This window comes from Microtus oregoni, unplaced genomic scaffold (assembly GCF_018167655.1).
Source record: "Microtus oregoni isolate MIOR12 unplaced genomic scaffold, Mior012 000016F_ref0000370, whole genome shotgun sequence".
Taxonomy (NCBI): domain Eukaryota; kingdom Metazoa; phylum Chordata; class Mammalia; order Rodentia; family Cricetidae; genus Microtus; species Microtus oregoni.
In genome coordinates, this window is record NW_024543075.1 from 32,214,391 (window position 1) to 32,286,479 (window position 72,089).

A 72,089-nucleotide genomic window follows, 5' to 3' on the forward strand; every position below is an offset into this window, starting at 1 on the left:
CAGGTTCTGAGCCAGGGGAAAGTGAATTTCAGTAATCTGAGTCTCTACAGTGTAGACATAAAGCCCCTTGGGAATGGCTGAGGGATGAATTAGCATTTAAGGAACTCTGTCCAATCATTAATGACCACAAGGCTACTTATACAGACTTCTGTGGCCACATGCTAAAAAGTACTTTACAGGATTAATTCGAGAAAATTACTACTCAAACAGAAGGAAACTATCAAAGACAACAAGAAAGAGAAGATTTGGGCTTCCAGATTTGAGATGTTATATTGTTTATAATGGCCAGCTTTTAACTACAAATTATGGGCCACGTGACAGACAAGGAAGCATGGTCTACATGCAAGAAGGAAAGCAGCTACTAGAAACTTCCCATGATGAGTTTCTGGTGTACCAATTATTAGACAAAGACAAAAATCATCTATTTTTTTTTCAGATAGGCTCTTCCAATTAGCCCAGATGTCTTAATTGGGGTTACTATTGCTGTGAAGAAATACCATGACCAAAATCAACTTGGGAGAAAAAGTTTATTTTGCTCACAGTTCCATATAATAGTTTATCACTAAAAGCAGTGAGGGCAGGAACTCAAACAGGGCAGGAACTGATACAGAGATCATGAAGAAGTACTGCTTTCTGGCTTGCTTCCCATGGCCCACTCAACTTGCTTTCTAATTGGCCCAGGACCACCTGCCCAGGGGCAGCACCACCCACAATGAGCTGGGCCCTCTCCCATTGATCACTAATCAAGGAAATGCCCTACCTGCTTGTCTACAGCCAGATCTTAGGGAAGCATTTTCTCAATAGAAGCTCCCTCCTCTCAGGTGACTCTAGCTTGAGTCAAGTTGACATAAAACTAGCCAGCACACCACGTTAGCCTGGAACTCCTGACCCTCATGTCTCTAGCTTAAATGTCCTGGATGACAGCAGTGTGCTGCCATGCCTGACACAAAGTCATTAATTTTAGAATGTCCTTATACAGAATTGAACCTGGACACGCAGTCTCAGTTACTTGAGAGACTGAGGTGGGAAGTTCACCAGAGCTTAGAAATTCAAGACCAGGTATTCAAGGGGAAACCCAAACTCCATATAAAATATCAGATGAATAAACATGTGGAAATGGTGTTACAACAAATACAGAAGAAAAGCTCATTTAGATTCAAACTCAAAAACATACTAAATGTGAATTAATAGAAAAATATATTGCATATAAACAGTAACCAAAAGAGAACTGTGGTAGCCTTGTTAGTACTACCAAACAATATGGATGTTAAGTAAAAATCTGTTGCAAAAAGCAAAGAAGGATGTCAAATATTAATAAAAATGTCAGTTCACCACAGAGACAGCACTTACAAACATATATTCACCAAGTATCAGAAAACCAAAGAGCAGAGCAAATGTCGACTAAACAAAGGAGAAAACAGTTCCACGATTCCCTACAGATGCAGCAAAAGTCTGATAGACTGCTTTCAACCAGAACAACTAGAGACACGAAATGGGCCCCTGAAGCATGCCCTAGGCAATGTTACCTAAGAGAGACACACACGATGCCACTTCCACCAAGAGTCCCACGGACATTTTCTCAAGTACACATGGAAAATTTTCCAAGACAGATGATATACCATTTAAGGAGATTGAAATCATTTTTTTTTTTAAAAAAAACTGTCTTTCATCACACCAGAATGGACAAAAATAACAGAAAGAAAACTAGAAAATCCATAAGTATGTGGAGATTAAACAACAAACTCCTAATGAATACATCAAAGAAGAAATCACGAGTGAAATGGATGAAAGCAAAACAGTATCCCCTAAGCAAGGAGTCTGGACTACTTAGGAGTGGGGAAATGGAGCTGAGTGTAAGCAAGCAAGCAAGTGAGCACGTGTGCATTCATTCTGTCTCAATGCTGTGACTCGCTGTTTGGAGCACCTGCCTTGACTTCCCCATAACGATAGGATGTAATCTGGTATTATAAGTAAAAATAAACTCTTTCTCCTCTAGGCTGCTTCTTATGAGAGTATTTGATCACAACAAAAATAAGACAAGTACAGAGCATCAAAGCAAATGGGATGCAGCTAAAACCACCATTCAGAGCACTAAACACAGGTTGGGACATATAGGTACGTCTCTTAACTGTCTACCTTTTGTATCTAGAAAAGAAAGAGTAAGCTCAGCTCAAAGCAGGAGACAACAAAGGAGAGCAAACATGAGTGAAATAGAGATTAGGAAAGTGGGGGGTGAAAATTGGGGAAGCAGCTGGAGAGATGGCCAGTGGTTAGGTGCTCTTCCAGAAGACCTGAGTTCAGTTCCCAGCACCCACATCAGGCAGCTCACATAGCCTGCAATTCTAGCTTCAGGGGATCCAAACACTGTCTGCACATACATACCTATAAGCACACACAGATGCATAAATAAAAAATAAAAAATATTTTTTAAAAGGACAGTGGTAATAGACATGTTAACATGGAGGAGGAAAGCTAAAAAGGCCTGCAGGCAGAGTTTCTCTGTGTTCCATCAGCCATCTCCAAATAATCATACAGAGACTTAATATTAATTATCAATGCTCAGCTGATAGCTTAGGCTTGTTACTAACTAGCACATTCATTTTGAATTAACCCATATTTCTTATCTATGTTCTGCCATGTGGCAGTACCTTCTTTCAGCACTACACGTTCATCTGGCTTCTCTCCACATCTCCTTGCAACTCCCATGACTCTGACTTTCTTCTTCCCAGCATCCTCCTAGTCTGATTCTCTTGTCCAATTTCTTCCTGCCCAGCTGTAGGCCAGTCAGCTTTTTTATTAACCAATGAGATTAATACATATTTACAATGTACAAATACTGTTCCACAGCATTTCCCCCTTTTTGTTTAATTAAAAAAAGAAGGTTTTAACTTTAATATAGTAAAATTATATACAACAAAAACAGTTATCTAGTAAGAATTACAGTTACCATATCTGGTTCATTTGTATTCAGCAAATTTAGAGAAAATATTTTATTATTGATCTTATCTTTGTAAGTCTAAAGTTCTATACCTAATTTACCTTTTATCATAAATAAAGAAAACTTTAAGTATAATTATTTATTCTTTAACTCCAACAAAAAAAAACCCAGAAAGGTATAATGTTACCTAACAATAGGAACAACTGGCTGCCTGGACAGTCACTCAAACTTCTTCTATAATATTAAGAAAACTATTTTTGGTCTATAGGTCTAGTATATCTGACAGATTTTTTTTAGAAGCAGGAAATTTTGAAGGACTGTCCTACTTTTTCTGGCAAAGTTTGGCAGTTGCTTTCTTTTTCTTTCTTTCTTTTTGCATACAGATGTTCCAATTTGGATGGTACACTGTCAGCTATTGAGGCAAGGGAAGCTTCTTTGTCCAAATGACTAGCTATTGCCATAAAAAAAAAACAAACTCCAGGTTAAATTTCTTAAATGCCATTATTCCTTTTTGAAGTAGATTGGTACCACCAGAAGCAGATGTGTCTCACTGTCATGAAAAGCCTTAGGTTGTTAAACATTAAATGCCATATTCTGTAGGTCTTTGAAGTCTTTGAAGATGATTTTCTATCTAAATATATCTGTGTATGACCTTGAAAACATATCTAACATGACTACAAGTTTGATTGTAATAAGTGACTAAGTACTAACTTGTATTTCTTTATTATCCTAAATAGTTTGTAATAATAACTTTCAAGAACTAGAAATTTATATTACATAATTATATTGTTAAATGAACTGCATAGGTACAATATCTTAAACAAGAGTAAAAACATATATACAGTATGTTCTAACAAAAAATAGCCTTAAATATTTGTATCAATATAAAAAAATTTTAAACAAGAGTAGAAACATATATACAATACCACAAAAATTATCTTAAATTTATATCAATATACAAAAATCTTTACCAATGTAAAAATATTTAAGACTAGTAGTTGCTTTTTTATTTTAAAAGTAGATTCAATTATATACCTTTTATCCTATCATTTCTATATTCGCCCTTAACCTTCCCTTTTTATTTAGATAATAAGAGGAAATGTTCGGAGATATTTTGATCATGTTCTGAGAAGAAAGCTTGCTTTGAATCAGAGAGCAGAGCTAGCGACTAGGCGACTAAAGTTAACTATAGAGGCTTTGGAGGACTGAGGACAGATAGAGAGACAGGAAGCAGTAAGGCGGAGCTTAAAGAGAATCTCAGTCCTTTTGGATGGAGGAATCAAAGAGATAAGAGGTCACTGGTTGCTTCTCTGCTGCTTCTTTGATCATTCAGGTTCTTACCCTAATATTTGACTTCCAATTTTTTATTGAAAAAGAATAATTATATAAATGCATCAAAGGATTCAACCCTACACAAAGAACTGCAGGCACCTAAGGAATGCTGAGAGCAGGGGGAACGAGCAGGAGAAGAACATAACAGTTGGTCAGCCCTGAAAACATACATACATATGGACAAGTAACATTTGACACACTGAGCAGGTTATACTTAAATATTTAGGAATGTAAATAATGTATATATATATACATATAATTTGCTTATATATTTTGATACTCTGTTTCAAAAAACAGCTGACAAATTTTAACATCCTTCTTTCTTGATTTAAAAAAAGAAAAATAAAAAAGTCCTCAATATGACCTAGGACAACATAAGGTTGACAGTATATGCAATAATGAAAGACTGAGAGTTTCTCTGCTAAGAGGAGAAGCATGATAAGAATGTCCACTCTTACCATTTTATTCAGTATGTATTGAAATTTCCAGCAAAGAAAACAGCCAAGAAATTGAACTAAAATAATACAGATCAGAAAGAAGTGACATCTCTGCTTACAAACAACATGTTCTTACATCATGAAATAGCATGAAGATCACATGCATCCTCAGACACACAGGCATTGCTGATCAACAAGTGTAGCAAAGTTTCAGTGAATGAAAATCAGCACAGAAAAGTTTTCTACTCTAAGAATTAATGGCCCAGAAAGGAAAGTTAGAATCTGGAATAAAAGAAATTAAATAAAATATTTAGAAATAATTCGGCAAATAGGTAAAAAACTGGGCATGAAAACTACACAAAAGCTACAATAAACTAATAAATAAACAGAAAGATATCTGAGATGTTTGTGGATAGAAGACTAATAGTGTCATGAAGGTTCTTTAGTTATTTACCCTCTTGCTATGATTAAAACACCCTGGTAGAGAAAGGAGAAAAGGACTCATTCTGGGTCACAGAGGCATCGCAGTCAAGAAGCAGAGGATGATGGATGCTTGAGCTCAGCTCACTTGCTCTGTTTCCTACAGGTCAGGGTCCCAGCCTAGGGAATGGTGCTGCCTTCTGTGGCCAGGCTTCCCACCTCCATTAACCCAGGCAAGATGATTCCTCACAGGCATGCCCAGAGGCCTTTGAGCTGACGACTTAGATCAGCCATCAGAGATAGCAATACTGTAATTTAGATCTGCAATGACCCCACAAAAGCCTCTGGGACCCTTCCTATTGCTGTTGGAATGTTGTAGAAATTTTAAAAGGTAGATATAATGGAAAAATTTGGGTCATGTCTTCAGAGAGATTTTAGGATTCTGGCCTTTTCCTATTCCTTTCTCATTTTTACTTCCTGGTCATAAGTTTGAACTGTTTCTTCCATCATGACCTCCTGGCCACAACACACTGTCTCCACAGAGGTCTAAAACTGGTCATGGATTGAAATCCTCAAAACTGGGAGCCCAAATAAACCTTTTCTCTTTTTAAGCTGAGTCCTGAAAACATTTTGTTACAGTGATGGATTGCCAACTGACACAGGAAACACGTAGTAAAGTCAAATAAGACAGAGGAGTGCCCTTCGGCATCATTGGGGGTGGAGGTATAATTGGAATAAGAAGTAGGATTGACTCAACTCTGCGGTCTTTACCGAAGGTCCTGTTGGCCTGAGAAAAGGGCCATTAGATGGAAAATCAACAACTTCAACCCTGCTTTTAAAAAAACAAGAAGCAAGCAAGCAAACAAACAAACGTGGACGTCACCCTAAAAGCTCCAAGGGCATCCGACAAGTGTCTGATTTGCAATTGAGTAGATAAGAAGGCAGAGGAAGGGACAGTGGTCTTCAGACCTCACGTCCACAAGTGCAGTATGAGCCACGTGGCCAAGGATGCCCTTAACTCAGCTGCACAGGCTTAAATGCATAGGAGCGGGAACATTACAGGGCACAGTAACCCCACCCGCCTTGTCTCTTTCCAAAGAGTCCTGAATGTGCCGCTCACCAGTAAAGACCCAGTTAAAAGTCCTGGGTGGGGCACTTTAATCCCAGGACGTGGGAGGCGCGCGGGCAGGTGAATCTCTGTGAGTTCAAGGTCAGTCTTGTTTCAGAGAGAGCTCCAGGACAGCCAGGGCGGTTACACAGAGAAACAAAACAAGAACAAGGGGAAAAGGTGCTGGGTGGATTGGGGTTTGGCTCAATGGGTAGTGCTTGCCTGGCTTGTAGGAGGTCCTGGTTTCTATGCCCAGCGCATAAACTAACACAGTGCCTGGACTTCCAGTTCTCAGCTGGAGGTCGTGGAGTCAGGAGTTCAAAGTCACTCTTGGCCACGTAGGGATTTCAAAGCTAGGGCGGCTTGTCAATAAAACTGCAAGCTAGAGACAGCTCTGGTACAGCTTGGGGTGGTGCCACCGAGGACTTTAAGGACCACACAGCTCTGCTTTGTAGCATAGCTACCCCTTGGGGCACTCAGTTACAACCTCCAGGCTAATATGTCAAGTGTTATCTTTTGTGAGAATTCTTTCCCTTCCTTCCTTCCTTCCTTCTTTCCTTCCTCCTTTCTCCTTCCTTTTCTTTTCCTTCTTTTTGTCTGTCAATTTGTTTGGGTTCTTGAGACAGGGTCTCACTATGTAGCTCTGCCTGTCCTGGAATTCACTATGTAGACCAGGCTAGCCTCAAATCACAGAGATCTTCCGGCTTGAGTGCTGGGATTAAAGGCGGGCACCACTGTGCCTGGCCTTCTCTCCATTTCTTGAATCCACTCACATGTTCATTGGGAATTTCTCACCTCTGTCTTGTGCTAAATAGATAATTACTAGCCCTGGGATATGCGGGAGATGACTGCACCTCACTGGGGAAACAGCTGAACAAGGCCTTGCTGATGGCTAAGCCTTTCCAATGCTGGGACCCGTGAGGGCTCTTTGTGCAGGTGTCTGGTGTGTGAAGCAAGCAGGGCACTGGCTGTGAAGTCAGGCTTGCGTTGGAATCTCATGTCAGCTATTGATCAGAAAGACAAACTGGTGCCGGAGAATTGTCTGTATTCTGTCAATCATGTTTTAAATAAACGCTATTGGCCAGGCAGGAAGTATAGGCAGGAAAACCAGACAGGAAGTAGAAATGATGCAGTAAGAACAGGAGAATTCTGGGAAGGAGGAAGTTGATTCCTCTCACTCCTGCCCAGACTCCAAAGAAGCAAAATGTGAGCTGCCCTGCTGAGAAAGATACTGAACCATGTGGCCAGCATAGATAAGAACAATGGGTTAATATAAGCTACAAGAGCTAATAAGTATCCTGAGCTAATGAGCCAATCAGCTTTATAACTTATAGAGATCTCTGTGATTTTCTTTGGGGCTAAACAGTTGTGGGGAACTGGGAGGGACAGAAACCCCAACAAGCAGGCCCCCTCATGTTACAACAAACTTAATTTCTCTGTAAAAGGTGGGAGATTCAAAAGGTTCATCTCAAAAGAGGAAGAAGGCAGGGAAATAATGTCATCCTATGATATGGCCTCTTGGAAGAATTGAGGCAACAGTCACTCTCTGTCTTCCTGTAGGGAGAAGGTAGATTGCGCAAACACCTCGGCATTGGAGACTTCACTTCCTTTCAAGAATTTAAACTGGGTGGTGGTGATGCACGCCTTGAATCCCAGCGTTCCAGAGGCAGAGGCAGGCAGATCTCTGAGTTTGAGGCCAGCTCTACAGAGCAAGTTCCAGGATGGCCAGGGCTACACAAAGGAACCTTGTCTCAGAAACGACTGAGACAAACGAAAAAGAAATTTAAGAATGGACTGGCAGGATGGCTACGTGGATGAAGATGCTTGCTGCCAAGCCTGACAAACGTGACTTACACCAGAACCCACATGGCGCAAGGAGACACAAATCCCACAGTTGGTCCTGATTTCCATATTCATACCTTGGCATGTGCCCCTCCCCCAAATAATAAATAAATGAATGTAAAAGGGGGGTGAGTCTAAGAACTGAATGATACACGATAACTAAAAATTAAAAAGAACTTAAGAATAAGACCAGTGCAAGGTCCTGGCTACAAAGAAAACCCCAGACAAATCTAAACTTAGCAGCTGTTAATTAGTAACTTGGCCTGGGTGTTCATTGTGTTTAGGTTTAATTTTCGTGTAAAGAGAAACACAAATGGTTTCATGACATCACCTTCTAAGGATCGCTGTCCCGCTAGACTCAGATGAAGGAGATACTTGTTTGTTTTTATAACTCTAGTTCTGTTATCTTCCTTGCCCTGCTCCTAGGGAGTGTTGGCTCCTTCTACTCTCCATCATTAGCCAGCTATGATGGGAGACAAGATTCCTATCAGCAACTTGTCAGCCCAGAAGAGAAAGAAAAAAAAAATGAAGAGAACACTACGTCCTCCTCTCCTATATTTTTTTTTTAGGTGAGATCTCATGTAGCCCAGGCTGGACTCACTGTGAATGACTTTGACCCTCCTCCTTCTTCACCTGTTGAATGCTGGGATTATAGTGCCTGCTTTTATGCAGCAGTGAAGATCGAACCCAGGGACCTACCTGCTAGGCAACTGTACCAAGGAGCTCCACCCCTGCTCACTACCAGGCCACCTTAGCTCTGTGAAAAGGCTTTTGTTGTTGCTCTGGCCTTGGAGCAAAGCCAGGGCTATGAGCATTTACATAAGAGTTCTACCACCAAGCTGCATCCCAGCCCCCTAAACACCTCTACCAGTCGGCACATCTTGTTACAAAGGTATTTTAGGACAGTGATGCTCAGCCCTGATTTTGAGGCCATGTGAATTAGTAAATTTTGGTGAAACTGTTTTTTAACAACAACAAAAAAAAATCTACTGACATCAAGGGTAAAATGGATACTTTTATGTATAGCTGAATTAGATGTGTCCACAGAGAAGCTTAGCACAGAGTAATGTCACAGTGGTCGGAGTGGGATCGACGACAAGAGCTGTCATAGAAACTTGGAAGTCCTTACCCGCTGAACAGATCTGCTCCTCAGTGGTTGGCCAGGGTATGGGGGCAGGGAGGGCGGGGCAAAGCATGCATAGAATCATAATGAGATGATTCTGTGTAACAACAGAGCAAAATAGGAAATCTTCAAAAGGCACAAAACATCCCAAAGAGAACTTTGGCAAACTCTGGCCATGACAAGCTTTTGTGGTAAGAGACTGGGTGTAGCTTTTCTTTTATTCCAAAATTCATGCTATTTTCAGGTTTTTCACCAAGATTGTGTTGTATAGCTTTTCTAAGGAGCATGATAATAATTAATAATAATAATAATAAGAAGAAGAAGAAGAAGAAGAAGAAGAAGAAGAAAGAAGATGAAGAAGCAATAACCATCTTTTTACATTTATTTATCGTGTGTGTGTGTGTGTGTGTATGTGTGTGTGTGTGTGTGTGTGTGTGTGTGTGTGTAGCCACAGGCTCATGACAAGGCACACCTGTGGCAGGATTCAGTCTTCTCCTTCCACATGTGGACCCTGGGGATCAAGCATCTTTTACCCACTAAGCCATCATCTCCTGGGCCTAATAACCACATTTTAGATAAGGAGGTAAACAAACCCATGATACCATATGCGATCTGGGTTTGGAAGCACGCTGTCAACGGGATGCACAGGATCCACACACGGTGGATCTCCTAGTTCCAGAAGAATGACCTGGGGAGCAGCCTTATGGCGGTTCCCTCACAAGTTCACTGGATTTCTAGGGAGCGCGGGAGTCCCTCTCCAGCGGACAGTGGCTGCAATGCTCTCTCACCCCTGGTGTCGTGAGATGCAGGAAATGGAACACTCAGCATCACTGAGCCTTGGAGCCCACACGCACCGCTATGACAAGGACTTCTCACAGAAGAAGCTCCTGCCTCCTCCCACCCCAATTCTCCTTTCTCCTAACGGAGTACCGCTTAGGAATAGCATTGGCTGGAGAGAATGGAGAAAGAGAGCAGACTGGACTGGCCTCTGCACTCTCCTGTAAGCAAAGCGCCCACCTCCCCACCCTCCACCTCCCCACCCCCCCCACCCTCCCCCCCACCCTCCACATCCCCACCCCCCCACCCTCCCCCCCACCCTCCACATCCCCCCTCGCGCCTGAGGAGTTTTAAGTAGGGAAACATCTTCAGGTGGTTAGGACAGGGACTGTTCTCAAAACCCCTCCGGCCTTCCTCCTGTGATGTGGCATGTTTGCTTTGTAGATTTCAGGCATATTTGCTGACGTCAGCTACCCATCAAAGTTTAAAATAATAATAGTCAGAAGAAAAACAGCTCCTTTCTGCCAAGCAGTCACGCTCTGCCAACTTCTAGGTTCTGAGTTAATAAACGTCCAAGAGCCACCTCCCCTACAACCCTGGGGCGGGGGGAGAAAAAAACACACACAATAATTTAAAAACCACCAGGTCAGCCCACTGCCAGCATAAACCATTCAGACAGGTGGCATCTGTCACGCTCTCATGAGGGTTTTACCTCTGCCTCAAAAGGAAGGCTGTCATTGCGCTTTGTGTTCACGGAATCAACCGACTGTCTGAGGACAGGGAGTTTCTTTGGGTCCCTTCCTCATCTGAATGAGGCCACAGGACCAAGTGTGGGGATGTTTTCTGCATCAGACGAATGTCAACAAGAACAACAGCAACACCAGCGACGTAATTATACCAGATATGGTCCTTCAAAGAGTATCCATTAGGAAAAGCGCCTTTTTATTTTGATTTTACTTGGAAATCCGAGAAGAGTCACGTGTGTTTTAATGCCACAGCAGCATCCGTGTTGGGACACTTTGTGAAAAGAAAATGCCCCAGCGGTGACTTGTGGAGTTCGGGAAGACATACTCCTGTTGGGGACACTCAGACAGCTGAGCTCTCAAGGGAAGGGACAGCTACACAATCCCAAGGCCTCTGAATTTATCTTTGCCTGTCATTGTGGGAGTGGGAGCCAGGCTCTCGCTAGTTCAGTTGTACCTCGCTGGCAGCACACACACACACACACACACCATTGTTAACCTCCTCCGGACACATTAGACCCATCTTCCTCAGAAGGTCCTGGGCTCCACAGGGAAGAGGACCAGCAGGCTCCTTCCACAGGCCGGAGGGCTCATTACAGCTGATAACTTTCAATAGAAATGCCCGGAACAATTACACCTAGCACCCCACAGCACTACCAGCTACAGCACACAATGTCACCCTTCTCTCGCCTGCTACAGGCAGAGGGACTGGCCAGGCAGGAGCAACTCAAGTTCTCAGCTCACCTTCTTGTGCCTTTACCATGGCTCCCTGCTATGGTGAACCTATTTGTTTACCCACAGTGGCCTATGAGATTGCTGCTTTCTCCCCACCCCACCCCCACCTTTGCAGGCCATTGGCCGCAAACCCTGGTGTTTGCACTTGAAGTGAACAGACACTTGCAGTTTACTCGAACAAGAACCTTATCTCCAACTGAAGCTACTGAAGTTGGATCTGGGTAAAATTCATGAAGGTCATGGCTGACTCTAATCATAGAGCTGGGCTAAACACTGTGCAAAGATCTTTACTGTCAAGTTATAGTTGACACTAGAATGTTCGCTAAAACAGCAAAGTGGGCTGCGCCTCATCCTGCAACTTCCTGTTTCCCTGTGATTGAGTCAGTGGATAGGTGTCATGAACTAGAAGCCAGCACGGTTGTCTTTGCAGAAACACAAACAGCCAGATTACTTTTTTTTTTTTACCCTGGATAATGAGTGCCAGGATTCTAATTCAAAATGGCTATTTTTGGGGTGGAGCTGAGGGGGCTGAGGGTGGGCTTTTAACACCTTGTATCTAGTAGGGAGAAACACAGCATTAGATTTCTGTGCGGTTCGGCCTGTGACAGAAAGAAAAGGCAAATGATTTAGCAGATGGGTAATCCCCAAACCTGAAGAAATGTAAACAGCCAGGGTTTTGGTGCCTATGGGTTTTTATCAAAGATGTTAAGCAAGGCAGAGACCAACACTAGTGTGCCCTCTTTGGCTAGTTTTAACACGCTTCCAGTCACAATTAACATTCAAGGAATTTCCTTCTCACCCAAGTGTTTTCTTTCACCAGCACTTCAGGCCACAGACCATAGTTCTAGCTGTCGTCAGTCCTTCCCAGACCGAGGAGTGCTTAAACCGTCCACAATGGTTTTCTCTTTTCTTGTTTTGAAAATGGGGGGACCTTGTCGATTTAAAATTAGGGAAGGGTTCTCACCTCTTTTTTCCCTCCGAAGCGTAAGAAGTTAAGGGCTTCCTTGCCCAGGGCCCTCCTACACACTCCTCCTGAGTCAGAGGAGCATGCTGCCTGGCAGGTGTCCTCCCCACTCTTCAGACCCATCCGCGGGAACTCTGAGCTCACCCCCTCAGCCTCACTTCATGTGCCTGAGCAGGCCAGGCCTGTGCATCCTGCAAGCGTCTCCCTACTACTCCTACACAAGGGATTCGCACACAGGGGGTACCGAGTCCGAGTCTTGGCTGTGCATGGAACTCAGCCCAGTATCCGAGTCCTCATCGTTGCCGGGACAGCTCTTAGCCATTCCCCGGGCCTGGTCTACCCACATTTCTGCACAGGTCTGAGGCTGGGGTTCCCGCGAAGGTCCGCCAGAACCCAGAGCCCCATCATTCACCACAGTCTGCTCCAAAGTGCGCAAAGTCTGAAGAAGGCCCTGCAGCTCGCGCTCCTTAATGTCCCTCTGCTGCTGGCTGTAATCCAAGTCAGCCTTGACCGCCTCCAGGTCCGTGCTGAGCCTCAGCCCGATGTAAAGGCTAGTGCTGAGCTGCGTCCTGACCCGCTCCTGCTCCAGCGACAGCTCGCCATCCGGACCGCCGTCGGGCTCCGGGGGCTCCTCTCGAGCCGCCAGTTCCTCATTGCGCCGCCTCATCCACCGCTGGTTCAGCTCCTCCTGGATCTCGGTGGACAGGCGCTCCAGCAACTCCTCCTGTTGGGCGCGCTCCTCTTGCAGCCGCACCAGGTCGTCGCAGCGCCGGGCCAGCTCCTCCAGCGCGGCCGCCTGAGCCTTGCTGTCCAAGGATGCCACTGCCTCCGTCCCCTTCTCCGCCAGCGTCGCCTCCTCGGGTTCCTCTCCAGGAGCCGGCCCGTCGAGATCGATGCCAGCCCCTACCAGGTAAGTATCCTGAACGTAGTTGACTCCGTGCCGCCGCATGCGGTCCAGGTGCACCTTGGCCTCGTAGCGGTCGATCTCACGGTCCAGCTCCCGGAGCCGCTGCACCTGTTGGCGGATAGTGTGATCCTGCGACAACACCAGATGCACCAGCGTCTCCATGCGCTCCACCGACGCGCTCTCCTGGGTCCTAGGCGGCGACGAACAGGACGAGGCGGTGGACGAAGACGTGGACGAACAAGGCGACGGCGGCTGCTGCTGGCGCCTCCGGTTGAGCTTGGCCAGTTTGCGGAAGGCCTTGCGCACCACCCGCCGCTGCTTCTCCTGGGTCATGGCCAAGCTGGGCCGCGCCGGGGCTCCCCGGGCCAGGCAGGAGCGCTCGCGGCTGAGTACTACCCGCGCCTCAGCACTGCGTGGCCCGGCGTTGGGCAGCGAAGCCTCGCTGCGCACCAGCACGAAGCGCACATTCTCCTGCTCGTCGCCCCAGGCGGTCCAGAGGCGCAAGATTCGCGTTTTGTTGGGCAGGATGCGCTCAAAGCCGCGCCACTTCTCCACGATGCAATAGCAGTGCGGGGGCCCACATAGCATGCCCTGGGGCATCACCTCGTCGTCATCCTCGTCGTTTTCGTCCGGGGGCTCGGGCTGCTCCAACGGATTGGAGGGGTCCTCCGCCTTCCCCCGGCGCTGGCCTCGCAGCTGCCTGCGTCGCCGCCGGCAGCCGTCCTCCAAAAGCACGCGTACCACGTCTGAGCAGGTGGTGCGGCGGGAGAGACCAGACACCAGCTTTTCCTCTTGGCAGATCCACACCGATATCTTCTTCTCCGAAGGATCCATGGTGCGACTGGGACGCACACAAAGGACAGGGTCCGGCTAGGCGCTTACTGGGGCGGCAGGGCCAGCGCGGGTAACCTGGCAGTTCCCAATTGAAGGAGAATCCGCGACCCGGTCTCCGGCGTCACTAGCCTTTCTCTCCCGCTGCGCACTGAAATCAGGCGGCGGCTTCGGCAGCAGCGGCTGCTTTCGGCTGGGACGGCGGCGGGCTCTCCCGAAGTAGCGAGCCGTGGCTTGGGTTCCAGCGACTCTGGCTCTGCTCGCAGTGCCAGAGGCCTCCGGGTTTTGCTCCTCCCCACCTGGCTCCACCTCTTCCCGCCCCCAGCGCCCAGAACTGTGGCTGAGAGCACCGCAGGCGCGGCACCCAGACTCGCCCCTCCCAGCCCCGCCGCCGGATCTGCCCCTGGCTCCGGTTGCTGGCGTCGGGAGTCCAATTCTGAGTTTCCTCCACCCCGAGCAAAGAAGGACTCCGGTACCTCCTTGACACAAGGCCTGGAGCCCGCGTCTCACCTGGCATCAGCTCTGTGCCCCTCTCGGATCGGCCTTGCCTCTCGTCGAAAGCTGGCTAGAAACATCTTAACCCGACTTCCTTCTTTTTCAGTGCTCCCAGAGGCCCGTGATCTTGCCTCTTCAGGGCAGCGCCCTCTGCATACCGCACTTTGCACAGGCGGGGAAACTGAGGCACCCAACAGTTTCTAGCGGAGACGTTGTGGCTCAAGTTTGTCAGCGCTGTCACTAAGTCTTCCAGTCCTCCTCGACTACAGTGAGGTCCGTGAGCAGATATGCAGTGGTCTGACGGCGGTGCTCACATTCTGCATAGGTCAGAACTGTAGACCCTCACCTCCATTTCCCATAACCTTCTCGACAAAAAACTTACAGAGGGAGTCTGGGGCCAGGGTTAATCACCAGTCTTGCTTTCAAAGGGGGAAGTGTAGCAGTTCTGATGACTGGGATTCTGCTGTTTTCTGCATCTAGATGCGCTCCGGAAATGCTAAGAATCAAGTGTCAGAAAACAAATCCAAAGCCACAATGCGGAGCTTCTTAAACCCTCTCAGTGCAAGGCTTGTTCTGGTCCTGGGAAGCACAGGTCTGACAGCTCCTTCCCCTGCCGCAAGACCCTGGGTTTCTCACTAGTTCTTGTAAAGTACTTTTGTTGATGAAATGATTCCCTCTTGGAACATTTGCTAAGTTCCCACTGTTCTCTATGGCGAATGCAAGGGATGTAATGATGAGTAAATCTCCTGGCCTACAAGGAGCTCACCGTAGCTCATTTCCACCACCAGGTCGTCTGGGTTCTGAACAGGGAAGTCTCTGTGTATTGGGGGAGCATTCCTGGATTCTGCACAGCAGCACAGACCCCATCTGGAAGAGTCCACAAAGGCTTCCCATCAGAGGTACCATCTGGGGCAGGACAAAAAAGAACCATTGGAACTTTCCAAAGGACCAAGAGATGGCACAGGGCAGGCAGAAGGATTCAATGTGCAAACTAAAGAATCAAGGCAGTGTGACAGTCACCAGGCTATAAGGGGTTAAGTGACAGAAGAATCTGACAAGGATGAACTAACAGAAACCAGATCAGGAAGGGTCTGCAATGCCATGTGCATGCTTTTGAGTTTATCAGAAGCATGGTGCAGGTGCTGGGGTTACACGGGGTGCTTTTACTGCCTGTGACCTTAGGGGAAATATGTAATAGCTCTGCATCTCATCTGTAAAGCGGTGATAATTTAAAAAGTAACTGCTATGAGGATTAAATAGCAGAACCTGGTATGTCTAAAGCAGAAGTTTTTTATTAAAGGGTTAGAAACCTGGGAGGTATATGGATTTTGTTTTTGTTTGTTGTTGTTTTTTTTTTAATTTGCTATAAAATGGGTTACCATGAAGCTGGTAGCTGAAAGTAACACCCACACCTGATTTCACTTTTCTGAAGGTGATAGGTTGTTCTGGGCTTGACTGCTCAGAGGGTCCTGCTAAAGGCAGGGCGTTTCAGCTGGTTAAAGTTTGGGCTGGAGAGGGAAGTCACTTCAAAGCCATTCAGCTGTGTTTCCAGAAAACTCTGCACTTCCTCTGTGGCACTGGAGCCCCATCTTCATGATGGCCTTTGTCAGAATCTCTCTCAGTCTCTTATAGACTCTTCCCATGTTGCAGTGTCTGCCCCAGTTGAAGCGCCAATGGCAGGGCAGAATCACCCAGTCCTCTTGGCATCTCATCATCCTGGCATCATCCTTCGCTAGCAGCAAGAGAAAATTCTGCTTGTAAAAGACTGGCTTCATCAGGCAGACCCACCTGGAGAAACTCTCTATATTAAGATCGACTGATTAGTCACTGCGCTGGCTAGATTTATGTCAACTTGACACAAGATAAAGTCATCACAGAGGAGACAACATTGGTTGAGAAAAATGCCTCCCTAACTCTGGGCTGTAGGGAAGCGTTCAGGGCATTTTCTTAATTAGTTATTGGTGGGGGAGAACCCAGCTCACTGTGGGTGGTTCCCACCCCTGGATTGCTGGTCCTGGGTTCTATAAGAAAGCAGGCTGAGCAAGCCATGGGAAGTAAACAGCATCCTCCATGGCCTCTGCATCAGCTCCTGCCTCCAGGTTCCTGCCCTCCTTGAGTTCCTGCCCTTACTGTTTTTGATGATGAGCTTAATAGGGAATCATATATGTGAAATAAGCCCTATCCTCCCCAAGTTGCTTTTGTCTTGGTGCCTCATCCCAACAATAGTCACCCTAAGACAGTCACCTGAACTACATCTGCACAACCTCTTCGATTGTATGATGTATCAGTCACCAGAGCAGTGACAGGAGGGGGAGTGGTGGAGCTCATGAGGCCAGTCTGGGATTGTCCCCACCAGGGAGCTTAGTGATAACATGGTCAGATCTTCACTGCTGAACCATCACACTGTGCAGGGACCATAGGGCAGGAAGGGGTGTAGTGACAGGCTAGAAGGCCCTTGAGACTATCCCATTCATAAAAAGAAGAGACGGCAAGCTACATTGCCTCTAGAAAAATGATTATGGTGATGTGTGCATGGTCTTTTAGCAGTGTTTCAGACTAGGGGTTCTAGAGTTCACCCCAACTACATTTGCACTGAGGATAAAGGAATAAAACAAACTCCCCTCCTCCGGTCCTCTCACTCAGCAGAAGCAGATATCAGGAGAAAAGGGCTCCCACCCACCAAGCAGGCCATCGGTCCTGCAGTAGATACCAGCAGAGTACCTGCTAACTCGGCTTCACTCTGACACTGTCTACTCAGAGAGATCACAGGTTGAGAGCTCAGCCCCTCAGACTGCCTCCTACCTTTCCTCAGATGACAGCCACAAGCCCAGGCTTGAACTGGGGTCAGATGGAGAGGTGCAAGGCAAGACGTGGGAGAAGGAGTGAGGGACTTCCATGTCACCCTCCAAAAACCTCCGTGTATTCAGCTCTTCAAAGTTCTCCGACCTGGTCTTCTGGGGGAGCCCTGTGGAAGTGTCATTAGATAGGCTTGATGGATGAAGGCATCAGCCTTTGATGGCCAACTTAATCTTCGGCCTCTCTGCCCTCCCACGATGTTGAGGAATGGGAATGAGGGTTGCATCCCTCTGAGTCTGGCTGGCTCCTCTGGCAGCCATCCCTCCCACCCAGTATTCATTCTATAGGCTTTCCAAAATATCATCTCATGGATGCTTGAAAAGCTCCCAAAAAACAATAGCTTGTCTGCCGTTTTCATCACTCTGAAGCTGCTTTCAAGAATCAAGGACAAAAGAACAAATGTTTGACCTTTCTCCCCCCCCCCAAAAATGCCATTCTTACTCGAAGTCATTTAGGAAATTACAAAAACTACAATGGCTCCAAGCTAGGAGCTCGTAAGCAAAAGAAATATGTGCAGTCACGAACTACCAAGTTCAGACCACATATAGGATGGTGGTCCTTAAGAACAGAATGGAAGCGCCCGAAGGGTCTGTTGCCTAGGGACGCTGTAGCCATCCTCACGTCCCCAAGCCGTCTGTGGGTCATGTAAACAATTCTGCCATGCCAGCCGCCAGTGCTATGAAAGCAAAACACAGACAGTTTTACTACTCAAGAATGGAAATAAACGACTGTGTTTGTTTTGCATTTATGGTTTGTGTTCTTAGTATACTGCACTCTTGGTTGTTATTCTAGAGTGAACTTGCACTTATACAAACACAGTTGGCTACAGAACAGTGCCCTGCCCTGTGCAGGAAGCAGCTCAGACATCTCCTGTTTACTGGATCGCTCCACTGAAAGGCTTTCACTCATGCTTGATTTCATCGTGTGTTGCCTTGTCTCTCATGACCCTAGCAGCGAGAGGGGTGTGTGTGTGTGTGTGTGTGTGTGTGTGTGTGTGTGCTGGCTATACCATCTAGGTTTGTGTGAGCGTGCTCGGTGTGTTTGCACAATGACAGACTCCCTGCTGCTGCATTTCTCAGAACTGTATGTCACGTGGACTAGAGGGAGGACTCGGTAGTCAGGAGTGCTAGCCCAGGACCAGAGTTCGATCCCCAGCATCCACCTGGCAGCTCAAACCCATCTGTTACTCTAATTCTGGGGAATTTAACCTCTTCTTCTGGCCTCTCTGGGCTTCTGTACACGTGGTACAAATAAACTTATGCAGATAAATATTATATATGTATATATATATTCAAATCTTTTTAAACCCTGTACACCATATCACAATCGCCACAGGCTTTCTAAATCACAGCCTTCTCATCTGGGTAAAGAGCAATAGCAGAACCTTTACAGCACTGATGTTACATGGAACAAGACAATGAATGGTATATAAAATGCCTACGAACAGGTTAACCATTTTCAACTTGATTGGGTTTTGAATCACCTGAAAGACACGCCTCTTGGCATATCGGTGAGGGTGCTGTCAATGAGTAACCAAGCAGAAAGACCCCTGAATCTGGACAGCACCATCCCATGGACCAGGGTCCCAGAGCAAAAGGCACTTAACAAACACTAAATAAAACACAGCACAAGGAGGCGCACAAGGGGTACACGCTGTTCTTAACAGAAACCATGGAGATACCCACCCATTAAGGGATGACTCCACAGACAAGACGTTGCCCCTAGCTCTCAAGGTTTGCAGCAGTTAAACTGGTAAAGTAGATTTATTTGTCTAGGCAGTAATGAATTTCCAACATGCATTGACAGTATCAAAAGGATTCACGTGAGAGGATCTTGCTTGTATTATAAAAAACCCACACGGAACACATGCACATACATAAAATCACTCTCTGCGTTTTCCAGGAGTCCAGACACCTGTATGATCGTGCATAGAGGATGGTCTTAACAAACACCCAGCTCAAGCAATGGCTCCTTGCACAGGGACTGTCAGATTTAGCCTCGTGTTGTAATGATTTTATATGGGACTAGTCAACTATTAACTATGCAGTCACAATAAATAACTTTTGCTTGCTTGCTTGCTTGCTTGCTTGCTTGCTTGAAGCAGGGTCTCCCTCGGTAGCCCAGGCTGACCTTGAACTCAGATAGTCCCCTTGTCTCAGCCTCCCAAGTGCTGGTACCACAGGCTTGTGTCTGCCACACCCATCTCTGGGATGTGTCACTGTGAAAAGTGAAGATGCCAGAATTGGAATCGCTACTCACTGCCGGTTCTCCTTTAGCCCCCTCCCGTACCTGCCTATGTCTCCCTTCTGTGGTCCCAGCCACTACACAGCTGGATCTGTTCCCTTCTCCCTGCAGGGCATCTTAGAGCTCCCAACTTTGTGCTAATGCTTGCGAGAATAATCATGCTCCTGGCAAAGGGATGGAAGGCAGCAGGAGACTCGCAGTGTGTGCTTTACACCCGCTTCTCTCTCCAGGGACACTTCCCAAACACAACTCAGTTCTCAGAGAGGTGACAGAGCCCTTTGTTAACTCCCACACTGGCTCTCAAACGTGGCCGGTCACTCGAGCCTGTGGGAGTATGTTCCCTCGCTTACCTCCCTGAGACCTGTGAGAGGTAAAACCTAGCTCTCTTACCTTGAGAAAATTGGGGCCGGAGGGAAGGGGTTGGCTAGTTTCCCAGCTCACACAGCTCTGCGGAAGTTGGCATCTCTCTGGAACTACCCTTCCAATCTGTCAGTTAAGGTTCACAGCAGTCCGGAACACCCCCAAAAAGAAACTTCCGCCTTTAATTAAGTTGAGCCACACAAAAACGTGACTGGATTTTATTGACTGAATTGGTTTCTTGTAATGATTAGCTCCAGAAAAATATGTGGCAAACTGTTTACAGAAACTTATGACTTTGCTCAGGCTTGGTGGAGGAAGGTGAGCACCACCACTCCTGTACACCTTGCGAACCCCTTCTCTGACTAAGCTAAGCCCAGGACTGGAGCATAAATGCTTGGCTGTCATCACAGGGACATATGGCTTCTTAAATCGAGGGGAAACCTGGCATGGTGTTTTTTAAAAATGCGGTTTACTGGGCTCCAGTAAATGGGAATCCCTGTTCTTTGGTGATTATTTTTTATAGTCAAGATTAATTTTAAAATTTATTATCATTATGTGTGTGTGTGCATGCAAGAGGGGGGAATATTGTGTGAGTGTGGGCACACACATGACACAGCACTCACATGGAGATCAAAAGGCAATTTTTGGAAGGCCGTTCTTGCCTTCTACCATGGGTTCCAGGGATCAAACTCAGATAGTCGGGCTTGTGTGTTTCTGCCTCATGAGCCTCCATCTGGCCTCCCCTGAGAATGCTTATGTATACTAAACTTGGACATAGATAAGAGCTGGATTTAAGAACTCCTGATGAGAATGTATTTTGGTCATTTTGGCCCATAGATGACAATGATATGCATCTGTATCCAAGAAGATGGCAGGGGCTTATGACAGGTTAGAAAGAGATGCCTCAGGCAAGATGGAAGGAACTGCTTATCCATTCTCCTCTTGGGCCTAGAGAATGGTTGGTGGGAGTTTGGGCTGTGAGCTGAGAACATAGCAATGCTCAGGTAAGGGCCTCTAAAGCAACAATCACTCCAGGTATGGGAAAGAGGTTCTGCAAGTGAGTAAGCAAGCTTAGTCTTTGTTCCAAGCAAGGGAGCCTGGCGTCTGTTTGGCAGCCGTCTTTCTGGGAATTTACAGTACATACAGAGCAGAACTGTCACCTATTCAATGCTGATGACATCACTTTTTAGGGCCATGTCAAAAGGGGTTTTGTCTGATTAATTTTCATTATCTGTTGGTACCCAGGAATGAGAGGTGATACTGTTAATGAGTGTGTGAACGAGACAGTGTCTTCAATGCCACATCTGAACCCGTCCAAGCTTTGTCGGAGTAGAATAGCCCTGACCCAAAGTGTGCCCTTTCTTCATTGTAGGGAGCTCTACTCTCTCCAAGTGTCCCCAACCCCGAATTATTGTGTATCAGCTGCTTGCCTCTCAGAACACAGTACGAGGCCTGTGCTTGAATTTCTGCCCTTCTGTGTGTGCAGAATGCCAGTTTTCTTTCTGCAGTGAAGTTCATTGAGTCGAAAGAAGTTTCAATATCATATTGATGAGCTCGGAAGAGTGGCTGTTTTAGAAGCTGGTGCTAACTGCAAGGACTCGCAAGTCCATTTAAGGAACATTACTTCGCAGAAATTAAATTGGACTGAGGGGAACTTTGGATGAAGATTACCCTCAAATGCTGAAAGCATCATCCCGAGGTGTTCTGATTTTTTCCACTGAACGAAGCTATGGAGATATCTTTCCTTTGTCAGCACATCCATCCGGAGAGAAGAGGAAGGCTGGGAGCCAGATAAGGGAAATAGGTTACATCTGGCACCCTAGTGTCCTTTTCTCTGCTTCCTGAAGAAGCTTCTCTTTGTTCCATTCCTGAACTGCAGCGTTGTTTTCTTGGGCTGGGTTCTGGGTTAACCCTGGGTTAGACTGTGGATCTCTTATACTTGATCCTGTTATTGAGAGACCCACACAAATGCAAGCCTAGAAGACAATTGGACCCCTATTAGCCGAAGTCTCCGTGAATAGCACAAAAGCCACTTGAGCTTACAAAAGTCTTGCAGGGTGGCTTTCTCTTTTGTGCCAGTCAAGTTTCAAGATGAAATCTGCTAGATTATCAGCCTGAGGATACTTGCTGCTTTAGAATCCACCTTTGCAGCATTTCTCAAAACTATGCAAGCTCTGAAATGTACTTCCTCCTCCATAGGATGCAACAACTCTCTCTTGAATAGGTACAAACCCCAAAGGACTGAAAGCAGGACCTCAGAGATGTTTGCACACCACACTCATTATCCGCAATACCAGAAACAGAAACAACTGTGGGGTCCGATTGATCTATAGGTGGATACGTACCATGAGATACACATAATAAATTGTTCATTTATAAAAAATAAAAAAAAATAAAAAATAAATTCATCCTTTAAGAGGGGGAATTATTAAAAGATTTAGAACCTTGAGAACATAATGTTAAACAAAGCAAGGCAATTATTTAAAAGACAGACTATTATATATCTTTTTAGATAAGGTGCCCCCAAATAATCAAATTCATAAAGCCAGAGAATCCAATGGTGTCCCGGGGCAGAGGGAGGAAGCGGGGCGCTCTCTCACATGGCTTCACTTTTGCAATATGAAAACAGTCTTGGACCCTGATAATGGTGATGGATGCACAACATGCATGCGTACTAAATGCCGCTGAATATCATCACATTTAAAATTAGTTACGATGTTGTTGTGGTTTGATTTAGATGTCCGCCATTGTATTGGGCATTTGAATAGTTTATTTCCAATTGGTGGTGCTGTGTGGGGAGGCTTATGAAGTCTGGCCTTGTTGGAGGAAGTGTGTCACTGGAGGTGGGCTTTGAGAGCTCAGAGACTCAGCGCTGTTTCCAGTTCAACACCTCTGTCTCATGCTTATGGTTCAAGATGTGAGCCTCCATCTTCCGCTCTAGTTGTCATGTTTGCTGCATGCTACGGTGATGGTCCATCATGCCTCTGGAAGTGTATGTCAGATAATAACCTGTCCTCTACAAGTTGCCCTGGTGGGAACATTTTACCACCGCCCTAGAAAAGTAACTAACACGGAGGCTAACTGTTAAGTTGTGTATATTTTACTACTTTTGAAAATAATAGCAAAGGGCTGAGAGATAGCTTAGTGATCAGGAATACTTACCGCTCTTGCAGATGACAAGGGTTCAGTTCCTGGCACCCGCAAGCACCTATAACCCCAGTTCTAGGTGTCCTCAGAAGGCACCCGCAATCACACATAACCCCAGTTCTAGGTGGCCTCAGGAAGCATCCGCAAGCACCTATAACCCCAGTTCTAGGTGTCCTCAGGAGGCTCCCGCAATACATGGCACACAGAAAGTCACACAAGCACACACACATACAATAAATCTTTCAAAGAAAATAATATAATATTTTTTTCTTTTTAAAAGTCTTTATTTCATGGGTGTTTTGCCTGAATGCATTCCATACCCTGGGTATGCAGTACACAGAAGCCAGAGGAGAGTGAGGAATGGGGTTACAGACTATTGTGTTATACCCAGCCACGTGGGTGCTGGGAATCGAACCTGGGTCCTCTGCAAGAGCAGCCAGTGCTCTTAACTGCTGAGCCCTCTCTCCAGCCTCAAATAATAATCGTTTTAAAGACTTTATGCTGTATTTGTTATTAAGATATCCTTCAGTTGTTTCAAGGGTGTGTAAAATATCTTTCACATGACTTTCAAAGTAAGTATACCACTTCATTAACTCCCTTCCCCTTTTTTGAGATACCAAACTCCTGGTCACTACTCATTTGGGCAAAGTAGTTGTCTTCCTCCTCCTTACACCTTCCCCACGGCTCTGTGTAATATGTGTTATCCATGCGCGCTATTCGTGTCTTCGTCGCTCTGGTCTTTATTGAAACTTTCGGTAGGTATTTGCACACACTGCTAAGCTTGATAAATGACACTGGGCACCAACAACTGCACTAAGGAGCCCGCACAGCTCTGTGTTGACATCGTGTGTTTTTATTCTTGCTGAGAAGATTGACGGTGCCTTGTTCATAATGCTGTTCGCAGAATCAACAGCACAAAATCTGCTGAAGTGCCTGGAGACTGTGCCAGGAACGCACACCATCCCAGCAGGTATTTGTGGATTAAGCAATAGTAATGTTATATATAATAAAAAATAGAGTCAGATGGATTCAGAGGTTCTTCTTTCCTGTCCCCTGGAGCACTAGGTTTCTAGGCAGGTTTTCTGTCTCGGGAGCGACAGAAACAGAGCTAAGTCTTCATTTGTAAGTCAGCTAGTGAAACTGCATGTGTGTGTGTGCGTGTGTGTGTGTGTGTGTGTGTGTGTGTGTGTGTACGGTCTGCGCTGATTAACCAGGAGGTGGCTTCTGAGAACTTCCTTGGGTGAGGTCATTGTGCGAAGTATAATTGCCCTGACCCCGAGTGGCATGGGTCAGTTACCCTGCATGGCCCCTTGGTGCAATCGACAGACAAAGTAAACACCGGTACATGAAACGGCTTAGCGCTGATTCGGGGTTTCAGACGACACATCTTGTGGGATTCTAGGTTCTTGTTCCTGGCACAAGAAATTGGGCCGTGAAACCTAACTGCAGCAGAAACAGAGACAGTCTGCTAAGAAAAGGTACCCTTCCCAAGGAGGAAGCAATCTGGAGCAAGGAGACTGTTTAGTAGTTCCGACAACCCCACTGCACACGTGGGCTTTTTGCACACTGTGTTATACGGAGCTCAGCTTGAACCTTCCTGGGCCATGAGTCTCATTAGCATTTTTATCTCCACCCAGGGTGAGCATTGTGCCATCATAGCCGTCCACAACTCCCCTGCAGTCAGGAACTGTGCTAAGAGCAGTCACTGGGTGCTTTCCTGCCCTTTCTCTTCTTGTTCTCCCAGCTGTGCCCTGGGAAGTGGGCAGAAGCTCCCTGTCCAGCAATAAAGAAGTTAGGTGAGTTGCAAGGTCGGCTTTCAAATCTTTGTACAAGAGTGGCTGCAATAGCTCGATGGCAGAACAGTTTAGCCTCCTGGATCTAGTACTGAGAAACCCGAGGCCTCCTCCGGAGAGACGGAAAGACAGGGGAGCAGTCTTCCAAGCCACATCACACACATATCTGGAGGTTTTCTAGGAAATAAAGATGTACCAAGGAATCTAGCTATAAAGTTCACCAACTGTAATCAGCAAGAGGTACTTGCATTTCTAGTTTAAATGTGGGAAAACTGGAAGCCATAATTGTCTACCTGGAGGTAATAAATCAGAATGGCTGGCAGCTCAGGCCCAGAATGAACCAGTACCCTCTGTCTGGAGGCCACTGTGACGTCCCAGCATCCTTCTCCAGACCGGCGCCGACACTTAAGCCCACCAATGCACAGTGTGCAGTGACTTGTTTAGAGAACCCACTCACACATCACTACCAAGGCGGGCCCCGAGTGCCAAGAGCGGCATCTGAATGAGCAATGTGAAGTGGCCATTTCATTCCCTGAAGAGACTGAGAAGTCAAGCTATTTGAGTGACAGGTATGCAAAGTGGTGCTTTGAAGACATGCCCTGTGACAGGTCACACTGTAGGTGATGCATCTGCAAGGATGGGGACCCTTACAGGCATTGTGAAGGAGGAGACTGGTCGTGGAAGGCGGTCCGCTCAGAAGCGAGCCTCATGGTTTGGGTTTGATTCCTGGAACTCAGAAAGGTGAAAGGGAGGAACTGATTCCACGGATTTGTCCTGTGACCTCCACATGCACACTTCGGAATATCATGCCCATGTGTATGTGCACACACATGATGAGAATAAACAAAATAAGGTTTTCAAAAGTGAGTGAGGTCAGTGATTTGACTCAGGGGGTAAAGGCACCTGCCACTAGATGATATCCCTGAAGTCCACACGGTGGACGGAGAGAACCGACCCACACGTTGTCCTCTGACCTAGATGAATTTTATCCCCGAAGTCCACACGGTGGACGGAGAGAACCGACCCACACGTTGTCCTCTGACATTCACACCTGTGCTGTGTGGTACATTTGCAGACCTATAAACAAATAAATTAGCTTAATTTCTTCTTGAAATAAATGGATGCTTCAAATAGGCAAAGCTGTATAAATTAGGATAAAGCACGGGTCGGAAATTCTGGGCCCTATTTGCTTCATTTCCTCCTCTGATGACCGTCCACCCCATTCGGTGGCCTGGGGAGTCATCTGTGGTTGGAGAAGGCAACCAGGTTGACCTAGAGTCTAAATGGAGATGTATGTCTTGAGGCTAGAGAAAGCCAGTGTGAAAATGATGAGTTTGCTGAGAGACATGGGACATCTGTCTGAGGGCTGCTGAGGGGGATTGGGAGACCAAGCAGGTAGAATTCACAGCTGTGGTGGATGGTTGCCTTGGTTGATCACAAGAAGAAGGGACCATCTCCATGAATGAGTAACAGTGGATTTGAAGGTAAACTTTGAACTAAACCCACCAGGCTATATCCTGACAGCATCTGCAGTATTTCAGGGCCTAGATCTTTCCCCTGAGGTTTAGATTCAATTGATCTAAAATGGAACCCAGAAATTAATATTTTTCAAAAGCTTTGCAAGTGACTCTGGTGTTCCAAGGTTGAGAATCAGTCACAGCTCAGAGCAAGAACATCTTCAGAACATCACAGTTGGCCTATGACGTTTTAAAGGAACTAGAAAGAGGCACTTAGGGCTTATTGAACCACACTCTTGGTTTCTCACCAGCCCCTGTTCTCAGGACCAACAAATTGCCCAGGAGAGTGTCCCTGCAGGGGCCACTGAGAAGTGCATTCACGACACCCGACAAGGCAAAAGTCAAAGAACATTTTAGAATCTAGGTGCCTGACGCAAGAGGAGAGCCACACTGGAAGACTGCATCAGATACAGAGAACCAGGCAGGAATAAGAACCCCATCTGCCACCTGTAACTGGAAATATCCCACTCTACAACCCTGGGAAAGTCCTCATCTTTTCATTCTCCCTCAAACCCCCACTTTAATCTCAGTTTCCTTCCATTGCTGTGGCCCAGAGCCAACCTCTATTCTTTTTTTTTTTTTTTTTTTTTTTTTTTTTTTTTTTTTTGTCCTTTCTCTCTGAGGAGAATTCTTGTCTAGGAGTCAAAACTCTGGGATCTGCTCTCAGCTCTGCCGTTTCACTACTACCTTTGTTCCACCCAGTTCTCCCTTTCCTCACCCAGAGCAGAGTGGAAAGAGCTTTTCCTGCCTCCCTAGGTCTATGTGAGGCTCAACTACAATCAACTTTTAAAAAGGAGTGAGAAACGTTCACACACTCAACTCAGAAATATCCGAAAGACAGCACACAGGCCTCAAGAGGGAGCCCAGCAGACCAGGAGCTGCTCTCACTGCCTCCAGGGTGACACACTGACCTCGCAACCCTCCTGGACCCCTCTTCCGGGTCTCCAAACCCCAGGGTAACCTGGTTCCTGGATGGGACCCAGGATTTCCATAGCACGTTGGCGCTGAGCCAACCTCATGACCATGCCCAGTGTGTGTTTTTTTCCACCAGCCAACTCTCCGTCTCACACCCTTGCCTGCCTCTGTCTCGTTTGAGTTAGCTATTTCCTCAAAGAATATTCAACGTTTTTGCTAATGATCCAGAGTCATACTCAGAAAGATAACTCAATGGCTCTAAGAGAGAAAACATCATTCATCATAAAGACCAGTATCAGGGGCTGGAGAGAAGATTCGGCAGTTAAGAGCAGCTTGCTCTCCTTCCAGAGGACTTGAGTTTGGTTCTCAGCACCCACATCATACAGCTTACAATCTCCTGAACCCCCAGCTTCAGGGGGATCTACTGCTTCTGGCCTCCTTGGGCACCTGCAGTCATGTGCACAGATCCCTACAGAGGCACAGAGGTACCACACAGACACATAGTTAATAAAAATAAATCTGTTAAGGTGTTAATGTGGATTGCATTAAGGATGTTAACACTTTTTAAAAATCCAAGTGTTAGGTGAGTTTGTGGAGTGTCATCTAGTTCTGTCTTGGCTGCTTTCTTTGTCTGTCCCCTGATCTATGGCCCTCTCTTTTGGATACTGTATTCTGAGGGCTGGGGAGATGACCTGGACTCCCTACCCAGTAGGATGAGCCCAGTGTCAGTGCACTTCCACCTGTCTTTGTGAATTCTTCCTAGTGCACATGGAAGTTCCAACGTCCCCAGACACCCTCTGGAGACTAGACAGAGTTCCCATGCCCTGACCGTCTAACAGAAATCTACAATCACACCCTGAGCAATCGAAGCCAAGCACTCAGCAGGCAGAGCCACCCCCTTTTCTGTTCTTTTGAAAAAGTATTTACATAACTTGATTGCTGTTTATGATAACAAAAAAATTGTTTGTAGAACCCATCCAGCAATGTAGGAACTGAAATCCACCGCTCAGGAAGATGGCATCGTAGATGAAATATATCTGATGCTTGGTGTATGGCATAAGAAAAGTCCCTGTTAGCCATCTGGTTCTTGCTGGAGTCATCTGTGTTCGTTTCTCAGAAAGCAAAGAATCCACCTGCCATTTCAATAAATGTTAAATTGAAATAAAATAGCTTTCATGGACTAGATATCCAAGAGTAGTTCTGATGAACGACTCCCAGGATCAAGTATGGCCGCCTTTAGTCCAGTGAGATGATGTCAGGGATGTTACGACCCCTGTGTCGCTCCTGCTGCTGGATGAGCTATCGCGAGTACTGCTTTCATGAGGGCTGGTGGAGGTGACAGACGTGCTGCTTGCTGTTAAGGGTGAGGTGAGACTATCCAAAAACAGCACTGTGGATCGAGGAATAAGGGGTAGAAAATCCAAACCTGGCCAATCTGATGACATGCTTGGCACTGGCGTGTGGTGGGATGGCACTGAGTAGCCTGTTAATGAAGGCGGAATGGCAGCAGGATCAGTCGAAGCCACACTGGGTGTCCTTACAGAAGACGGCTAATGCCCGAAAACCCCTTCGGTTGACTGCTTGTGTTGCTGACATAAAGATGCATTTCCTTTTGGCAGGAGGGTCTTCCTCTTCATCAGAAGAGCTCTCTATTGTTAGATCAATAACATCTATCTTCTTCTTGCTTGCATCACTGGATACAGCCATTGGACGAGGTATCCTAGAGACACTTGAACTTTCCATTTTGGTACAGGGCTGGCTGGTTACTTTCATAGCTTCTTTCTTGGGTCTCATTGGACTCCAAGAACCATCTTCTTGGAACTTGATCTCATCTGCATCAGAACGGTCACTGAGAATTTCCACGAAAAGCCCATCTAAGATCAGACTTTCACAAGCAGGCTTTTTGTCACAAACAGGACAAAGCAGGTAGGCTTCTTCTCATTCATTTGAAGATAAAGGGCAGCATCAAACAAAACACTGCAAATGTGTACAAGTCCCTGCACAGCGTGGGGTTGTCAGCCTCACTTTTCCTAAAGGACACATCAAGGACGCTAGAAGACGAGTTGTAGCAATTTCACTATCAGGATCTGCAGTTAGTTTCTCTTTAATGAACGCTCTGGAATGATCAGGATTTCTAATCCCTTTCATTTTTAATCTCTGTAATAACATGGTTGATGTAGCTGTCATACAAGATATACAGATGTGGGGTAATTCTTCCCAATTTCAGATGCCCCCCTTTTCTGTTCTTAGTCTAATGGCCCGAGGAAACCAGAGCGGCTTGATGTCATGAAACCTCTGCATCCCTCAGTGCAAGTTTTCTTCCCTTGGTCTCCAAGACTCCAGACATCAGCACAAAGCCTGAGCTGTTAGATGCAGGAGGAACTGTTCCCACTCCCTTTCTCTATGCACAGCCCAAGGACTTCATTTCCTGGGAACACCAATACACACTGGTAGCTGTCTTCTGCATCCCACTAGACAGGGCCCAGCATCTTCAGCACTGTCTCCTGACCACTGTCCTGACTAGCTCTGCACTCAGCTGCTCCTCTCACTGTGGTGTCTGAACTCCTCCTTCTTGTAAGATTCCAAGCTGGGCCTTGGAAGTAGTGTGTCAGAGGCAGGTAGATTGCTAGCTAGGGACCAGCCTGGGATACATGAGATCAAGCAATCTTTGTGCACTGTAAATATATATTACCCTCCTTGGTTAATAAAGAGCTGACTGGCTTATAGCCAGACAGGAAGAGATTGGGCAGGAAAGCCAGAATAGGAGGATGCTGGGAAGAAGAAGGGCAGAATCTTGGGAGTCACCAACCAGATGAAGAAGAAGCAGGATGCATACAAAATGAGGTAACAAGCCGTGAGTCACACGGCAGTAAGTAAAGGAATAGAAATGGATTAATTTAAAACTTAAGAGTTTGTTAGTAACAAGCCTAAGCTATTAGCCAAGCATTTATAATTAATAATAAGTCTCTGTGTTGTTATTTGGGAACTGGCTGGCAGGACAGAATTGTCCGCCTATAAGATCCTTTTGAAAAAGAAGAGAAGGAAGGAAAAGAGAGAAGGAAGGACAAAGGTCTGATGAGCCTAGGTAAAATAGCAGGCTATGAAGAGTATCCTTTGATGAGGATTAACATTTAGAAAGCCTTGCTGAGCAATAAAATACTCTGCAAGTTCATGCACTCAGACTATAGTTTAGGATATGCCACAATTAGCATCAGTGGGAAGGAATCAGCACCTGTAGGCCTGCAGGGACTGGGGTAAGAAATAACATCTCTGGGCCAATGAGAGCCAATGTCTCAGAGCAACCACCCTGGCAGGAGCTGTGGCCCAGGACAGGGATGTAACTGCCAGAGGTGCAGGCAAGAGGAGAGGAATCTGTAAGCAAATCCTCTAGCCTTCTTCTGTGGCCACCCTTTGGCCTCTAGCCAGTGCCTCTATAGCTTCAATGGAAACCAGATGGCACAGAGCCTTGGGATGCTTCCAGGGACTTGCCCCCAGATCCCTGGGTGGGAAAAGAAAGGCTGATGGGAGGCTTGAGGTGGGCAGGGACCATACGAAGAAAGACTAACCCAGGCAAAAGGAACCCAAAGAGTCATCTTGAAGTCCAATGCAGAAAACAGAAGGGTTTAGGGACCTGAACCCTGTGCTTATTTCTTTCTGTGGAAGGTCCATTAGAATAGACACGAATGTCTATAAAAACAAAGACCCAAAGGGTCTCCTGGCCCCACTCCCTGGGACAGACACCTCTCGAGTGGCATCAATGATTCTCAGGCTCCTGAAAACTACTGGCAGTGAGTGGCCTACCAGTCTCCTAAATGCTCATCGTGTGTGAGAAATAAATTTTGTAAATAATTAACTCTTTAGATTAGCAACTTGTCAAGATGGAAAGAGCTGAAACCCCAGAGTCAGAGAGTTCTGTGCTTCCTGGTGTTCATGCTGTGAAGTCCTTCACACACACACACACACACACACACACACCTGTGTGTGAGAGTGTAGAAGTGTGTCGAACACTTGGAAGTCACTTGGACATCAGGTCAAGAAAGTCACGGTGGTTTCTGCCTTGTTCTCCACTGGCTCATTCTGCAGACTGCCACTGCCATGTGATAAGAAAAGGACCTAATTGGTGAAGACACCAAGCTTCCAGATCAGGCTAGCAAGAATGAAGTTTCTCCCTGAGCCACTTCCTGAGCCATATGAGCTTAGGACTAAGCCCCCTAGGCACACTCAAGCCTTTAGATGCCTGCAATCCCTCCTAACACCAGAGCTCTAGCCTCATGGGGGCACAGCGAACTAGAACACCCATCTAAAACACACCTCAGTTTCTGCCTTAAAGAACATGGGCTGCTGGCTTTAAGCCACTGTGTTTACAATAGTAACACGAGTTCAGGGGTTTTATTTTGTTTTGGAGACAGGGTTTCTCTGTGAAGCCCTGACTGCCCTAAACTGTAAACTAGGATGGCCTCGAACTCAAAGAGATCCATTTGCTTCTGCCTCCCCAATGCTGGGGTTAAAGGCGTGTGTCACCACTGCCCAGCTGAGCTCAGGGCTTTAATGTTTTTTTCAAAGTTCCAAAGTTTCCAACCTGGGTCTTGAAGGACGAAGCTCACCTGGAGAGAAAGAGAAAGGCGCAGCCTGTAGAGCCCTGGAGGACTCCTCGAAATAACAGGAGAGAGAGCTATATAAAGAAGATGCTTAGGAAACAGAAATGGAACTGAAGGAGTACCTTATGGGATATTGTTTCTGTCGTCTAAGATGTTGGGACCCTGTACTATAGACAATGAAGAACCAACCTGTGACCAATAACTACAATGGACCAAAACCATGACCAATTTTTGATTTTTATATATTTTTATTAATTCCTTGAGAATTTCATATATGTATACAATGTATATTTTGATTATATTCGCCCAAAGGAAGATTTTATTGCATAAGATGTAAAAAAAAAAAAACCTGGGCAGGGTGGTACACATCTCTGGTATTAGCACTTGGGGTTTGAAGGCAGGAGGACTGGGAGTTCATGATCATCCATGGCTACATAGTGAGTTCAAAACTAGCCTGGACAACATGAGACTATCTCATTTTTTCCCTTTACTTAAAAGGAACAAAAAATATAAGATCATAGTGGTGGACACCCACCAGAGGCTGCTGTGTTAGTAAGAGATGCTGAGAGAGTGGATCTGGGCACGGATGATAGGACTGAGAAGGAGGGGACAGATAAGAGTCAAACTGGCAGAACACAAAATAAAGCCCAGGTTCAACAAACACAAAGAAGCAGAGAGATGGCTATGGGACAAGGGATTTGCTGACATTTTATTATCAAGACAGAGGACAAGCCCTGGAATTAATACATCAAAAGAATCCATTTCTTGCCTTTTCTGCACAGGGAGAAAATCTAAATTCTCCTCTCTAAGTCTGCAAGTATAAAAGACTTTTGAGGATGCTCTGACCTGGGATCTGTTGAGACCAGGAGGAAGGGAAAGACCACCACTCCAGGGAGCAGGTAAAAACTGCCTTTGGGGTTCCATCAGCAGATGGGGCTCAGGACTGGGAGTGGAAGGCTCTTTCAACTCTCTGGACTCCAGCAGGATACTGGAGAGGAAGCCTCTTATGTCACAGCGTAACTTTACAGAGTCCTCTTTGCTGAAAGACTTTGATGTGGTCTCAGGTTCCTTTGTCTAAACCTCCGGAAGCAGCCTGCTGCCTGAAGAGGTCAATGCAGGCTCGGATTTTATTGGCCTCATCTTGGCCTTGATCATGACCCCAAGCTCTGCTTTTGTTTCTAAAGGTCACGTGTGGAGAGACCTCCTTCACTGAGTCAAAATGGACAAAGAGACAGAAATGTGTCAAAAACTTAGAGGAAGAACATGTGTATGCATGTGTATGACTCTGTGTGTGTGTGTGTGTGCGCCATCAAAATAGCCCACTGGACAAAGGCACTTACTAGCAACCTTATTACCTACGTTTAATCCTCAAGACCTATCTGGTAGAGAGAGAAAACCTGATTCCTGAAAGTTGCCTCTAACTAGCACACACTTTCCCTGTGGGCATACACATATGTGTGCACATGTGTACATACAAATAAAAGTAAGAAAACATTTACACACACATAACATAAGTAAGAAAATGATTTTGCTTGTTTGTTTGTTTCTATTGGTTTTTGTTTTTCCAGACAGGGTTTCTCTGTAGCTTTGAAGCCTGTCCTGGAACTCGCTCTGTAGACCAGGCTGGCCTCCAACTCACAGAAATCTCCCTGCCTCTGCCTCCAAAGTGCTGGAATTGAAGGTGTGTGTCACCACTGCCTGGCTAAGAAAATGTTTTTTAAAGGGCTGGAGAGGTAACTCAGTGGTTAAGAGTATATACTGCTCCTGAAGAGGACCTGAATTTGATTCCAAAAGACCCATGTCAGGTGACTCACAACCACCTGTAACTCCAACTCCAGAGGCTCTAACAAATTCTTCTGGCCTCTGAGGGCACCTGCATGTAGTTGTATTTCATATGTATTTTAATAAATAATGCTTGCTTAAAGATCAGAGAGTAAAACAGCCCCACCGGTCAGCCTTACAATCCCAGTAGCCACACTGGTTTGTCAAAGAAACTGGATGGTGCATGCCTTTAATCCCAGTGGTGCATACCTTTAATCCCAGTGGTGCATACCTTTAATCCCAGCTCTAGAGAAGATTATAAAATGGGATGAAACATCTCTCAGACACAATCTTATTCTGAGATTCCAGGAGGCAAGATCACCATTTCGAACTGAGGTCAAGGTAAGAGACAGTGGCTGGCTGTTTTGCTTTTCAGATCTTCAGGTTGAACCCCAATTTCTCTCTGTGTATTTTTATTAATCATGTTTCATTTGGCACCCAACTTGGGGCACGAATTTATGAAAAGGCCATTTGTCTGATGCTTTTTTTAGCCACTGGAACAGGTCAGAACTGAACCCAAAACTAGCCACCTGGGTACTGTGGCATAATGCTCTTGTACCCTATAAGATTTGTCACTCATATTGGTTTAATAAACACTGATTGGACAGTAGCCAGGCAGGAAATATAGGTGAGGCAACCAGACTAGGAGGATCTAGGAAGAGAAAGCCTCAGTCTTCAGTTGCCACCCAGACACAGAGAAAACAAGATGAAAATGTTACACTGAAAAAAAAAATCAAGCCACATGGCTAAACATAGATAAAAATTATGGGTTGATTTAAGTTGTAAGAGCTAGCTAATAATAAGCCTGAGCTAATGGGCCAAACTGTTTATAATTTTAATAAAAGTCTCTGTGTGTTTCTTTGGGACTTAACAGCTATGGAACTGGGTGGGATAGAAACTCTGTTTATAACGGATTGATAGAAACAGGCTGATTTGGAATGTAAGAGCCAGCTGGAAATGTGCCTCAGCCATTGGCCAAGTAGTGTGATCAATGTGGTTTCTGTGAGATTATTTGGGTCTGGGTGGCCGGGAAACAAAAGCAATCTCCATTTACACCTGCACTCACACTCACACTCACACACACACACACACACACACACACACACACACACACAAATTTAAAAAATAATAGAAATATGTTTTGATGCTCATGGGCTCACAGGGGCTTTGACTGAAAAAGCATGGATCCCTCATTGGGTAATTGGAACAGAATGAAAGTCTGGTGTCTGCAGACATTCGATGTCAATCCACTTAACTTTGACAGATGACACACAGATAAGTCATTGTCCTAAACTTGCCATCACCTTAGATTCTAGGAACAGCAAAAACTTCACAAGACCAACCCTCCGCCCCAGAAGACAATTATTCATGATGGCGAGGCTGTATTCCGGAGCAGAAGTGATGACCTCTTGGGAAGTCCATTGTCCTCTCAATCAGTGATTTCTTTGGATCACTTTACAGAACCAGGTACACTGGGGAGGAAATGGAGAAAAGAAAGGGCTGGGATACAGGGAGTAGGCAAAAATCAAACTCAAAGGGTCTCAAGGCCACACACCCTAATATAGAATCTAAGTTAGTCAGTTCAATTGGAATTTGCAATCATTGTGATAGAGGGCCATTGTCATTTCCATAGACTTAATCCAGCCAGGTTACTGGACTGAGTTCCTGGGGTTAGAGAAAGTCCATTGGGCACTTTGCTAATGTTCCTAGGGAAAAGAAAGGTCAGGACTGGCTATATTCTGGAAAACACAACCCAATGTCAGTGCTGGACAAACCTGAGTTCTGTTCTGTTTCTTATCTCATGAGTACCATACCAGGAAGGGAAGACAAAAATGAAAGATAGAAGGAAAAGTGTAGTGTAATGTAGTCCACCCCTTGGTGGACTAAAGATTGCACTCATCAGTGTGACAGTGTCTAGCACACATGGATCACCTGACTTCAACGATAAGTGTGCAGGGTTAGAAAGATGATTATCTATAAAGTGCTTGCCACACAAGCACAAAAAACCAGGGGTGTGTGCTTGTAATCCCAATGCTGGGGCTGTGGAGACATGAAGATCCCTGGGTCTTGCTAGCCAGATAGTCTGGCCAAACAGGAGAGTTCTGGGTTCAATGAGAGACCTTTCTTTGAGAAACAAAGTGGAGAGCAATAGAGGAAGACATCAAACATCACCTCTGTCCTCCACAGGCATACACAGTATGCACACATGCATACCTGTAGACAACCACATACACATGTAACACACATGCATGCCCACACACATATGCACACTTAGGTGATAAGTGAGAAGCTTTAACTGAACTAGAGAGGAGAAGTAGAAATCGTATTCCTTCCAAACTTCCAGATCTGTCATAGCAGCTAATCATAATTTGTGATGGTTTTGAAGCTTCCTGTTCACTGTTCCAGTAGACTGGGTACTCTCTGTGTGAGCCAGGCCAGCAATCAATGTGTTGGCACATGGCGCAAAGCTCAGCATAGAGAAAATGACCGAATAAGAGCTAACACTGCCTTGGACCAGGGTGGGGGCCAGGGTGCAAGTGAGACGGTCAAGTCCTCGGTATGTTTGGAGGGCAAAGTCAGGAGGATTCCTTATTGAGTTGAGGATACAAGATGGGAGAGTAGGTAACTCAAGGGTCCTGGCGTAAGAGCCTAGAAGGTAAACTTCATCAGAGATGGAGGAAACTGGAGGCAGACAAGAGGTTCCCCTTTGTACTGGAGCATTCTGGCCATCCAAGTCAAGAGGCTGAGTAACAACTGAAATTTGAGAACAAGGTTTATTTATAGTAAAGATAAAGAATTGGAGCAGAGTTGTGGTGGTCCACACCTTTCATCCCAGCACTCAGGAGGTGGATGCAGGTGGATCTCTGTGAGTTTAAGGCCAGACTGGTTTACAAGAGCTAGTTCCAGGACAGGATCCAAAGATGCACAAAGAAAGCCTGTCTCTAAAAACCAAAAAAAAAAAAAAAAAAAAAAGAAAAGAAAAGAAAAGAAAAGAAAAGAAAAAACACACAAAAACAAACAAATAAACAAAAAAAGATAAAGAACTGGGCCTCCTTGTCATAAAGATGCTGTGGAAGAGCCTTGTAACTGCGAGCTTTCACCAAGAAATGTGTGTGAAGTGGTCCGAAGTCTGAGCCCTGAAATATTACAATACCAAAAATCTTGGGAGAGGTAGAGACCTCAGCAAACAAAAGCAATTAACAGTAACCAAAGCTACAGTTAGAAGAAAAATGTAAGGAAAGACAGGGATGGCAGCAGGCCAGGAGGAAAAAATAATCACAGGAAGAGGGATGCTCAAGAGTGTCAACTGAGGAGTGAGAGCTACCCAGTGGATTCAGCAGATGGAGTCCCGTGGTGGCCACAGCGAGACTTCGTGTAGGTTATCAGCTTGGGTAGGCGAGTCTGAGAGAGGAGGAAAGGCTAGGCCCTGGAGACTGGAAGTCTACTCACTGTGAGAATTCGATAAGATGAGGCAACAAGATGAGCATGGTAGCCAGAGGGAAAGCAGTGGAAAGTCCCAGGTTTGTCGCTACGGTGAACTATCAACAGGCTGGAGTACTGCCTCTGCTGCTTGGAGAAGCTATGGCTAGACGTTCCTAACCTCAGTGGGTCTTCCCCTTTCTAGGTCTGACTCCTAAGCTGTCTCAGGATGGGGATCACATATCTTTCCTTGACTTTCATTACACTCCTATCTAGTAAACATGGAAAACTTATCAGCTACTTGAATGGCTGTACGTCTAAGCCAAGAGTCAACTCTGAGCCTCTTTTGCCTCAGAAGATTGAGTAAGAAGAGATACAACCAGCATATCGAAAGGGTCTGGTAATCGATTGGTATCCAATATTACTTTCAATAAATCCAACTAGCCCAGTGCCTTCATGTTATAGATAATGTTTCTAAAGTTCAGAAAACACTTTGCTCAAAGTTGCACAGCTAGTGATAATAGTCTCTTGAATTTATCTTTAATTTCTTACATAGGGCCGGAAAACCCCACTAGAGTATCTAGGTGACATAGACTTAGGTCTATATATCCAAGCTTCTGCAGATTGAGGTGAAGCAAGCTTAAACATTCAGAATTGATAGCAGCTGTAAAATCTCTCTGTGACCTTCCTCCATGGCCAGCGTAGTCTGTCCTGGGTGACTTGTCAGCCCGGCCACTCCAAGCCTTGCACTATGCCCCACATCCTTCTCAGTTTGTTCTCTTCCTTTACCTGACTTCCGTCTCTAATGTTTTGGGTAGCAACCCTTGCTATTCTTCTCATCTTCAAGTCTAGGGATCAAGCTAGGCCTTATGCTTTTTTTCATTTATGGTTAATTGTTCTGTAAGCCCAGGCGGCCGACTCTTCTTGTTCCGACCGCAGGTGACCATCTCAGCACAGGCCCAGCACAAATTTCTAACAGCATTAATGGACATGCTTGTGAGCCGGGTACACACCTCTGTCATTGTCCTTGCAAGAGATGAACAGCCTGCCCTTTCCTGGATGAATGAAGCCTGTTTACATTGCCAACACTTATCTGGGGAGTACTGTATGCAGCAATTCCTTTAATAAGACAGTAAATCTTTAGCATGGTTTATAGCCGTCTTTCATCCAAAGACCTCAAAGAAATTTTACTCACACCGTCATTATTAATCATCCAGCTTGTCCAGGGAGGCAAGCTGTGAGTGTTTCAAAGAGAGAAACTGAGGTTCCAGCAAGGTTTATGTGACTTCTCAGGGTCATGAACAGGGTCAGAAGAAAGAGCTGGGCACGGAGCCCAAATTCCTTTCTATCGGGCCAAGAACCCAGCCCTCCCCTCAAAGCCCTTCGAACACTCCCTCCTGGTAGAAAACATGATTTGTTACCTTGATCTATTAAGCAGGAATGAACTCCAAACTCTTCTTCAATGACACCGGGAAAGCAACGTTTATTTTTGAAGTTCCTTCAAGTCATAAAAAGCTTGATTCACTGTGTTAAATACTAACATTGAACTGAGCAGATAGCTTTGTAGTCCTAATGATACCCTGGATTTAAATGATGCCTTTGCAACGCAGTTCACAGGCTTCTGAAGACCTTTGGTCTCTTTCTGACTTCAAGTATCTCATTCTTTTCCTCCTCTCATGTCTTCTTCACGTCCCCCTTTTTTTGCCTAGCCCCTACTCCTGCTAATCACGTCTACCTATGCCCCCAATGCTCAGGATAAAAGGAGCTCTTTGGGGGTGGACACAGGAAAGCCTCCCAGGGTCCTGGAGCAGGCGGTGCAATGAGACTCCACAGGGATCCTCCGACAGATGCATGGGACTAACTTTTGCTTGCAAGGACAAGTAGCAGACAGGAATTAGTGCCTTGGCTGTTGTTTGCCGACCTCTGATGTAGGGTGTTTGGATAAGAGAATGCTCAGGTTGTATTACTACTGGCTGCATTTGACAAGGAATTACAGTCAACATCTAAGTTTGAAAAGTATTGAAGGGTTTGCAAGAAGAAAAAGAGGAACTTGAACTTTCGGTCTCTACCTTCTCCTGAACTCTAAGTGGTCTATAAATACTGTGGTGCTCCTTACGCCCACTCGGATGTAGGAACAAGGGAGGGATGTTTTTGGAAAGCAGGACGTGGGGAGCGGGGCTCAGTGTCTAACAAAGACGAGGTAAAAAGCAGGCAGGTGTGTAGAAAACAGAAGAGAAGTGTTCCTAGTATCCTCAGGGAAACGGGTTGTGAGCATGACTGTAGAAAACAGAACATGGGATCAAGTGACAGCAGTGAGACCAAGGAAGGAGATCAGATAGACACAGGCTGGAGGGAAGATCAAATGGGCTGTTGTAATAATCTTGACGATGCTCACTTTTTGGCATAGGATGAATTGAGTAAACAGGGACATACTCTCATACTCTGATCCATGGTTTCCTTTTTTTCCTTTCTCTCACTCTTTCTTTCTGAGATAGAATCTCATGTAGCCAAGACTGGCCTCAAACTATGTAAACAAGGATGATCTTGAACTTCTGACCCTCCTGCCTCCATTTCTCAAGTGCTGAGACTTTAGGTTTGTAGCATTGAGCCTGGCTTCTGCAGTGCTGGGGATCAAATCTCAGGCCTTGTGCATGCTAGAGCAATACATTCCCAGCCAATTACTTACATGTTCCAAAGAATTATCATAGTTAGCAGGCTGAGAAAAAAACAGGGGCAGGCTTGGTGGTGCACACTTTTGATCCCAGCACTCGGGAGGCAGAGGCAGGTGGATTTCTGTGAACTCACTGCAATCAGTGCTACAAAGCTTCTCAAAAAACAAAAAAGTGTGTGTGTGTGTGTGTGTGTGTGTGTGTGTATGTGTGTGTGTGTAGGGGGGTGTTTAATAAGACCAGTCAAGAGTCTTTCCAGTAATTCACATATCAGTTCATTCATTCAATCAATCAGTCACTCACTCACTCACTGCACAAACATCTCCTGGCTCCACTCAAGATGGCATCGTGGCTAGTGTTTCTCACTCATAAGATTATCCTAAAGGATAATCAAATGATAGTGCTGGATACACCGCCGGATCCCATGAAATCACAGTTAACATAGAATGACATGATATGATGTTGGAAACCATTAGTATGTATTCTATTGTCTGGGTGTGGTGGTATACAACTCTAATCCCAGCACTCCAGAGGCAACAGGATCAGAAGTTCAAAGTCATCCCCTACTACAAAGCATGTTTGAGGCCAGTCTGTGATATATGAAATCCTGTCTAGAGGAGGGAAGTTTCACTATTAACTTTGAGAACAGTATCTTTATTCTTAGGACTTTAACACTGAAGTTTTAAAAAAATATGGGACATAACAATAGAAAAGCGTACCTACAGAATTTATCTTCAAGGGTTCAGAAAAATATACTACAAACATATATACATACATGCATGCGTGCGTGCGTGTGTATGTGTTTGTAGGTATGTGTAGGGTAAAAGGGCCAGTGAAAGAAACCCACCCTGGTTCTGAGACCTGAGCCAGTAAAAGAAACACTTTATCCCTGAGCCCAGAACCAAAGAAACATGTTCTGACTCAGAAACCAGTGCCAAAGAAACACACTTTGTCCCTAGAATCAGTGTCAGTGAAAGAAATTTGCCCTGGTCCCCAAATTAGAGCCAACAAGCTTAAAAAGGCCAGCGAAAGAAACAAAGTTTGGCTCTGAAATCAGCCATCTCTGCCCCAGACCAACTATATTAACCAATCCCTGAGCAGGGAAAAATTTACCAATCCCTCTTCTCCCTGGGAAAACTCCGCCCCTAAAAAGCCCTATATAAGCCCTGTGCCTCTTCAGTTAGCTGCACATCTTTCACCCTGGTAGAGGTGGCCACTCTCCTGGACTCTTTCCTCCCAATAAATCTCTTGAACGAGGTTTGGGTGGAGCATCGCCTAGTTGTTACAACTTCACCGGAGAAGTCAGAAGCGCACTTTCACCTGAGAAACCTTCCCCTAGCAAAGCAGAGTTGCTACACTCCTGAGGGAGCCTAGCTGTAACAACTTTGCTGGGAAGCCCTATCCTCCCAGAGCAGAGCTGTTAAATTGGGGAGACCTTTCCCGAGAGTAGGGCTGTACGCTGCCATGCTTACTGTGGCCTGTACTATGCCCGGGCTGTACGCTGCCATGCTTACTGTGGCCTGTACTATGCCCGGGCTGTACGCTGCCATGCTTACTGTGGCCTGTACTATGCCCGGGCTCTCGACTGTCAGACCATTCTTTCCACTGGAGCTGTGACACTCCGCATTTCCTGGCTCCCGATGGCCAGGATCCCTTTCCATCTGAATTGTGACATTTACAGTATGTCCATATATAAAGAGATTATGTAGGTGTGTGTGTGTGTGTGTTTATATGTGTGTGTTTGAGAGTACATTAAGGCAAGCACTAACACTGACCAGAGCGTCTGGAAAGGGCTGCTGAGGTCAGACACATGCCTTTTAAAAGCTTCTCTATTATGTTTGAAAAACTTTCAACGGATTTTACTCAGGCATGGAGGTTTGTGCCTGTCATGAGGACCTGAGAGGCTGAAGTAGCATTATTGGTCAGTTCAAGGCTACCCTGGGCTGCAGAGTGAGGCCAGTCTGGGCTACAGAGAGAGAAGTACACCAAAGTCAAATTGAAAGTTGAAAACAAAAACAACCCAGCTGGTTCTGCTGTAGCCCCCTGCGTAGGAAGAGGAGGGACATTCTACTTCCAAGGCTACCCCAATATTCAAAGGACAGGAAGGAGGTTGAGAGCCTTCTCAATTTCCAGCCAGAAGCCAGAAAGGCATCCCTTGTCCCTGCTGCCATGGAGCAAGAAATCTTGGAATGTAACAACTACCAGCTACCACCAGCTCAACACATGGAAAGCTCAACATAACCAGGGCCAGGAACCGCAGCCTTGCTGGTCCCAATTCTGAGTTTTATAACATCTTAATTCCTTCTGTGAGCTGAGCATAGAGACAGAGAGAGGGTGCAAGTGTGCAGTTGGTATCGGCTCTACTCTACAAATTCTAGTTCAGATGCCATGGTCCCAAGTGTTGAAATTCCCAAAGACCAAAGTCCCTAAAGCCCCTATCACCAAAGTCACAAACTCAAGAGATCAAAATTCTCAGGTATACAAGGGCACAATTCCTGTGGCAGGGAGGAGATGGAGAAAGACGGAGAAAGGAAGAAGTTAGGGGAAAAAAAGAATGAACGGTTATGAAAAGCACAGGGAAAAGCTATGTGACAGAGTAGGGCGCAATCTTCGGCTTCAAATGTATCATCTGCACATCACTCATTGGCCTGCACCCGAGAGAAATCGTTGTGGTGAAACACTGTGCCTATCATCCAGATTCCCAGACCCATGCTGCTCTATAAATGGTCAGCTCAATTCCTAAAATAAACCTTTTATTTGAAAGAAAAATAATGCGTCAGAGACGCAAGCGGTGGGGACCAGCGCAGCAGCAGACGCACGAGGCGGGGACAGGCGTGCAATAACGAGAGCAGATCGCCCCACTACAATTAAATCAAAGAGGTAGGCCTTTTGTTGACGAGGTCACTGGCAAACAGGGAGCCTGGTCCTGATCCTGAAGACCCTTCGGAGGGGTGAGAGGGTTCTTGGCCTGCGGCAGGAACCAGGAAACAGCAAGGGCAGTTGGTAAGTGGAACCCTTGGCCAGCAGGGAAACCTGATCCGGTTTTAAAAGACCCATTAGATAGGATCAATAGGAAGAGATGGGCAGGTGCCAAAGCAAGAATTAACCCAATAATCTGAAAAACAACATGAAAACACCAGAACCCAATGATCTTACAACAGAAGTAGTTGAACACCCTAACACAGAAGTGGAAAAAATTGACTTTATGAAAGCAATAGAGTCCCTTAAACAACATGTAAAAAACGCCCTTATAGAAATGGATGAGAAGTATAACAAAAAATTTGAAGAAATGAGTAAATACGTACATGATACCCTGGGAAACCAAGAAAAAACGATCAAACAGGTAATGGAAACAGTTCAAGAATTAAAAACTGAAATGAAGGCAAGGAAGAAAACACAAACTGAGGACCAGCTTGTTATGGAAAATCTAGGTCAACGAGCAGAGTCTACAGAAACAAGCATAATCAATAGAATACAAGAGATAGAAGAAAGAATCTCAGATTCTGAGGACACCATCGAGAAAATACACGCACTGATCAAATAAAACAGCAAAGCCAACAAATTCTCAACACAAAACATTCAGGAAATATGGGACACAATAAAAAGACCAAGCCTAAGAATAATAGGAATAGAAGAAGGAGAAGAGTCACAGCTCAAAGGCCCAGAAAATATTTTGAACAAAATTATGGAAGAAAACTTTCCCAACATAAAGAAAGATATTCATTTAAATATTCAAGAAGCATACAGAACACCAAATAGACTGGATCAAAGAAAAACATTTCCTCACCATATAATAATCAAAACACAAAATATACAGGTTAAAGAAAGAATGTTAAGAGCTGCAAAGGAAAAAGGCCAAGTAACTTATAAAGGTAAACCGATCAGACTTACACCTGACTTCTCTATGGAAACCATGAAAGCCAGAAGGTCCTGGATAGATGTACTGCAGAAGCTAAGAGACCATGGATGCAAACCCAAACTACTATACCCAGCCAAGCTATCATTCACTGTCAATGGAGAAAACAAGACATTCCAGGATAAGAACAAATTTAAACAATACGTAGCCACAAATCCAGCCCTACAGAAAGTAATAGAAGGAAAATCACAACCCAAGGAATCCAACATTGCCAACACTGCCTACAATAACTCAGGCATCTAGCAAACCTTCACCAGCACATCTCAAAGAAGGGAGACACACAAACTCTACTACCAAAAACAATAAGAATAACCAGAGTAAACAACCACTGGTCATTAATATTAATGGGCTCAATTCACCTATAAAAAGGCACAGGCTAAGAGATTGGATACAAAAACAGGATCCAACAGTCTGCTGTTTGCAAGAAACACATCTCAACCACAAAGAGAGACATCTACTCAGAGTAAAGTGTTGGGAAAAGGTGTTTCAAGCAAACTGTCCTAAGAAAAAAGCAGGTGTGGCCATACTAATTTCTAACAAAACTGACTTCAAACTAAAATCAATCAGAAGAGATCGAGATGGACACTTTATACTCATAACAGGAACAATTCATCAGGATGACGTCTCAATCCTGAATATATATGCCCCTAATATAAAAGCACCCACTTATGTAAAAGAAATATTACTAGAACTCAAGGCAGACATCAAACCACACAAACTAGTAGTAGGAGACTTAAACACACCTCTCTCTCCAATGGACAGGTCAATCAGATAGAAACCTAATAGAGAACTAAGAGAATTATTGGAAGTAATGAAGCAAATGGACTTAACAGACATCTATGGAAGATTCCACCCAAATAGAAAAGAATATACTTTCTTCTCTGCAGCTCATGGAACCTTCTCAAAAATTGACCACATACTCGGAAACAAAGGAAACCTCCACAGATACAAAAAAATATCAGTGTCCACCTGTGTCTTATCTGATCACCATGGATTAAAGTTAGAAGGCAACAACAATACTACCCACAGAAAGCCAACAAACCCATGGAAAGTGAACAGTCAACTACTGAACCACACCTGGGTCAAGGAAGAAATTAAGAAACAAATTAAAGTCTTCCTTGAATTTAATGAAAATAAAGGGACAACATACTCAAACCTATGGGACACAATGAAAGCAGTGCTAAGAGGAAAGTTCATAGCACTAAGTGCCCACTTAAAGAAAACGGAGAATGCATACATTGGGGACTTAACAACACACCTGAAAGCTTTAGAAAAAAAAGAAGCAGACGTGCCCAGGAGAAGTAGAAGACTGGAAATAATAAAACTGAGGGCAGAAATCAACAAAACAGAAACACAGAAAACAGTCCAAAGAATCAATGAAACAAAAAGTTGGTTCTTGGAGAAAATCAACATGATCGACAAACCCCTATCAAAACTAATTAAACAACAGATAGAGAACACGCAAATAAATAAGATCAGAAATGAAAAAGGGGACATAACCACAGACACAGAGGAAATTCAGAGAATCATTAGATCTTACTACAAAAGCCTGTATGACACAAAACTGGAAAATACAAAAGAAATGGACATTTTTTTAAAATAAGTACCATATACCAAAGCTAAACCAAGACCAGGTGAATGATCTAAATAGACCTGTTAGTCGCGAAGAATTAGAAACGGTTATCAAAAATCTCCCTTCGAAAAAAAAGCCCAGGACCAGATGGTTTCAATGCAGAATTCTACCAGAACTCCCAAGAAGAACTAATACCTATACTCCTTAATGTATTTCACAATATAGAAACAGAAGAGTCATTGCCAAATTCCTTTTATGAAGCTACAGTTACCCTGATACCAAAACCACACAAAGACCCAACCAAGAAAGAGAATTACAGGCCTATCCCACTCATGAGTATCGACGCAAAAATTCTCAATAAAATACTGGCAAACAGAATCCAAGAACACATTAGAAAAATTATCCATTATGATCAAGTAGGCTTCATCCCAGAGATGCAGGGCTGGTTCAACATACGAAAATATATCAATGTAATCCACCATATAAATAAACTGAAAGAAAAAAACCATATGATCATTTCATTAGATGCTGAAAAAGCATTCGACAAAATTCAACACCCCTTTATGATAAAAGTCTTGGAGAGATTAGGGCTACAAGGGTCATACCTAAATATAATAAAAGCTATTTACAGCAAGCCGACAGCTAACATTAAATTAAACGGAGAAAAACTCAAAGCCATCCCACTAAAATTAGGAACACGACAAGGATGTCCACTCTCTCCATACCTCTTCAATATAGTGCTTGAAGTTCTAGCAATTGCAATAAGACAACATAAGGAGATCAAGGGGATTCGTATTGGAAAGGAAAAAGTTAAGCTTTCATTATTTGCAGACGATATGATAGTATACATAAGCGACCCCAAAAACTCTACCAAAGAACTCCTACAGCTGATAAACACCTTTAGTAATGTGACAGGATACAAGATCAACTCCAAAAAATCAGTTGCCTTCCTATACACAAAGGATGAGGTAGCAGAGAGGGAAATCAGAGAAGCATCACCTTTCACGATAGCCACAAATAGCATAAAATATCTTGGGGTAACTCTGACCAAGGAAGTGAAAGATCTATTTGACAAGAACTTTAAGGCATTGAAGAAAGAAATTGAAGAGGACACCAGAAAATGGAAGGACCTCCCTTGCTCTTGGATTGGGAGGATCAACATAGTAAAAATGGCAATTCTACCAAAAGCAATCTATAGATTCAATGCAATTCCCATAAAAACCCCATCAAAATTCTTCACAGATCTGTAGAAGACAATAATCAACTTTATATGGAAAAACAAAAAACCCAGGATAGCCAAAACAATCTTATACAATAAAGGATCTTCTGGAGGCATTACCATCCCTGACTTCAAACTCTATGACAGAGCTACAGTATTGAAAACAGCTTGGTATTGGCATAAAAACAGAGAAGTCGACCAATGGCATCAAATAGAAGACCCTGACTTTAACCCACAAACCTATGAACACCTGATTTTCGATAAAGGAGCTAAAAGTATACAATGGAAAAAAGAGAGCATCTTCAACAAATTGTGCTGGCAAAACTGGATGTCAATCTGTAGAAGAATGAAAATAGACCCATATCTATCATCATGCACAAAACTCAAGTCCAAATGGATTAAAGACCTCAATATCAGTCCGAACACACTGAACCTGATAGAAGAGAAAGTGGGAAGTACTCTACAACACATGGGCACAGGAGACCACTTCCTACGTATAACCCCAGCAGCACAGACATTAAGGGCCTCATTGAATAAATGGGACCTCCTGAGACTGAGAAGCTTTTGTAAAGCAAAGGACACTGTCACTAAGACAAAAAGGCAACCCACTGACTGGGAGAAGATCTTCACCAACCCTGCAACTGACAAAGGTCTGATCTCCAAAATATATAAAGAACTCAAGAAACTACACCATAAAAGAGTAATCAACCCAATTATAAAATGGGGCACTGAGCTGAACAGAGAATTCTCAACAGAAGAACTTCAAATGGCCAAAAGACACTTAAGGTCATGCTCAACTTCCTTAGTGATCAGGGAAATGCAAATTAAGACAACTTTAAGATACCATCTTACACCTGTCAGAATGGCTAAAATAAAAAACACCAATGATAGCCTTTGCTGGAGAGGTTGTGGAGAAAGGGGTACACTCATCCATTGCTGGTGGGAATGCAAACTTGTGCAACCACTCTGGAAAGCAGTGTGGCGGTTTCTCAGGAAATTCGGGATCAACCTACCCCTGGACCCCGCAATACCACTCTTGGGAATATACCCAAGAGATGCCCTATCATACAACAAAAGTATATGCTCAACTATGTTCATAGCAGCATTGTTTGTAATAGCCAGAACCTGGAAACAACCTAGATGCCCTTCAATGGAAGAATGGATGAAGAAAGTATGGAATGTATACATATTAGAGTATTACTCAGCAGTAAAAAACAAGGACTTCTTGAATTTTGCGTACAAATGGATAGAAATAGAAAACACTATCCTGAGTGAGGTAAGCCAGACCCAAAAGAGGAACATGGGATGTACTCACTCATATTTGGTTTCTAGCCATAAATAAAGGACATTGAGCTTATAATTCGCGATCCTAGAGAAGCTAAATAAGAAGTGAATCCAAAGACAAACATATAGGCATCCTCCTGAATATTAACCTTCATCAGGCGATGAAAGGAGACAGAGACCCACATTGGAGCACTGGACAGAAATCTCAAGGTCCAAATCAGGAGCAGAAGGAGAGAGAGCACGAGCAAGGAACTCAGGACCGTGAGGGGTACACCCACACACTGAGACAATGGGAATGTTCTATCGGGAATTCACCAAGGCCAGCTGGCCTGGGTCTGAAAAAGCATGGGATAAAACCGGACTTGCTGAACATAGCAGACAATGAGGACTACTGAGAACTCAAGAACAATGGCAATGGGTTTTTGATCCTACTGCACGTACTGGCTTTGGGGGAGCCTAGGCAGTTTGGATGCTCACCTTACTAAACTGAGATGGAGGTGGGCGGTCCTTGGACTTCCCACAGGGCAGGGAACCCTGATTGCTCTTCGAGCTGATGAGGGAAGGGGACTTGATCGGGGGAGGGGGAGGGAAAGGAGAGGCAGTGGCGGGGAGGAGGCAGAAATCCTTAATAAATAAATAAATTTAAAAAAAGAAACCATAAATAAATAAATAAATAAATAAAATAATGTGTCATTAATCTCTGTTAGTATTCCTCCAGCTGATGAGATTCCAGGCAAACCCTCTTGGGCTTGGATAGATTCTGTCCAAAGACTTAAAGGCCCAATTCTAGTATCTCAGACCACTCACAGCGGTGATAAAGGGATGTACCCAGCCCCAAGCTGCTCTACCTTCTGCCCTGTCTCCGTGTGTGCAGGGTCACCTGCTCCTGTGGGTGCTACTCACTGATAAACCTGGTGTTTCTCTGTTCACAGAAATAAGTGACGATTATCTACTTTAATGTGTGGAATGGCCTCTAAAAAGAGTTTTTTATATTTTCACTAAACAGATAGAAGCTTTTCAAACCTATTGTAATGTAAGCGACCTTTTAATGTGATAAATTTTTATTGTAACTTTTGTTTTTTACATCAGGTCTCTCAAAGCCAGGCATGATGGTGACTTGTGCCTGTAATCCCAGTACTTGGGATGTAGAAGCAACAGGATCTAGTTCAAGTTCAAGGTCATTCTCGGCTATGCTGTAGTCCAGTCTGGGAGACAGAGACGGAATCAAGGAAACAGCAGCAACAACAACAAATAAATAAATAAGAAGGCAGAGGAAGAAAGAAGGAATATATGTGTGTATACACATACGTGTGTATATACATATATGTGCATACACGTGTACATATATGTGTGTGCATGTATGTGTGTGCATGTATGTGTGTGCATGTGTGTGTGCATGTATGTGTGTGCATGTATGCATGTACACGTGTGCATACGCGCGCGTGTGTGTGTGCGTGTGTGTGTGTGTGTGTGTATTCTTCTTCTGCAGTCCTTACTGACCTGAAGCTCTCAATGAAACACAGACTGGTACAATTCAGTGATCCTCCTGCCTCAGCCTCCCCACTGCTGTAATTATAAGACATAAACCACCCCACACAGTTTGTAAATCTTTTCTTTAAATAGACAAGCCGAAAATTATATAACTGCCTGCTGTTTTAAGAATTTTTAAGTTTTTTTTTCTCCAGATTTATATTTTTTGGACTTTGACCTTTCAATATTTAAATTTCACAGAGTTCAAATCTTCTGAGCTTTCAACTATTGGACTTATGGCACCAGGGGGCTGCGCTTCAAACCTGCTTGCAAATCCCCCAGGTTGCCAGCATCCTTGACCACAAGCAGCACCCTTCCCTGGTTGACAGTGTCAAGGTCTCCATGGAATGCGGAGACTTTAGGGTGTTTGGAAGTACATTCTAGTACATTGTGCAAAACACCCCATTGTTGCAGCAGGGTTCAGCCATCACACTCAGCTCTGGCGAAGGCTGGGGCAAGAAAGAATGCGGTGGAAAATGACTTTCAGGGTATATGCAGAACCATTCTTCCAGGGGTGCAAGCCTTCTCCCAACACCCCCAAAACAGGCCCCCAGCAGACAGCACAGACAAGAAGCACAGAGTGGTCAGGCAGGGAGGCACGGAGTTTTCCCTGTAACTCAGATGAATCTTTGTCCTCTGCCCGCTGGAAAGTCATCTCAGGCTGCACTCTCTTCAAAGGAAGCCATTTGCTGCAGCTTGGAAAGGCCAGCTCACAACAGTCCCTGGTGTTGTACGCAGGAGGTACCATTTTGCTGCAGCCTGGGAAGGTTCTTCTCTCTCCAAGTTCAAGATACATTTCCAAAGTTCCTTATTCAAATGCTAGGACTTATGTGTTTAACAGGTAGTTGTTGGTCTTTGAAATTTTGCCCTGAAAGAGTTAAAATTTCTACTTGACTGAAAAATGGGGAGGAAGGGGAAGTCCTTGTGGGAGGAATTTTTAGCCCCTGGAATTTTTAGCGCGAGATCAGCAGGAGATTGTTGGAAAGGGAGGGCTGGGGACAGTTCTGGGGCCTGCAGGTGTTCCTTTCCATGCCAGCCAGTGAAGGATGCCACCCCCTTTCTTAGCCCCCAGCAGGCAGACACACCAGCCAGGACTTGCTGGAGCCCAAGTCCCAGGAGTCAGCTTGCAAATGACTTTGCACAGCATCATTCCTGGTTAGATGACATCAGAGAAGAGGTAGAGGAGCCGAAGCTGGGGCTGCAGGTGGAGGACCCGCCAGAGCACCACTACGTGAAGGTACAAGAACCACCTGTGACAGCCCCAACAATCCTGCTGGGACCCGTAGCTTCTCTTCTGTTGCTATCTCAACAGCAGACTAAACTAAAAGCTGGGGAACTGTACCCCATCTCCAGCATCAACTGCAATTACTGCCCTTTCTTTTTTATAATCTGTCTGTCTGTCTGTGTCTGAGACCGGGTCTCTGGTAGCTTTGAACTCACTGTGTACCAAGGACCACCTTGAACTTCCGCCTCTCCTGCCATCACTTCCAGAGTGCTGGGATTGCAGGCATGTGCTTCTATCCTTGGTCTATGCACTGCTGGGGATCCAACCTGCATATGCTAGGGAGCCCTCTACCAACTGAACTACATTCCCAGCTCTTGATTTCTCTTTCAATAAATATTTCCTGAAGTCCTCTACCTGGAGCAGCCCAACACTGCCCTCCAGGAAGGCTGTAGCCACTAAGTATTCAAGACAGCAATGTGCTCAGATGTCAGTTCTTAACGATGGTTTAAGAAAACACACGGTCCTCTTGGATGATATGTCAGGTGTGACCCGAGAGCCCTAAAAGGGGGTCAGCAATAAGGCGCTGAGGATGTTAAGGAGGCTGGTGGCATGGGAGAGCTGACAAGGGGCTACAGGCATGCCAGCCAGTTACCAAAGACTCTCAGGTAGTCAGCTCCAAGTTTAAAGAAATGTTTATGGAACAAGAATTTAGGAAATATTTATAAAAGGAAGATAAAATTGGAGGTGGGAGGGCATGCCTCCATCAAAGCAAAGAGCAGAAGAAAAGGACTTCAAATTTCCACTTGAGATGGGCAGAGAGCTGAGGAAAGGGGAGGGTATGGAATGCCACTTGAATGGCTTTGGAGCTTCAAAGAAGGTGTAAGGAGGCAGGACAAAGGCTAGGAAAGAAAGAACAGGAAGAGAAGAGTCAGGGGTCAAGTCTCAAGTTGCCCTTCTCTACTGCAGAGAACAGCAGGCTCTTCTCAAGGGCAATCCAGTCCCACTTTGACTCCCTGTGCCCCTGTGGATTTAACCTCCTCTGGCTCCAAAGTCTGCCCCAGGCCACCCACCGACAGAGATGCAGTGTGAGGGGAAATGAGCCTATAAGACCCAACCCATTGCTTTCTTTCCCTATCTCCCTCCAGATCTGAAAACCAGGCCTCCATCCCTAGAATCCTAGCACTTGTGAGATTTTCTTTGTTCTCTGCATAAATCCCTTTCTGCCTTTTTGTCTCAGATCCATTGACAGTGATCTACATTTTCATATTTTAATCAGATTTGCTCTTATCAATTTTCATAGCCAGTCTTGTTCCAGAAAGGATTGGAGGCAACTTCTAAAATTGCAGGTGGTGACTGCTTTGATAAACCCAGCTCCCCACCCCCATCCCCACCCACCCTACCCCGTCCCAAACACCTGCACCCACAAACATGGAGAGGTGCTATTCTGGTTGAAGTGTAAGATTGGTGACACACCCCCTTTGAAACCCAGCTCCAAGCTAGAAACTACACGTGGGCACTTAGCGCCCTAAGCTAGTACACACTATTAGGGTGTCTTGGCCACAGATATCCTTGAGGGTGCCATTGGTGAGCTATGTGTCAGAGCTGTTTGCAATGTTCTAGTCTCCTCCAGCGTGACCCTCACAATCCTGGGGTGTGGATTCTGAGTTCAGGCCACACACACCAGTCTTCCCTTTCTTAGGAGTGGAGCAAAGAGTTGCAGGCCTGCTCTGGAAGAAGGTGTACTGGAGGAGCAGGGTGTCCCTCCTCCAGACCCTGCAATGCTCACACCTCCTCAGCCCCTTTCTGGCCAAATTTGCACCTCTGCCCACAGGGGAAGGAGCCTAAAGGTGTTAACTGATCAGAACTGGCTGAAACCGAACTCTTTGGTTAAAAGTCCTCTTGGCCACTGCCTAGCTGAGCAGGGGTGGGTTTAGCTTTGTCCTTAGGGATCTTCTGAGAGAGTCCCACTGTTGGGAACTCCCATATTGTGGGAGACTCACAGGTGCTCCCCCTCCCATATTCACAGAGACCTCACTTGTTTGGGTTCACCCTTAGATCTGCTAATGGCCAAAAAACACATATGTAGTTCACCCTGCGAGTGAGCAGGGCTTCTCTCTGCCCGGGACCCAGGCAAGATCTGCTCTGTCAGCCCAGGGGATGACTAAAGGGCTCTTTGCTCACTTTTGTGTGCATTGCTCCTGAGTTTACAGTGGCTGCCTTTCTTCTGAAAACATCTGGAGGGTTTAGGAAAAAGCAAGGCATGAGATAAAGTATAGGACCCAGCCATGACAAGCTCAATAGAGGCCTGAGTCTCAGTAGTTTACCCTGGTTCCAAGAAAGAGCACAAACTGAGACTACCCAGGCACCATCCAGGAACAGACCATCCAAAGGAAATTCCTAACATTTCAACCATTGTAGATAGGGTCACCTGCCAGTACATACTTACCGCTTTTCACCAGGACACCCCTAGACAAATGTCAGCCAATCAAGGGTCTTAGACCTTAGGAATCCCTCACCCCCACCTTGCTACTACAAAAATCCAACCTCAGCTGAGCTCGGGGCTCTCTGATCATTCCAATACGTTGGACACACAGAGAGTCCGAGTTTGCAGACTTGTGTAGAATAAAGGCTCTTTGCTTTTACATATGGGACTCGGTCTCCTTTTTGGTTTTGGGAAGACTTCACGGACCTGCGCATAACAGAAGCAGAGCCTCTGAACAAGCAGAAGATGTGCCGTCCAAAAGAAGAGCTGACTGAGCACAGAGAGGGACCTAACCTAAGAGAGTGCCCATGTGCCATCTCTGTACAGCACCCCCACCCTTTGCATTTTCACAAAACAACAGGACAAACATCACCAACATTTTATGGTGCTGGAGAGAATAGTTCCTGGGGAGAAGTGACCGAACTTCTCACCTCGAATAGGACACCAACAGCAGAACAAAGTGAGCATTCCACCCAAGTCCAACGTAGCCAGCCAGTGCCTTATGGAGCAAAGGTGAGAGGTTCCTTAGAGGAGCCTGAGTGATCCCGAAGCCACCACACCACCAGAAAGTTTCACCCCTGCATGAGTGATGACTTCCGTACTCGTGCATACTCTCTCATCTCTGGACACCCTGAGACCACAGGCTGCTAGGACCAAATTTACATACAGCTGGAGGGGGCGTAGGAAGGAGTGGCTGGAGTCTCAGGTGAGAGTCTGACAGAACCCCAACAGGTATTGCAGAAAGGCAAAGGAGCATAAGTGCCATGCTGAGACGACACACAGGAACACTCTGAGGTTTGTCTCTCTCCTCTGTTCAGCTCTGTTTGGACAGAGACCGCTTCGTCTGGTTCAGAGACACCTTGATGGTCTCCTGTGGTTCATCAAAAGCTGCTCTGAGGACAGTGATGGCTGCCATGCTCACACAGCTCCTCTGAGGATGGTAATGGCTGTCGGGCCCAGAGGAGGTCAGGCTTAAGTCCAGGTTAGGTGACTCCACTCCTCCTTCATGTACAGACCTCGCTGTCAGACACACAGCCTTGGTTTGTATCCAACAATCACTAAGGCAAAGCAAAATCTATCCGAGTCTTAAGCCTGGCTCTTCAGCTGGGTGACAATCATGAACTCAGCAATAACACACGTCCTGTCTCTTAAATGGACTCTGCTTGTCAAACTGATGAGTTCTATCTAATATGGGTATTGTTATGGTTTAAATAAAATGGCGCTGTATCCCAAGTAGCAGCAGCAGGCAATGGGCCACAAGTAGCAGTGGATCCCAGGCTAGGAGCCATGGTGGGTGAGAAATAAATAGGCACAGCATGCAGAGTGAGGTTGGCTATTTATTTAGTGGGTTATGGAAGGGAAGGGGAAAGGGGAGAGGCAGAGAAAGAGGAGGGAGGGAGGGAGTGAAGGGGGGAGGGAGGGAATGAAGGAGGGAGGGAGGGAGGGAAGGAAGGAAGGAGGGAGGGAGGGAAAAGGAGCCACAGCAGCAGCTACCTCTTCAGGAGAGAGATGGAAAGGAAGGGAGATCAGGCTAGAAGCAGAAAAAAGACTGGCTTGCCTCAGCTACTGGAGGGGGGAGTGGGCTGGGATTGTCTCTTAAAGGGACAGTGTAGAAATTAGCTCGATTCAGGAAAATAACCAGGCTAACTAAAGGATAAAGCAATTATATTTTTATTTATTATAAGGGGGAAACTCATGAAACAGGAACAAGAAGCCCAAGCTCAGCTGTGCCCCACGGGAATCACAGAGAGAAAGCACCTGGGCCATGCACCAAGTTTACTCCTGGTCCCAGAAAGCCTGCCTTAACTTGGATCTACCTCTTAAAGATAATTGGCTAACAATTGTGTGTTTTCCCATCACGACAGAACAGACCATTACATTCCCATATTTTTTATAACAAAAAGGCGGGAGGTTAGGTACAACAGGTTAAAGGAATTGGGGTGGTGGATTCTCAAGACTGCTTCCTGCTTATTTGTGGGCATTGTCTTAGGAGGGACCTGAGAAGGCTGGGTGCTGATCACATCCTGACATAGCTGATCTCTTTGTTCTTGTCCAGTATTTGTGGTGTGGAAATGTCTGGTGTCTCTTACACCTGTTTAAGGTATTGGCAGAACAGAGAACAAAGTTAAGTTTAGGGGGAAAAAATTTAGGACCAGGGAATTGATAGGGGTGTATCTGACCTGTTTAAGGTGGGTCCTTCAATTCAGCTCCCTGGAACTCACAAGAATTTTTTGGGTTTGTGAAAACATAAGTTTTAAACAGTAGCATATTTATATCAGAATGACTTGACAGACTTTTTTTTTGCACAAAAAAGTATTTTTAAGACTGTGAAAGGCAGCATGAGAGAGAAATTTGATAGTGTGCACTTGTCCTCACATCTTTATAACTTACAGGTACACACCTTAATAACTTGTATTTGTATTTTACTGAAATTTGTTTGGTGAGGTTATCCTTTTAAATTGTCCTGTTAAACTGCAACAGAGATCTTTGAGAAGGATAAATTTTTTCTTGAGTTAGTGATAAAAAAAAAATGACAGAGAACTTACTTGATTGGTACCTAGAGCTACTCCTTAGGGTCCTCCATGGTCAATGAGGGTTGTATTTGCCTTTTGCTATTTAGCACAGGGCCTGCTAGGTTCCAGAAGGTCCTGTAGGCTAAGTAATCTGTAGGAAGACAAGCCAACCTTGACTTGAGCAGCTAGGCTGTCAATTCTGGTGAGTCTGTCCACTGTTTGGAGATCTTCAGTTTAGATAAAAGGCAGTTTTTCCCCAGTGGTCAGCCCTTGGCAGTTGAAACAAACTGCTGATGGATGTTATTCTGTGCCCATTTGTCTTCTGTCTTCTTTGGAGGAAATAGAGTGCTGCTCCTAGCAGCCAGCCTGACTCTTTTTGTTATGAAAAGATTTTAACAATTAAATATTTAAATGCTAGATTCCCCAGATCTCTGAGAAATTGAGGGCTGTTTATCAGGTATAGATGAGTTATAACTACAGTATAGAATCTCCCTGGAGAGCTGAGTCCAAGCGTGACTGTACTGGCTTTCAACTTAACAGGTAAAGCAGGGTTGGATTAAGAGACTTAACAGTACATATCAATTTAAACTATGAGATTTATTGCTTTGTAGTCTGGAATGAGATGCAATAAACAGACAATTATAGCATTTGACAGTAAACATAGGTGCATTTAAGTTACATGTATATACACACAAACATACACACACACACACACAAAGTGAACAGGAATTGGGTGAAGTGGATGCTCTTTGTGCAAAAACATGCCACTGCACAAAACACACACAACAGAGTCAGCAAGAGGAATTTAGAGACAAAAACATAAGTAAACTGGGGACCAGGCAGGGTAGACTTCAGTAAAGATAGCAGGACTTAGTCATCTGATCTGGCCATCAGTTAAGATGGCAGTGAAGTCACATGACCTCAGTTAAGGTGGTGGAAGGTCACCTGACCTCAGTCAAAATGGCAGTGATCACATGTTGTATGCTAAAGCCACATTTTTTGAGCTGTGGGAGTTTGAAATATAATAACAAGAGACACGTGATCTGCCCTTTTGCTGAGGCACTCTGGCAAGAAGCAAAGGCTGGAATGGAAAACAGCTTCCTTGTGGATCCGACTACTCTTGTCAGTTTCCGCAGGACCAGCAATAGCTGTGACAGGGATAGTTTGAGGAAAAATAGAGCCTTCACAGGCAAGTGGCTGATAATTTGAGGGTTTATACCATAGCTGAAAACATGAAAACTCGTGAAAACACCACAGAACCTATAGAAGGGTGTCTCCTCTCTACACACAGGGTGTTAATGAAACAGCGTCACTACAAAGCCTATAGGAAAACATCTTTTCTCTACAGGTGGGGTGTGGATGAAGCCTGACTTCCCCTGAGTCCAGGCAACTCAGAAGCTAGAGGCTAGAGGCCACTCCGAGTGATCGCTCATGGCGGGGGTTTGGGGGGGGGGGGGGACTACTTACGAGTGGTCCAAAAGAAAAGAAAAGAAAAAGAAAAATCCGAGGGACCTCAGGCCCCAAATTGAATGCACTACACAGTGTGTGCAGTTCTAGCGTAGGAGGACCAACCCAGTTAGTCCAGTCACGTTTTTAGCTATGGGAAGCAATCAGAGATGAATGTCAGCAAAGGGCTCAACCGTAACTGTTAAGGCAATGGTTGGGGGCATTTCCCCTATTTCTAGGAACACCAGAAGATTTCCGGGAGCTCAACAGTCAATTCCTCGAGTTTGGAGAAACGGTTAAGCTGACCATAATGGAGAAACTCACCAGTTGAAGCTGGTGGTGTGTGTAGAGGTCACACTCAGGCAGATGGAACATGTGGTTGTTGTGGAAAAAATGCCCGGCTCTGGTTCCTGACACAGGGAGCCGGGCAGGAGGGCCTACCGAGTCTCACAGCACCAATGAAACTACCTGACGAGAGTGAGAAGCAAGCACGGAAAACCGCAACAAACCTGCTCAGGAGTTTATTAGAGGAGACGTGTACAGGCCTGGGGAAGTAGGTGTGCAGAGAAAGAGAGGGCTGAAGAAGGTGTGTCCAGTTTTTAAGAGCTGTCTAGTACATGCACACAGTGGGTTGATGTAGCTACATCATATGCAGATGATGGAGCTCACGCATGCACGCAAAGGGCTTACATAGCTGCGTCATACGTAGCTGCTGCAACCATGCCGCACACAGGTCACTCGGTCTTTTAAGGCCCCCAGGGCAGCTAGGTATTTTGCCTGAGGGCTTGTCTGCACATGCGTGGCCCTGGAATGCGGAAGTGCCAGCCACGCTGTGTGGCTGGAATCATACCAGGTATGCCTTGGAACTGCAGCTCCTGGACTACTCGTCCATTGAACATGAACATTCACAGTTCTGTCTTCTTTGGACTTGGAGATGCTTTGGGACTATCCTAAGGGTGACTGAGTCCTTTGTGAGGCTTCTAAATCTACCCATTGACACCACACTGCCCCAGGCTGCTAGAAATGAGAGGGCTAAATTAGAAAGATTATTTTCCTGGGGGCTCCATCAATGCTGAGCTCCGGAGAACCAAAAAGCTCCAGGAGGGCAGCGTGGACCCAGGAATGTGACAACCAAGAGGTCACTAAGGCCCTTTCTTAGTGTTCTAGCAGCTTCCCACTGCTGTGATAAAACACCAACCAAAAGCAAACTCGGGGAAACAAGGGCTCATTTGGTTTATATGTCTTTATCACAGTCAGTCACTGAGGGACATCACAGCAAGAACTAGGCAGGGCAGGAACCTGGAGGCAGGAACTGAAGTAGAGGCCATGAGAGGAATGCTGCTTACTAGCTCCCTATGGCCTGCTCAGCCTGTTTTCTTATACAACCCAGGATCGCCTGCCCAAGGGGGGTACCTCCCACAGTGGGCTGGGCCCTCCCACATCAATCATTAACTAAGAAAATGTCCCCCCAAACTTGCCGACAGGCCAATCTGATGGTGGCATTTTCCTCACATGAGGTTCCCTGTTGCCAAACGGCTCTAGCTTGTGCTGAGTCAGCAAAAATCTACCCAGCACACTTAGTGAAGAGGTCGAAGACAACAGTTCCCAGGCACTCACTAGATGCCAGCTGTGCCCCCGTAGCACAAATTCCTTGTAAGAGCCGGGGCACAGCCTGAGGGATCGCCATCTCGAACACATTTCCACTGCCGACACAAGGAAGCAAGATGGCATTTTCATCTCTATCTTATTCTTACTAGAGACAGATTGGCTTTGTGTGGGGAGAACATCTTTTTAGAAAGCCAGGAGAGAAGAGTTCAAGTCTCCGTCATTCTGTGTGGCCTTGGGGAGCTGCCTTGATTTGGAGTCCAGTATTCTCAAAAGGGAGAGGACAATAAAGAAAAAGGCAGAATGCTGTCAGGATGAGCGAAGACTCTGTGTCAGGTACTGTGGAAGGATCTATAAGAGCTGTGCCTGCTTCAGGAGCAGCACAGCCAGGGCACTGCAAGCCCTTCCTTGACCTCCTTTTTCAAGGTCAAAGAGGTCAGGCTTTGCAGGAACAGCAGCCCTGTATGACTAGAACTGAGAGGTTCTGGGTTTAGCTTGTTTGGTTGTAGGTTGTGTGTGTGTGTGTGTTGTGGGGGCAGGGGAAGTATATTGTTTTGTTTGGAAACAGGATCTCATGCACCCTGGTCTAAACTTGAAGTTGCTATGTAACTGAAGATGTCCTTGAACTTGTGATCCTACAATACTGGAATTACATGTGTAGGACACTGAATCTGGGTTCCATGGTGCTAGGGATGGAGCCCAGAGCTTCATGTACACAGGAAAGCATTCTGTCAACTGGGCTACATCTCCAGCCCTTGTTTTCAGGGTGTTATTGTTGTTTCGGTCTCTCTTAGAAAGCCTATTGAAGCCAGATTCAATTCACTATGTTGTCCAAGTTGTTCTCGAACTCATGATCTTCCTGATTTTGCTTCCTAAGATCTGAGGTTATAAGCATGTGCCTGTAATGGCTAAAACCATGAAGCCAACCAACCCACCTAGTCCTCATCCCTGTTACCTGATAATGCGCCCTCATCTAAGCCCTCAGAAAAGTCTCCATGCTCCAGAAGGAGCAGTGTTGGCATGACAGTTTGCTGCCCTCTGCTGTCCACATGAGGAACTTCCTGGGATGGTTCTTAAAATTCCTAAGACATCTATGGACCCTGGCGGCCAGCCATGCAGAGCTTGCCCAACCCGTCTGAAAATGGTCCCAGAAATGGTAGTGCATAGTCCGATGTGTCCAAAGACCTTGCTAAAATCTATTACTTTGTGAGTTGTCCTCTGATTTCCACACGAGTGCTCCCCCCTCACACACATGCATACAAATACATACACACTTACACACACAGGCACACACACACACACACACACACACACACAGAGGCACGCACACACGTATCACAGATGAAAATTTTCAAGAGAAACCCAAGGTTGGAACATAATACTAAGCTACCTTTGGGCACTTATGAAGGTGACATCTTTATGCCCACTGGAGCTTTGTGCCCTGAAGCTATGATATCCTCATTTCTACCTGCTCCTGACATTTAGCTCCTGGGCCTATGACACAGTGTCACCAATCCTCTGAAGGATTTTCATGAAGCAGACTTTGGGGGAGAGCAGATGAAGGTAGGTCATGCCCTAACGGGACAATCTTGGGAACAGACTTCTCTTGTGTAGACTGTTTGTATCACAAATCTAGTCCCTTTCCAACTATTAAGGTCAGGATGAGCCAAAAATTCAGTGCCCCTTGTCCAGCCCTGGGAGTCAATTCAGACTTAGGAACTGAACCAATTGGGATTCAGATGCCAGCTCTGTACAGAGAGAGTCACACTGAGGACAGAGGCAACTTAATAGCACAGGGTGGGAAAACTCACTTGCAATTTTCTCTAAGAGAGATATTCCAAAAGAGAAGGTAGGCCAATTGTTGTCACCCCAATATTATACTTGGTATCTCAGGGTACATCCAGAGAAAAAGGAAGGCACAGAGAAGGGGCCAGGAGGATTGGGGTGCGCAGAGGTGGGGCATGGTGCAGATATCTCTGGAGAAAACCAGGGCAGTGAGTCGGGGTGGCCTGGTGTGGATTCAGGCAACCAGTGATGAGATAAGGGATAGTGTATCCAGACCCAGGGGTCAGGCTGCTGCTGGAATCCTCCACACCACTGGTCCCTCACACTGGAACTCAGGGCCTTGGAGAAGGCAACCGTGCAGGTTCAGACAAAGGACAGCATCCCGGCTTCTCCACGTTTTCTGTTTACCTTCCCCTGGCCACACACAGCTGACAGGCAGCTGTCAGGGGAGCCTGGAGAGGAGAGTCAGTGCCCCTGAGAGTCAGGAAGGCAAGGCAAGGATTGGGTATGTGTGTAACCCACCCAGCGCCAGAGCTTACCCTGGGGCTAAAAACCTGTGTGGCTGCCAAATACCCTGGGACAAAACACGCATCTCCAGTGGCCACACTTAGTCTTGCTCCCTTTTCCTGGGCTCTCTGGCTGTCCCATCCTCCCTCTTCCTCCTCTGCCTTCTTCTCCTGTTTCCGATCTCACCTCTTGTTTCTTTCCTTCTTTACTCCCTTTCTTTTCCGTTCTTCCTGTCCATTCTCTTTTCCTCCCGCCCCTTTCTTTCCTATGCATGTGCACATTGACGTCAAGGTCATTATGTGTATTAGGCATTATTTTCCAGTAAATATTTCTGGGCAGCCAATGGCAGCAGTCCCTCTTTATTGGTGGCTTTGCCTCCTGTGGTTTTAATCACTCAGTCTGTTGCCTACAATCAACTGCAGTTGGAGAAGAGCAAAATGGACAAATTCAGAAATAATCAATTCATGAGGTTTCAGAGCGCATCACTGCTTGAACAGTGTGAAGAAATCTCCCTCTGCTCCATCCTTCCTGAGACATGGCTGCTCCCTTTGTCCAGTGCATCCATGCTGCTGTGTATACACTACTTAACCATTCGTTACTTGGTAAACCTGATGGTGATCCTTAGCTATGGAATATCCCCATGCTTATATTCAAACTGCCATAACCTTACTTAATAATGACCCTGAACACACAAGATAACACAACATAAATTGTGGAAGGACAGATCAGCTGTGGAACTATATGACCATGCTATATATACAAGACATATTAGAAAACACTGTAGACACGGATCAATTCTACCTGTGCTTTTACACACCCAGTATGAATCTTGGGGCATAGTCCTCTTAAACAGAAAGGGAACAGGGTATGAAAACACAGTGTGACTACTGACCCCACCCCCACCTCTACCAGGAAGCCCCAGATGTGCGAATGAAAATCAATCCAAACTTCCTTTACTAAGTGACTAGATCCGATGCTGACTTCATGGCAGAACAGGGAAGACCCTGCAAGTACAGAAAGGAAAAGACATCTAAATCCCACATCCAGGGAGGCAGTCTAATGCTTGTTCAGTCAGACTTCTGCTCACAGTAATGGTTACAGACACATCTGCTGGTGGATGCCACTTGAAATGAAGCTACCCAGAGGCACTGAAGAGTGAACCCAGCAGCCAGCTTCAGGGAAAAGCCAGGCATGAAACAGATGTTACAGAAGTATGATCCCTTCTGGCTTCTGACATTTGAGCCAGGGTGTGTACCCAGTGCTGCATGAGCTACTGCTGGTACCCGTGAAAGGTAGCTATCATTTTGGTCCCTGAAATAGAGAGTTGCACTCAGAGCAATGATAGTTGAATAGTGTCCAGGACAGCAGAGAGCCAGAGCCATCCTTCCCCACCCTACTGTGTGCATGCACACACACACACACACACACACACACACACACCCCAAATGCTACCTGCTGCTGCCTCTGACTAACCCTGAATTGAGCATGCCCAGGAAGAGATGAGGTGTCTCAGCTAAAGACAAAGGCGTCTCAGAAAGAGTGAAATCACTGCCCCCAAATACACCGTGGTTATTCAGTCAAAGAAAACACCTGCAAAAGCTGATCACAGTGGTTTGGTGCACCAGGAGCCGAGGGGCAGAAGAACTGCAACAAGTTCGGGGTCAGCTGGGCCAGCTGCATAGGCAGACCATGGATTAAGAGAAAGGGGCGGGGCAAGCGTCCAATAAACAGACATGTTTATTGCAAAGGGAGAGGCAAACTAAGTTTTCAGATGACAAGATCCTAACAATCCTCTACAAAAAACCATCCAACCTAACAAACAATTTCACCAAGGGTGCACACAAGGTCAGCCCACAGGCTAACTGAATTCCCATGTATTCACAATGGGCAGATGAAAATGGGATCTAAAAAAATGAATCACATCTTTAAAAAAAGATAAAACAGACTTCTTTGAGATTCAAGAGGGTTTTGATCCTCAAATGGCCAAGCTAAGAAACTGGACAAAGGCACAGATTGGGAGAAGAGATTGGCAATGCATCTATCCAAGAACAGGCTTGTATCCAGACTATATAAAACCCTTGAGACTCGATGATTAAAAGAAATAAACATGGGCAAGAGATTTGAGTGATCACTTAATAAAGATAAATGAGTAGCCAAGAGGCTCATGAAAAGTTCTCGGCCACACTAGGTCATCCAGGAAGTTCAAGTTAACATCACAAAGAGATGCTATTATATACCCACTAGAAGGCTAAATGCTAAAGAATGAAACTGCCAATTCCAAAGATGACGTTCATTGCTGGAGGCCATGGGAAATAGTACAGTTGTGTGGAGAAACAGAGGGACAAGCCCCTGTAAGGACTCCTTGCCAGAGCCCTAGTGATCCCTTTCTAGAAACATGGACACAAGTCCTCACAAAAGCTTGGCACAGACACTTCTTACAGCAACAGGATAGACTAAAGCCCAAACCTGGGAAGAAGTCTAATGCTTACCAGCTGAAGATTCAATACTGGTGCATCCGTGCTATGGGACACCACTCTCTGTGATGAAAAGGGAATGAACTGTTGCTTTAAGAAACACTATTGATGATCCTGATTCACAGTATTCAAACTGAAAGAAAACAATTAGAAAGGACAGCACGCGTGTCTCCAATTACATGAACTCCTAGAAAAGCCAAGGGCGGAGGAACAGACCGCAGAGCGGTGCTTGCCTGCCTGAGGCTGGGGTTAGGGGAGGGATGGCTTGCACAGGGATGTGGGAAGCTCTGGGGGCGGGCGATGCATATGTGCTGTACTTGATGTTGTGATGGTTATGCAACTGAATACAATTTTCCAAGCTCATTATTTCTTCTAACGAGAGCGAGTTCCAACCTTTAAAAAGCTGGTTTTAAAGGTAAACAGCATAGGCTGGGTGATGGTTCAGTGGGTAAAACCCAGGATTGGCAGCACCCATCAACAGCCTTAGTGCTAAGTGGGGTGAAAACAGGAGGCTCCCCAGGGCTAGCTCGTCAGGGAGAGACCCTGACTCAGAAAACAGGTGGAGACGCCTAGTGTCAACTTCTGCTCTCCACATGCGTGCTGGGGCATGCGCACTCGCGTATGCTCACACCTGCACTCACATCAGCTAATCAACAAAATCACAGTCAGGGAGCTCTCTTTCCCAGCTACGCGAGCCTAGGCTCATAGCGTCACGTCCTTTAGGCTCGTCATGGTCCACTGCGGCAGCGAACAACTTCTGCGGCTGGAAAAATGGCTCAGAGGTTGAGAGCGGGGACCATTCTGGTAAAGAACCCTAATACGGTCCCCAGCACTCAGGTTAGGTGGCTCAACAACTGCCTTTAACTTCACACCCAGGGGAGCCGATGTCCTCTTCTGGCCTCCATGGGCACTCGCTTACATGGCACGTGTATGTGCACACATGCACAGGGACACACAGACAGACACAGACCAACAGACAGACAGACACACACAACTTACTTTAGGGAGCCTGGAAGCAGCAGCTGAACGAGGCATCCTCTTCCTCTAGACTGAAGAACAAAGAGCAAGGAAGGAACTGAAGCCGGGGATCCTGCCCCTTTCCCATCAGAGGCTGAGATTTATACCACATTAAAAGAGAGAGTGTATGCAACTTGCCATTAGAGCATGCCGCCTGAGCCGGTGTATGAACACAAGCCACCACTGCCATGGGATGCGGGGGGAATGGAAGTGAGAAGCAGCTTGCCCGCTTGGTGGGACAGCTGGTGTCTGAAGGCAGTTTGAACCGCTGTGGAAATGGCCTGGTGGGGAGGAGTGGCTCTGGGCACAGCTGGGGCTGCTCCACAAAGGCTCCTGCACTGAGAGCAGATGCCTAAGTTCCAGGAGAGGTGACTTCCTACTACAATGACCTTCTGGTGTGACCCCAGTGTTCTCCATCCACAAAGTCTAAGCAGTACACTTGCCCGAAGCATTGTTCCCAGGGCACTTCTTCAGGATGCCAAAGGATGAATTTGGAGCACGGGAAAATCAATCAATAATCGAAACATTCTCCTAACTTGCTCTTCTTCTCCAAGAGGCATTCTTGAGTCTCTGGATTGCCATACTGAACAAGTGGGAGGGTACAAAGGAACATACTGAATCTTTACTTTGAAGGCATTTGACCTAGAGATTTACTGGGTGCAATTGATGGCGTTGGTTCAGGAGTAGCCTCAGTTCCTCACTGACCTATGGTGCTGAGCTTTTAAGTAACATTTAAGTTTTTCTTATAAAGTTTTCTTAGAGTTTCTGTTAGCCTTTATGTAAAAAAAAAATGAAAAAATAGCCAGGCAATGGTGGTGCACGCCTTTAATCCCAGCACTCGGGAGGCAGAGGCAGGCGAGTGACTTTGAGGCCAGCCTGGTCTACAGCCTGGTCTACAGAGCATATTCCAGGACAGAGTCCAAAGCTACACAGAGAAACCCTGTCTCAAAAATTAAATATACATATATATTTTAGACAAAAGTCTTAATTCAGGCTGTCAGGGAATTTGCAACTTATTTACGTAGACCAGGCTGGCCTTGATCTCAAAGATCTTCCTGCCTCTGCCTCAGGTGCTGGGATTAAAGATGTGCCTTCATAATTGTAAAGAAATGGTACTTGGATTTATTTCTCTTATATAAAAACAAATGTGGTTTGGTTGCTGCTGTTGTGCTTTTCTTTTTTTTTTTTTTTTTTTTTTTTGGTTTTTCGAGACAGGGTTTCTCTGTGGTTTTGGAGCCTGTCCTGGAACTAGCTCTTGTAGACCAGGCTGGTCTCGAACTCACAGAGATCCGCCTGCCTCTGCCTCCCGAGTGCTGGGATTAAAGGCGTGCGCCACCACCGCCCGGCCTGAGACACAATCTTTATCCCAGATTGGTCTCAAAAACTGGCTGTGTAGCTGAGGATGACCTTGAACTTCTGATCCTCTTGTCTCCATTTCCCTACTGCAAGGATTGCAATTACATCACCATACTGTTTATATGATGATAGAAATCAAACACAGGGCTTCATGCATACTAGGCAAGCACTCTACTAAGGGACCACACCTGCAGCCCCTAAAATGCAATTCTAGGTACCATACATTGCTTTGTGTGCATGATGTACTTAGCTTACTGTCAAATTCTAGTCATACACCTGCTTGTTATTCCGTTGCATTTTCTATATATGCAACCTTGTCTTCTAAGAATAATGGCAGACTGGTGTGGTTTGATAGAGCAGAACCCCCTGAAAGGTCGCTGTGAACACCCCCAAAAATTACTTTGCCCAGTAAACAGCAGAAAGAAGTTTGGAGAAAAACTATGCCCATATTCCCAAATATTGTTTGCAAATGTTTCTTTACATTTAAAGGGGGATATGCTATAGAGATGGATACTTTGCATTGGTATGGATTTTGCTTTATTGATACAAATTGAAGGTCAATCTTGTTATATGTATCTATTTCTGCTCTTGATTAAGGTGTGGTGACTGTGTAGTTCATTTAAAAATTGTATAATTAAGATATCTTTTTCCCTGCTCCCATATCCGCCTTCCTCCATCTCAACCATCCCACTCCCCCAAGCTCTCCCCAATCCTCCCCTTCTCCCTTCTCTCTCCCCCTCTCCCCTTTCCCCACCCCATCCCGTGCTCCCAACTTTTGCCTGGCGATCTTGTCTCCTTCCAATTTCCAGGAGAATAAATATATGTTTTTCTTTGGGTTCACCTTATTATTTAGTTTCTCTAGGATCATGAGCTATAGGCTCAGTGTCTTTTGTTTATGACTAGAATCCACTACTGAGTGAGTACATACCATGTTCATCTTTTTGGGTCTGGGTTATTTCACTCAGTATAGTGTTTTCTATTTCCATCCATTTGCATGCAAAATTCAAGATATCATTGTTTTTTTTTTTTTACTGCTGAATAGAACTCTAATGTGTATATGTGCCACACTTTCTTTATCCATTCTTTCATTGAGGGGCACCTAGGTTGGGAGCCATTTTAGGGTTGGCAAGAAACTTGGCTCTAGAGGGGTTCCCAGGTGTCCAAGGGGATGTCCCCAGCTAGGTCCTTGGGCAGTAGAGGAGAGGGTGCCTGAACTGGCCTCGTCCCATAGCCACAATGATGAATATCTTCCATATCACTATAGAACCTTCATCAGGCAATGGATGGAGATAGAGACAGAGACCCACATTGGAGCACTGGACTGAGCTCCCAAGGTCCAGATGAAGAGCAGAAACAGAGAGAAGATGAACAAGGAAGTCCGAGGGATTGGTCCACCCACTGAGACAGTGTGCCTGTTCTAATGGAAGCTCACCAAAGCCAGCTGGATTGGGACTGAATGAGCATGTAATCAAACCGGACTCTCTGAATGTGGCTGACAATGAGGGCGGACTGAGAAGCCAATGATAATGACACCAGATATTGATTCTACTGCATGTACTGACTTTTTGGGATCCTAGTCTCTTTGGATGCACACCTTCCTAGGCCTGGATAGAGGAGGGAGGGCCTTGGACTTCCTACAGAGCAGGGTACCCTGCCCTCTCTTAGGACTGGAGGGGGGGAGGGTAAGTGGGGAAGGGGGAGGGAAATGGGAGGGGGGGAGGAGGTGGAAATTTTGAATGGTATTATTTATAAAGCAAAAAAATTAAAAAAATGTATAATTAAATAGGTTAATAGATAATCATCTATAATGGTCAAGCTTGTGGTCATGTTAGATTTTCTAGATGTGTAGAGATATATTTCATTTAGATAGATATTCTTCAAATCTTTCAGAGACCTTCAGAATATGGCATTTATAATGTTTTAATAACTTAGAACTTTTTATGACAATGAGACACGTCTGCTCCTGGCAGCACCAATTACTTCAAGAGGAAGATGGGCATCGAAGAGGTTCCTTAGCCATTTGGGCAAGAAACTGCTCTTGCCTGGACTATTTAACTGGACATGCAGGACCCGCAGTGAAATGAGTGCTCAACTCGCCTAAAGGTGAGACAATCCTTTGGGGTTCCTGCTTCATCAAAGAGTCTGCTAGACATTCTGCAGGATACAGAAAAAAAAAATGACTGACAAACTGCCAAAATAGGCGAAACTGTCTTTAAAATTTCCTGCTTCAAGCCGGGCGGTGGTGGCACACGCCTTTAATCCCAGCACTCGGGAGGCAGAGGCAGGCGGATCTCTGTGAGTTTGAGGCCAGCCTGGTCTACAAGAGCTAGTTACAGAACAGGAACCAAAAAGCTACGGAGAAACCCTGTCTCAAAAATCAAAAAAAAAAAATTCTGCTTCATGGAAAAGTCTGCTGGATACTATGGGCCTGTAGGATGAAGATGGGTGCCCCAATGTTACAGAAGAACTTTAGGTGACTGTTCAGGCAGGAAGATGTCTCTGTCAATTCTAGAGTTTTGGAAGTTGCTTACAATGTACTTCCTGTTACTTAGGTAATATTATATCTTTCTTGAGTGTTTGATGGAGTTGAAGAATAGATATAGTTTTACTTAAATATGATAAAAGGTAGATATAAATATTGTAACTGTAAGTCTTGTTTGATACCTGTTTTGTTACATGCAATTTTACTATATTAAAGCCTTCCTTTTTGTTTAAACAGAAAAGGAAAAATGGTGTGAGAGGTCCTTCTGTCTATGTGTTGCTTTCATTGGTTAATGAATAAAGAACTGCTTTAAACCTATGGCAGGGAAGAACAGAACTAGGCAGGGAAAGCTAGGCTACATGCTGGGATCAAAAAAGCGGAGTCAGGGAGATGCCATGGAGCCCCCAGAGACAGACATACTGAAACTTTGCTGGTAGGCCACGACATCATGGTGATGCACAGATTACAGGAAATGGTTTAAATTAAGATGTAAGAGCAAATAAGAAGCTAGAGCTAATGGGTCAAGCAGTGATTTAATGAATACAGTTTCTGTGTGATTATTTCGGGTCTAAGCAAGCTGGGTGGCTGGGAATCAAAAAGTGCCCTTCTTCCAATAAATTGGTTTTTCAAGAAAAGATTTCTCTGTATTCTTAGCTGTCCTGGAACTCACTCTGTAGACCAGGCTGGCCTCAAACTCAGAGATTTGCCCACCTCTACCTCCCAAGTGCTGGGATTAAAGGCGTGTGCCACCACTGCCCAGCTGATCTTTCAGTAAAAAATAATAATAAAAAATGAGTGTTTACGGTTAAACAAAATTAAACAAAATCCATTTACTCCTCACATTTCCAGGTCTCCAGCCAGGGTGCTGCAGATTCTGTCTGCCCATGACAGCCTTCCTAATATGCAGATGGCTTCCTTTTCACTGTGACCATGCCTGGAGGAAAGCAGAGGGCGCTCGCTGATCTTGTAAAGACCCTAAGCCCTTTAGTGGGGATCCTATATCCCAGGCAACCACAGTTACCTCCCCTTAAGGCTCTGTCTCACATTGAGGATCAGAGTGTCAACATAGGAATTTGACAGGGTTGGGAGACACATAGACTTTCTGTCCACACTGATATTAGATGCTACTGGACGTACCTGTCTCCATCTCTTCATGTGGTTTTGCTCCTTTTGTCTTCATCAGGAATTATATGGGATGATTTTCTCATGTTAAACCAAGTTTGCATCCTTGGAACGGGGTCCATCTTGTCTGTCACACATCATGATGTTTGCCCTGTTACACTCAACTTGTCGGTATGCTCCTGAGTGGGACTGGTCTATGGTCTCCCTTGACACACTGCCCTTGTGAGTGCACAGCATTCATCTCAAACACTGCAGGAGCATATTTGAAAACCCATCTTGTGCACCATCTCAGACGTCCTTTTTCCCTGCTGTAGGATTGGCACCCTACACTTCCTAGGTTAGCTTCTCACTTTCAGGCTTTTCATGACTCCCATCTCAGGCCACGCCCCTGAATTCTTCAATAGCTACTACACAGCTGATGCTGTGGCAGAGATGGACAAGCAGCAATAGCCCCATTGGAAGAATAGTACTAAGTGAGAACCAGGAGGTGGGGCCTCACTGGAGAGGCCAACTGCTCCTTTTCTCTCTTCCATTGGTAACTAAAAGATCTCCTCCCTCCCTGCAATAGTTCCAGAAAAGCCCAAATGCCACAAATCACTCGCCTACACTGAGTGACCTCAGGCAAGTATCTACAGTGTAAAGTCCCAACATCCCAATGTTATAATCAATGAAACCTCCCAGGTACTGACCTCAGGCTGCAAGGGAGAAACTCCACAGCTGGACAACATGCAGCTGCGTTAAAAATGTGCAAATTTACTCCCAAATGATGTGAGAAAACGCACGTGAAACAAAAGTCCGTTTCCTGTCTAGACTGTGCCCATCTCCATCCATCATCTCCAAAGATTTAAGAATCGAAGATACTCTGGCTCCTACATGTTTTGAGTAAGATAAATGGCCTAGGTACCCAAATGACTGTGACGGCAGTCTGTAGGTAGCACTGCAGGACACGTTCCAATGGTTTCTACTAATTAGCTTCAGCGGCCTCTCATTCATCCGGCCGTGAACTCGCATCTCTTATATATTAGCAGCTTCACTTTTCATCCCAACTCTGCGTTCTAGAAGACTTAGGTAAGCTAGAATCCTGTATATGAGAGTGTAGGATTTTGTTCCCTGGGTTTGTGTGCTACCATTAGAAGCTACTGTTTCGTCCTCTTTGGTGACTGTAAGGCCACCACTGTCATAAGACAATTTTCTGAAATTACCTATTGTTTTCTGACAGTTAACTTTTATCTGTATTTTAAATTTTGTTGCATAAAAATCTTGTAATAGTATGTTTTTATCATCTATCATATTTTCATACGTCTCCTCTAGGTGCTGTGGTGATGTTCCATTCCCCTGTTAATTTTGGTACTCTTCCAAACCGCCAGTGTTCTGAAGATTTCTCTATACACTGTAGAGTCAACTTTAAACTTTGTTGTTGCTTGTTTCCTACTTAGTTTGTAAAAGCCACCACGAGGTTCTCCCATTCAGCCCTCCCTCCCTATTGAATTTTTTTGTTCTTTAACTTTGGGAAATGAATGTCTGGCTCAATGCTAACCTCCCTTTTTTTATACCATGTTCTAGGAGTGTTAGAATGCACGAATCCTTGTAGCAGGCTTTCTCAGACCATCAACTCCCCCCAATCATGATGCAGAGCCTTAATATTAGTTATGAATGCTCAACCTTATGCTTGTCCCACTAGCTCTTACAACTTATTTCACCTGTTTCTCTTCATCTGTGTTTTGCTGTGGGGCTTTTTAACCTTTCTTTGATTCTGTACATCCTATTTTTCTTTCTTCTTCTGTGTCGGTCTGACTGGCTGGCCCTGGGTATCTCCTTCTCTTTCTCCCTTATTCTCTCTTCTCTCAAGCCTAGATTCCTCCTCCTATTTATTCTCTCGGTCTGACAGCCCCACCTATCTCTCTACTTCCTAGCGATTGGCTGTTGAGCTTTCTAGTAGAACAATCAGGTGCCTTAGGCAGGTAAGGGAACACATCTTTACATCATTAAACAAATGCAGCAAAAGCAAATGGAACACATCTTTACATAATTAATGTTCCATAACACCGCTGGAGATGAATTTAGGGGTATTCTATATAATACGTGGTGTTTTATTTTTGCTAGGGTCTCATACTAGTGTAGCTGAGATTGGCCTCTGATCCACAGTCATCCTACTGCCTCAGCCTCCTGAGTCATCACACCCACTTCTTACTCTAAGGCTAATTTAATTTCCATGGCTAATTTTTTTATGAATTAAATTGTTTATTCATCCTGAGGCATATATAGCCTTTTTAAAAAATTCTTCCTATATTGATTTTTACCTCTACTGTATTAGGGCCAGAGACTATTATAGCAATCCTTTTCTATTGCATTAAGACCAGAGAGAGACTATTATTATAGCAATCCTCTGACATATAGAAATTTGCCTCATTTGTAAGAATATAGTTTTCAAATAGTTTCCTTAAATTTGAAAATCTGGGGCTACGTTGTGTACACAAGCATGCTCACTAATATAAAATGTCCACATTTCTTCGTATTGGCTTGCTTCATTCATGACAGGGAGAAATGTAGAGTTGAATTTG

At 45.3% G+C, this 72,089-nt stretch overlaps 1 protein-coding gene and 1 pseudogene across 1 annotated transcript; both read right to left on the bottom strand.

The window, feature by feature from the left end:
- Nucleotides 1-11,940: 11,940 nt before the first annotated feature.
- On the bottom strand, nt 11,941-14,417 carry Rassf10 (Ras association domain family member 10). The gene has a single exon (XM_041666863.1). The coding sequence runs from the start codon at nt 14,158-14,160 to the stop codon at nt 12,634-12,636; it is 1,527 nt and encodes a 508-aa protein (XP_041522797.1). The 5' UTR covers nt 14,161-14,417; the 3' UTR covers nt 11,941-12,633.
- Nucleotides 14,418-28,720: 14,303 nt separating this feature from the next.
- On the bottom strand, nt 28,721-58,867 carry LOC121457350 (annotated as a pseudogene).
- Nucleotides 58,868-72,089: the final 13,222 nt, after the last annotated feature.

Coding starts and splice junctions, on each gene's coding strand:
- Rassf10 (XM_041666863.1), bottom strand. CDS start 14,160: ATGGATCCTTCGGAGAAGAAGATATCGGTGTGGATCTGCCAAGAGGAA.